Source organism: Ictalurus furcatus, chromosome 15 (assembly GCF_023375685.1).
Source record: "Ictalurus furcatus strain D&B chromosome 15, Billie_1.0, whole genome shotgun sequence".
Classification (NCBI taxonomy): domain Eukaryota; kingdom Metazoa; phylum Chordata; class Actinopteri; order Siluriformes; family Ictaluridae; genus Ictalurus; species Ictalurus furcatus.
Window position 1 is genome coordinate 11,279,751 of NC_071269.1, and position 72,089 is coordinate 11,351,839.

General features: G+C 37.1%; 1 protein-coding gene across 1 annotated transcript; it reads left to right on the forward strand.

The window, feature by feature from the left end:
• The first annotated feature begins 14,895 nt into the window (after nt 1-14,895).
• On the forward strand, nt 14,896-54,479 carry chl1a (cell adhesion molecule L1-like a). Its single transcript, XM_053643188.1, has 26 exons — nt 14,896-15,238; nt 17,811-17,970; nt 20,297-20,405; nt 20,645-20,835; nt 20,942-21,064; nt 24,017-24,187; nt 24,932-24,961; nt 25,083-25,185; nt 25,337-25,518; nt 26,095-26,229; nt 29,990-30,130; nt 31,924-32,035; nt 34,152-34,318; nt 34,436-34,592; nt 34,903-35,027; nt 35,522-35,623; nt 35,753-35,950; nt 36,160-36,230; nt 36,596-36,818; nt 37,077-37,192; nt 37,638-37,842; nt 38,207-38,329; nt 38,688-38,867; nt 40,759-40,890; nt 49,940-50,012; nt 53,117-54,479. The coding sequence occupies exons 2-26, from the start codon at nt 17,889-17,891 to the stop codon at nt 53,268-53,270; spliced, it is 3,405 nt and encodes a 1,134-aa protein (XP_053499163.1). The 5' UTR covers nt 14,896-15,238; nt 17,811-17,888; the 3' UTR covers nt 53,271-54,479.
• Nucleotides 54,480-72,089: the final 17,610 nt, after the last annotated feature.

Below are 72,089 nucleotides of genomic sequence, written 5' to 3' on the forward strand. Positions count from 1 at the left end.
AACAATTTGATATATAGTCTACTCATAATATCATTAACATTAGATGGAATCCATCAAGATCAGGAAAACACAAAGGACATGCTCTTTGCTTTTGGCTACCATAAAAACAAAAAATACATATAATTAAGCATTTTGTGGCTTTGGTGAATAAAAAACTTGACCAGAAAGCATTGTTAAACAATGCACTGTTATTGGAAAACATAGTAAATACAATAGGTTATAGACACATAGTAAATACAATAGTCATGTTACATGCTGATTTAACATGATAGTATAACAAAAATTGGCACAAACAAACACATTTACATTTACAGCATTTAGCAAAATGTGACTTATAATAGGTCATTGTAGTATCTATCAAAAACGTATCTTCTTGCCAGTTCACTAGGTCATTCCACTAAAAATTTACACTAAAATCCCTGTTAAGAATAGGTTAGTACTGCATGAAAAGAAAACACACAAATCAAAGGATTTCTTAAATAGATTAAGTAAGTGCTAATTCAAGTGCTTGCTGTAGAGGTAGGTCTGTAGTTATTGTATGAAGACAGCCTGTGACTCAGCTGTTTTGGAAATTTTTTTCACCACCTGTGTGCCAGGAAGGAGAAATTCTGAATACAGTCAAGCTCTGTGAGATGCATGAAGGAAATGTGGTGCAGAGCAGGGTTTGATAAGTGTTATCAGGAGGGTGAGAGCTAGTCTGTTGTTGGCTTTGTAGACAAGCATCAGTGTTTTAAATCTGATGTAGGCAGCTACAGGGAATGCAAAAATTGGCTGGTGTGGGGAAACTTAGGGAAAATGAAAACAATTGTGCAACGGCATTCAGTTGCAAGGGTCTGATAACATGTAGGGGCAGATCTGCCAGGAGTGAGTTGCAGTAGTCCAGTGTTGAGATGACAAGGGACTGAACAATTACCTGAGTGACCTGCATACATAAAAATGGATGGATCTTTCTGATCCTTCATGAGCGAGTCAGATTAGCAATGTGAGAAGGATACTTGATTGTCTAGAGCTACCACAACCCTGCACTAACAAACAATACTTAATCTAACAAAACGACATTCAAATAACAAATATAGCCTTATTCGGATGTGAATAGTTTTCAGGACATATGACTGTAAAGTAATTGTTACTATGGACGTCTGTGATATTTATCATCAATTCGCACAGGATAAGCGATATATGTAGAAATTGATTAGATGAGTGTGTCGTCATCGTTTACGTGCTGACGTCCCATCACAGCAGCCCTGTGCGTCATACATAACATGATGCTGCACCTCAATGTTTGATAGTACAATATAGCACAGACGAATCAAATGAAAAGCTGCAACTGGACAAGATCTGAAACTTTATGTTCAGTTTCAGTTTGGGGAGAATGGAATTATCCAATGCTGTTTGAATAAATGGTACATAAGCATTCTGTTTTGGAGGGCATTTTTCGGGAAGTTTGTGATAGATGTCCTTCTGTCAAAGTGGTGTATTTGTGACTGGATTAAATGTCGAGAATGAATCGACTATATAAAAAAAAAAAATACAGAGAGTGCATTTGTAGCGGATTAGTTTAACCTGGGGTTATTTTCACAGGCCATTTTATTGAAAGTAAAAGATGCTGTAATCTTCACTGACTCGGGAACACACAGTCCGGAAGAAGTCCGGAAAAAATAACTGACATGACCAGTTCGCATGGGATTAAAATCACAGAGAGGCTCTGGCAATTATTACATTACCCCACCTCCCCATATAAAACTAGTCCCATCCAAATTGCCCTGAGGTCATATTTGTTGCTATATATTCAAATTATAACTTGCTCATGGAAGTGCAGCAATGGTACAATCAGCAAACTGTAATGCAACATCTTTCAAGGTGTTTTTGCTTGGCAGTTTAAGGATTCCCCTGCCTATCATTACCCAGTCATGCAGCTTTATGCTTAGCTAACAGTCCCCAGTACCATCTACTATTGCCAGTTAGTTGGAATGATGAGATGTACTACAGTATACCACACTCAACTAATGTCATCTCTTTCAGTGTGGCTACTTTGTAAACTATTATATAGTGCTTCACTGACATACAAATTGTCATCCATATAAACATAACTGTAGTCTGATTATCCATATTTCTAAATGAATCCCTTTCCTAATGCTTAATTAGGTCATGTTTAAGTTTTTATAAAAGATGCTGGTATGGTCATGGTTGTGTGAACATTCATGACCTGTGCACTTAGCATTTTAGGAGGCTTGTTTTCCCCTGGAATTTAATGCAAAAATACAGCAGTGATAAGGAATTCATGCCATATCCATTGATTGTGGGGGTGAGTGCATTTGCATATCTTGCCAATAACATTGTCAACAGCTTCCAAATAATTGCTTCATTATAATTTTAAAGGATTTTGAAAGGATTGAAAAAGAAATTGTTTTGGAGATTTTTGCAGCAAAAGGCCTGTCTTTACATGTAGATGTCTGTTGGACTGGTCTTGTTATTGGTATTGCATGCATGAAGCTGTGAGTTCTGTCTCCTCAGGGAGAACTTAAGGAATTTGATACTGCAGGCTGATATTCAGCCCAAACACCAAACCTTTATAGGGCATGTATAAGACATGACAAACCTGGATATAACATCAACCATGTATCATTCTCAAGAGTGAAACAAAAGAACATGCAAAGAAAGGCAACAGATTCTATAGAACTGTCTTATCTTCAGATTAATCCAAAGTTAACTTGGATTTGATAGCAGAGAGAGAAAGCCAGGAGAAGAATTCCAAAAAAACTGTACAGATGTGGAAATGGCAAGGTCTGGGACTGTTTTTCCTACAATGGTGTTGGTTAGCTGGTGTTCACTGATGATATCATGAACTCAGAAGTGTACAGAGGAAGTTTGGATGCAAACTTGCATCAGAAAAGAAACTATTCAAGTGACAGAAGTGAATACTTCAGCAGGATAATGATCCAAAGCATAGGAGCCATCCTTTATTTTTGCCAAAAACAAAATTAAAGTCTTAGAATGGCCTCTTCCAGAGCCCTGACCTAAACCCTTAGAGCGTCTATGGGATGAAAATGGAGATGAAATTAGCAGATTGTCATTGCTCTAGTGTGGATGAACTGAACATTTGTTGGTTGAAACTTCTTCCACATCTATTACAGAAACTGGTTGATTCCATGCCCAGACATTATCATGAGGTTCTGTGAAAGAAAGGATGGCAAAATAAAATACTTTAATTGTGATCTTTAATGAAGCCACTACTGAGTGTCCAATTGTCTCATTTTAAACAGTACATCAGTATACATGGGGGGTAACCTGTTTTCTAATGCAGAGAAAGAGAGAGAGAGAGAGAGAGAGAGAGAGAGAGAGAGAGAGAGAGAGAGTATGTGTGGCTTAAGTGTCCAAATACTTTTTGGGGCCACTGTACCACTATAGCATAACATCAGTCATGTTACAATCTCTGGTTTCCTTCTAGTCTACAGCCATGTCAATTTATCATATCTGTCACAGTACAAAGTTGGAGACGGAAGCAAGCGCAGATTCTCAAACATTTAATTAATAAACAAACAAACAACAAAACAAAGACACTAAGACAACTAGGCAAAAAACTGTGGCTAAGGCTAAACATAAATGATAAAACAAAACATGGTACAGGGACAAAGGTCAAGATAGACAATACGTAAGTCAAGGAAGCAGTACAAATAGTGGCTATACATATGAGTGGTCGTTAAGCAGAAATGTGATACAGGTGCAGGTGGTCACGTGACAATGATGTAGTATGGTGCAGTGGCTGCCGGGAAATGAAGTCCAGAGTTACCTCCTTGATATATGACAACATCAATGTGACCAAGACAGTTGCCTTTTTAAATGTAAACTTGAGAGACCATATTTTATACATACTATATATTAAGCATAAATAATTTCTTTTATCAATCCATTTGTAATGCACCAGTGGCATTCTGTTCTTAGGTTGTTTCAGGTTTTGGATGAAATAGCACAATACATCTTAATTTTGAGACTCATGACATATTTATTTCAGTATTACATGCAGCTAAGCTGATGTTAACCGTAATTTAAAAATTATTCTGAATAGATTTCATTCTCATTTTTAGTACACGTTTGCCAGCGGTTATTTTATTTAGCACAGTAGTGGGAGTATATATTAGCTAGGTTTCCTTTGGGAACAAAGAAGGAGGTCATGTCTTCTCCTGGTGGCTGTAGTATGTAATTGCTGTTTCACATGTTTGACAAGGATATTTATATACTCCTGACAAGAAACAATATATATTATTTAAGAATTTCTACTTTTAAACTGCAAGAAACCAGGTTTGAGTAACCTTCACATACATTCATGCAAGATTTTCTAATCATGATAACAAAAATCAACCTAAATATACTGTACAACAGCAGTAACTCGACAGAAAACATACCTTAATTAAATGGACAAATAAAATTAAATAACACTCAAATAAGTGTGACTCATGTTCCTGCTTGCTAGCCTCTTGTACCTACTGTATACTTCCTCCTACTTCATGCACTACTTTACCATTGACAAGAACCAGTTGCGCGCATCTCCCCTACTGAATATGGTCATGCTTTGGACATGAAGTGCATATAACTCTTTTAGCCATGCTTGCCCTGATCAACAGAGATCTCCTTGTGCCTTCCAATTTAAAGTCACTTTGTTTTGCTTTCTCTCTCTTGTCACACATCCAAGACCCAAAATATTTCCAGTGGACAATGTTCTTCAGTTGCTGGAACATGATGTAAACAAGCTTTATATTTGTCACATACTTGGTCCCTGCTTCACTATCTCTTCTTTTGCATGGTCTGTCGGACACCAATTAGGCAATGTCACACACCATTTCAGATAAAAGCCTGAGGACTGACATTGTAGTTAACTGACACATACATAGGAAGGCACAATAAAATACTGTCACAGTTCAAGTAAGCTGAAATTCCAGGAGTTTTTGTAACAGGTCAACACATGATTTCAACAGATTTGACTTTACCAAACAGTGTATTAAGATCATCATATCAGTAACATCTCTTTTAGTAATCTTTTTAGATAAAGTGGTATCAGCATTGAAGGTAGGCGATATATTGTTATAAGAAAATTTGAAATAGTTATCAGATATTGTGGACTTCCATAATAAATTACACAAAGGTTTAAAAATCTACCTAATCAGACAGTATACAGGATACAGTATACAATATCTTCCCTGCATTTACTCATGTTAAACTTTGTAATTACTTCATGTATTGCTAGACAAATTTTGAGCAAGTAGGTATGTTAATGGAGAATATTTGTTACTCACTGCTACATTACAGCCTTGTACTTTTGTATATCCTGTTGTTGTCCATTTCTCTCTTTAGACCTTAACTGGCTAAATAAAACACACTGCCCCTGTACTCCTCTGAGGAGACTTGTAATAACTCATATACACAAACATTTAAGACACTAAGATTTTTGAATAGGTTGAAGTATATTAGGTACTAGTTTATTTGTCTTTATTTTCATCCACTTCTGCTGCTGCAGATAAGAGCATCTGCCAAATGGGTCAATATACTGTAAATATAAAATAAGTTTGATAAACAGCTGAAAACTAAGAGCAATAATCTCAGCAAGAAAAATATATTCAGCATCTCTAATCCCTTAATATCAATACATACAACTTCTTTGCAGTGCTGTGTCACTTATATCATTTAATAGTATCATTTGTGTAAATAGGAAGCAGTAAGTAATGTCAGACTTAATTATTATTTTCATTATGCAGATTGCAAGAACTGTGTTCAGTTTATAGTACTTTTTTTAAAACTTGTTTGAGGCATTATTAGAGGTTAAGCACGTGCAAATCCTGGTTTTCAAATTAGAAAAAAAGTCAACATACTTTTCTGAATATTGTAAGTATGTCATCCACAAGCTGCTGTAGGAATATTAAGCAAGCTTTGTTCAGCTCATCAAAAAATTGAAAATGACTTGTCCTAATATATAATTACATACAACTAGTTTAAGAATGAAAAAGGTGTTCAATATGTTGCTATGATTGTCAGGTAAGCTAAGCTTTCTAACACCATTAAACTGCCATAGCTAGTGTTTATAGCTACTTTCCAAAGATTTTGGTGAAAACATGCTTAAAAAAAGATTAATGTTAATGCATTATTGTAGAGCATGAAATAAAAGCTGAAAGCTCAATGAGGAAAGAACATGCTACATACAGGGAATTTGAAAAGATAGGTAGGTAGGTGTCACATAATGGAGGCTGAGACGGAAGCAAGTGCAGGTTAGGTAGTTTAACATAAGTCCAAATGATCAGGCAGAAATCAATAAAAAAGACAGGCAGAGGTTAGGTGATCAGGCAAACAGTACAAACAAGGCAAGGCAAAAAGATGAGGTCGAAAACAAGAACAAAGTCAAAACCAGAATCAACAAACAAGGTTTCAAGGCTTGGTACTGGCAAAAAAACAAAATGTAACTTAGCGTATACTTCGCAGAAAGTGAACGTATAGAAGGTCCTTTTAAACTGTGGTTGTGATTGTGCTGTGAATTGGATGCAGGTTTGCGTGATTAGAATGAAGGTGAGTGTTGTGGGAATTGCGGTCCATGGAGGCCATGTTTGTAGGCCACAGTGCAGGATGGGAAATGTAGTTGGTTTGCTGTGATATGGCAGTAGGTTGATGAAGATGATTTTTTAATTTTTTGTCACTCATGGGAGAAGCTTTATCCTTCATGAGCTCTGTATAAAGGAGAAAAGCAGTTATAGAGTGTCAAATGGTATGGAAAGATTTTCAGATGGCATGTGTTCTACAATTAGCATCAGGTGAGAAAAATTAATGTGCAAAGTATTTTTGCTGAAAAGCCTTGAGCGACTTTGGAATACACACATGCACGCATATGCACTCACACACACGCACGCACACACACACACACACGCACTCATACACACACACACACAGGCTGGAGTACAGCCTTGATATAAATATTAGGCAGTGCCGCTTTGCCGCTTTGATTTCATGTTATAAGAATGAGTCATAGGTGTTCAGTAGGTGAATGGTTAGATGCTGTTGAATATGTTGCTAAGGATTGGCCTATGTTTGTTTCTTTGTTCTTTTTAAAAAATAATTCTCTCTCTCTCTCTCTCTCTCTCTCTCTCTCTCGCTCTCTCTCTCTCTCTCTCTCTCACACACACACACACAATTATGATTTGATTCTTTTTTTTTTTTTTTAATATATTTCCTATCACCCCCCCCCCCCCCCCACACACACACACACACACACCCTGTCCTTCACTCTTGCCATGACCTAACACTCTGCAATCCTCTAGACCTGTTGTTAATGGTGCCTTTCACTGAGGCACACAGACTAGAACAAACACATTCATTCATGCAACAAAATGCTAATGTGGCTGAGCTACACCACATTTTCACCAGCTATTATGATTACACAGTCTAATTCCCCTTACAGAAAGTCATTATAATTTGTTGCTGAAAGATGGTGAATAGTCATCTGGCAATGGAAATGCTGTAAATACCATGATCTTAAGTTATTGTAACTTTTGAGGAGAATCAAGCTTTTTGTATAGCATTATATAAAATGATAATCATAGAAGAATTGAGCAGTAATAAGAGTAAGACTTAACACTTTTTGCAGAATTATATGTCAAAAATCATACCTTGCCCCTAGGAAACCCTGTAAGCCTTCGACTACTTGGGAAGATGACCATAAACTACAGTAAATTTCCAAATCATAAACAGTGATTTATTTTTCTGTTTATTATACAAATACAAAAATAGGACACAGCATTACATCTTTGTCTTGTGTGGGTATGGAAAATGTATTTCTAGGTCAACATGAGGACTATTGTAGGAGAGACAAAGAGCAGCATAATAGTAAAAAGGGTAGGGTGTGAATGAAGACATCATCAAGAGGTGTGGATAGGCGTGCTTCTGCAGTACCCAATCAGCCTGTCTCTTTCCTTTGAAAGACTGGATGTCTATGCAGTGCAGCGCAGTGACATTTTATTTACAGATTTCATATCAATATATTAGTTGTAGAAATGACAGGACTTGTAAAGTGGGTTTGAAAATCCCACTAAAACAGCAGAATTTAAGTGCCACACCCACTGTTGCTCCTCTCCATCCCTATTAATGCAGGAATGGTCATTTCTGACCTCCAGAACAAAAATTAATCAAGAACAAGGAAAAATTGGTTGATATCAGTTAAATTAGCAATGCACAAATGTTGTTAAGTTTAGTGCTTGTGCCTACATGAACATAGAGCCCACAATCAGAAACTCTTTATTCTTACTTGGCAAACTCGAGTATAATCTTGTCAAAGCAGAACAAGATAATTTAGCATACAATTCATGTACATACATCATGCAATAAATAATAAAACAGTATAGCAACAAATACAAAACTTGTGTCAAAATGGGATTGCTATGATAAGGAGAAAGGAAGTGGAATATTGCTCATTGTAAGGAACCAAGTATACTGCATAAATATCTAAAAACTTCTGAAATTAAAAACAAGTTCTGTAATTTAGCTATGATATCTTTATCTATGTTTTTTTCTGACTTGTTTTTTTACTTGTATCCTATGTGAACATGGGATTTGCAATAATGCCTCTTCCACTTCCACTTGGGGCTTTGTTGTAGCACGCATGAGAGAATAATAGGTGGCTCAGTGGGAATCATCAAGCAAGTACGGGCTAGAATGAAGTCTTACCCAAGACTCAATTTTGCTTATTTTTTAACCTTTCATTTAACCTTATCCTTATGTTTAAGAGATGTTTTCTTATCCAAGATTCTTCTCCATGCATTGCATTTAATTGGAAGCAAGGGCTCCAGGCACACAATTTCAGCTACAGCCACAGCCCCCCGTACACAGCAAAACTTTTAGTTACTACATATTACTGAAGCTTTTTATATATTTCTATCTGGTAGTAGTGGTAAATTTGTCAAATTGGCAAGCAAGCATGCTTAATTTCATCGATGTCTGGCCATCAGTCAACCTCGCTTTGACATTTTACATCGCTTTATGTTGCTTTATGCTGTCATGTGAATTGTAAAATTTGAGGTTTGAGAAGTGGCATAATTTTCTGTCCTTCTGTGATAAAATAGATCTAAATGTTTAAGTAGAGAGTTGCTTATGCTGCTGCTACCTACTGTGATTAAGCAAGAACTTAAGAGTTCTGACATAAAGTGATTTTCTGAATGACACGGTAGAGGAATTTAAGATGTTATCAGGTTCATGTCCCAAATATAGGAGTAATCCACAGAAAAGCTGCATTGGCTAAACTGAACTCTCTCTCTCTCTCTCTCTCTCTCTCTCTCTCTCTCTCTCTCTCTCTCTCTCTCTTTCCCCCATGTGCTATGAACTGATATACAATTTCTATGAATATGTAGTGAGTTTTAAAAGACTTATTTGAATAATCTGGACTGTGCTGTGTCAGAAATATTTAAGGAGGATGGTGTAGTAGCTCACAGTAGCCACGATCAGTGCTTTTTGTGTATTCATGTACTGTATATTGATTTCAATATGTTTAACATATTGAACATCTGTTCAACTGCTGGTCTTCTGTACATTTAATGTGCACTTAGTTTCCCAATGCCTAAGAAACTAAGTAGACATGTTTGCACCACATGAGCACTAAATCATTTAGTCTCAGAATTTTTTTAAGCATAAAAAAGGGTTAGTTATAATGACTTTTGAATTCTTGAGCATAAAAAAATGTCCTCAATTATGACATGCAATGTACATGCAGTGTAGCTGTTGCATTTTAATCTGATGACATTAGACAAACAGGAGATATAGTAATTAAAGTGTTTAGCCAGAGGATGATTTTCCTTATAAACTCTTAGCACTATCTTTAAAACATCAACAATATTTATAATCCATGTTGTCTATTTTGAAGATCATTTGAGCCCACGGTGTACTCTATTTAAATTTATATGCCTCTTTTTTCCACAGCCTATCTACCAGTACTGGTTTTACAGGTTCCAACTGTCAGTAGATTGTCAGCAGCTTGTTATATGGTAAGTGTGTTCAATTCTGGGAAATTTCATGGCTCTGTTCTTGCTTGTCTATGTTCACTACAGGATTAAACATTGGTGAGATATTGCGCAGGTGTCAGGGAGGGAGAAGCTGCTAAAGGTAAGAGTATTTTATGAACTTTCTGCAATGAAACTGTCTCCCTAACTCTAAAACGTATTTATTTTTTTTTTTTTTAATGTTCTTTTTATTTTGAAAATATATGTTACTTTCAGGTGTTATTTTTTGGTAAGGAGTATATGTTATGCTCACAAATTGATCCAGCTGCAAAAAGTGATGTTCTATCAATATACATTATAGATGTCAACAAATAGTGATATGTATAATATTTATTTTGGAGGATATAATATTAAAATTTACTTTTCCTGTTACCTGTTCTTTTGTGTTTGCATGCACATGGATGTTTGCACTTCTAAAGTATACATTCACATATTATTATTCCAGACAAACATCTGGGTTAGAACTCTCAGTGCATACTCCAAGCATAGCACTCATGAATAGTGTCATCCGTAGTGAAATTTTGCAGCTCTTGCGTGTACTGTGTCTTTAGGTTTAACACCATTAGCATTTGTGCGAATTGTAAAAACGTGTGCATGTGTGGGTGTGTGTTTGTTTATGAATGTGTGTCAGTGATTAAATGCTTATAGGGACACACAGAACTGCTGCATCTACAAATATGATCATGCCCTATACGTAGGTCTGGTTATGTATGCAGTATATGTTCGTACGTATAATGACTTTAAAAAATGCAGGTTAAATGCAGGTTTTAAAAAAGGACTGCCTGTTTTGGTGTGTTCTATAAATTCTTATTGGAGTGTACTTAGTGATTAGTTTAACCAGTTTGTTTGGATGTTTTAGCTTTGGCTATTTGTCTGTTGGCCTCTTGAATGTATCTTATTATCATCTTAAAGAACTATTCAACACGAACCATTATAAAGATTAGACATTTGCGTGCCTCACATACCACATGCTATAAATGTACTCTTGATAGTCTGGTTAAAATGTCATGCATCCATGGAAAGTTAATTGTATATTCTACATAAAATGTTCATAATTAGCAAATCTTTACAAGTGAGGTTTTATAGTGGGGTCAAAATTATGATTAACACAATACAAACAATCTTCTGACCTTACAAAGCAGCTGATAGTATTAAAAGTAGTTATATTGTGATATTTAACGCTCATATTATGTAATAAATGCCTAAACCATTAATATTTGACAGTATTACATTAACAAATACTAAAACCTATTCCACAGCAACCAAACTGAGAAACGATACAAGACAGTTGTTTGAGTACAAATGAACAAGATTGCCCACCTTCCACTGAAAGAAATGCAGGTGTTGCAATGACATTTTGAACTGTCCTCAATAACAATAGTTTGCAAGTTAAAGTATATATATATATATATATATATATATATATATATATATATATATATATATATATATATATATATATAATGTATATGCTTAGGGGCATACACTGTACCTGCTAGTTACTAAGAGCCAAGAAACATCACACAAAATGTTTATTCAAAGCCCATAAAATGAAAGCAGGTGTCTGCTTTTAATACTCCTCACTTTCTTTAGGACTCATGTCAAATCCTTTTTAACTGTTGAATCGTTTGTTTTATTATTTAACAAACTTGGCAAACATCATAGAACCTTATCTAACCTCTGCCTTATCTTTACACCAGTCCACAAATTTTCTATAAAGTCTATACTGGTGTCATAATTCAAGAATATGATTAGTATGATTATAGGGCTTAATCCCCCAAAATCCCAGGGTCTCTCAAGACCATAAATTACTGTAACTGCTATGTAATCAGCCTTTTTTTGTCACACAAACTTTGCTGTGTTTGTTTTTATACTTTGGAATGATAGCTCCGCATTCCCATGTTAATCCTCAGTGTTTATTAGGCATGTCAGGGCATCTAATCCACTTATTCTTTTTTAAATGCACCTCCTATCCATGAGAACAATTACATTTTCCACTCTAGGAAGCTGACTCACTTCAAGACTTCTAAAGAACAGACTGCTGTCATGAACAGACCCAAATTCTCTTCCTTTCAATTATTTGTGTAAATCTTAATACTCTATGACTCATGCCTCGTGGCTTTTTATTGTATAATAATGCAGTTATAATATAACTATATAAAAAAAACCTAAATACCTAATACCTGGGAGAACCCTTCAGCTTCCTGAACTGACATATTTTTGTCTCTTGCATGTACATCAATCTGGAATGAAGTACTAGCATTTTAAAGTCTGCTTACCCCCAAAAGTAAAAAGGGAGAAAATTAAATTTAAAGATTCAATTTTGACTTTACTAAAAGACACGAGTGCACTGATTGGCTAAAAGCTTTTACTGATTTAGTTTGTATTTAATTTGTATGTAGACATATAAAAAGGCAAATAAGATTTATAGATTATTATAAGTCATTATATTTGCATAATAAACTATTTTAATGCGAGTCCTTAATAGCTCTGTTGTCATTTCTGTGTTATCTCAGTCAACATTATCTGCTTTAATATTATCCTGAGATAATATCAGGCTATTGCAAAGGAACGCCCAGATTTGTATCTGCTTATGGAAAAACACAACATTGTAATATGATATACATTTTTCAATTAGTTACTTTCAGGTTAAAACAATCCAAGCTCAACCTCTGAAATATTACATCTAATAGAAACTGAAGCAAAGCAAGAACATAGAAGTTGTAAAAAATAACAGGTAGCATCCACAGGGGATATAAAAGTCTATGCACCCCTGTTAAAATTATTTGATTGAGTGAAATAAATCATGAAAAAAAAAAAAATGTTAAATCACCTTTTGCTTGTAATACAGCACTTAGTCATTTTGGGTAAGTGTTTACCAACTTAGCACATCTTGATTTGGCAATTTTATTCCACTCTTCATTGGAGCAGAAAAGCTCCAAATCTATCAAATTGATCTCCTGTGCACAGCCGTCCTCAAGTTATTCCAAAGGTTTTCGATAGGACTGGGCTCTGACTGGGCCATTTTAAAATGTTGATCTTCTTCTTCTTTTTCTTCCTCTACTTTTTTTTTTTCTTCTTCTTCTTCTTCTTCTTCTTCTTCTTCTAAAGTCACTCTTTTGTTGACTTGGATTTGAGCTTTGGGTCATTATCATTCTGGAACTTTTTCTTCATCTTTAGTTGTTTAACAGAGACCTGCAAGTTTTGCGTCAAAATAGATTGGTATTTACAGCTATCCATGATTCCCTCTATCTTGACTAGAGCCCCAGTCCCAGTTCAAAAGAAGCAGCCCCATAGCATGATGCTGCCACCACCATGCACCGTGTATGGTGTCCTTTGGGGGATAAGCAGTCCTATTTTTATGACAAACATATCTTTTAGAATTATACCCAAAAAGTTCTACCTTGGTCTCCTCAGACAATAATGGCCACATGTGATTATATGTATGTTTTGACAAAATGATTTTTATTTTTATTTTTGTGCGAAAGGGCCTCCATTTAGCCACCCTACCATGTAGTCCAAACATGTGAAGAATACAACAGATTTTTTCATGTGAAGGGAGTGAAACGTTGGTTGATGTACTTTGTTAAAGCCAGATATGCCTGCAGCTCTTTTAATGCTGCCATAAGTATCTTTGCAGCCTCCCTGATAAGTTTTCATTTTCTTTAGTCAATTTTAGACGGATATCCTTTCTTGGTAATGTCAGTGTAGTGCCCTGTTTTCTCCACTTGTTGCTGATGACATTCACAGGTGTTCCAGGTGCATATAAAGTTTTGGAAATTATTTAATACTCCTCTCCTGATTGAAACCTTTTGACAGTGAGATCCCATACATGCTTTGTACTGTAAGCTCTTTCTAAACCATGGCTACAGCAGTCGGATGAAACCAAAATGCCAAAAAAATCCTACAGAAACAGTTGATCTTTATTTGGGGTTTATCAGAATCACTTCATTGATGACAGGTGTATGATAATTACTTTTGAACATGATTTGGTATGTGATTGGTTCATTCTGAGCACACTCACATGCCATATTTAAACAGGTTGTGCACACTAATGCAATCAGGTCATTGTGCTTTTTTATTTTTTCTTTCCTAAAACATTTCTATTTGTATTTCACATGATTTTTGTTGATTACTATATTACATTTAAGGAGGGGAAAGATCAAAGATAAATCAGAGAGACAATTTTATCTTAGTTTCATTTTTACATAACATAAAACTGCACTTTTAACAGATATGTGCAGACTTTTTATATCCAGGGTGTATACAGTGTATTGTTTTAAGTAGAGCAGAACAGGATTTAGGCCGTAACACAATTTTAGGATTTTTCTAATCTCAAGAAATACTTCAAATCATCTACTTAGTAGAAATGTATAGTACCACGTGTTCAGCCATATGTGATATTAAAGTGTTCAAGTGCTCCTCACCTTTTTTGGAAATGGTTATCCTTCCACATACACAAAACAGGCATACTGTCTCTGGTACACTATATAAATCAATGAAACAAAATGGTTGAAAGGAAAACAAAACCTTGTAAAAACACATTAGTTGAAAAGCCACATGTGATCTCTATCAAACACAACCCATTTTAGATAAGCAATCATATCATTGGCAAAAAAAAAAAAGATTTGACAGTGTACATTGCTCATGTGTACTATCACAAAGCAGTAAGAGATTGTAGGCTTTATTGAGAATTTTTAACACTCTAATCCTAAAATGACTAATCAATGCACTACAACTCCAGCAATTCCATCTGCTTATTAACATATATGACAAAAAAGTCCTTGTATTACAACCATAATAGCTGGATTTTTTACATTCGACAGTCAGGACTTCCATCACTTCCTGTGCCATACCTTAATGACTTTTGAATAGCTCACGCTTTGCTGGAATGTTTGTCCTCCACATATTGAACTTTCTAGCCTAGGGAGAGGCTTTGCTTACACATGTCTACTGAGTGGCTATCCTTTAGTGCTTTGCTGAAGTAGTGAGGCATATCTGTGTGTGTGTGTGTGTGTGTGTGTAAGAGAGAGCGAGTGAGAGAGAGAGAAAGAGAGGGAGAGAGAGAGGGAGAGAGAGACAGACAGAGACGGTGAGAGAATGTGTGGCTTAGTGCAGCATGCTGAGAGCTTGGACAAGTATTTAATATATTTCCAACTATTTCAATTGTTGGGCTGATTTGTTGAGGATACTACATAGTGGGACTTGTTTAAGTAAGTAAAGACATTTCATTTGTTTGATTTACTGCAATCATGTATGAAGAGTTTAATGTACCTAGGACACACTCCAAGATCTCACCTTGCACATTTCCATTTGACATAATCGTGCAGTATCAGAAATTCAAAAATTCATTAATTGGTAGTAGGAACAGTTTAACAGTAAGTATTTGGTATTTGTTTTTGCATCTTGATGTAACTACTGAGTTTCATTAACACTGCCCTTTCATGCTTGTGAAAGTGTTACAAGTTAGTGTAGTCTCATTAATAGCTGAAGAAAAATGTGTTGCTGCTATCTGTACCATAATCACAACTGTAAATACTGTATGGTGAAATTAAAATTTCTTGGTTCTTCTCCCAAACATGGTGCTGTGAACAGCTTTGCTTAATGCTTAGATCTTACTTATATAAATATGCGTAGTCAAATAAGAAGTTAAAGGTACCAGTGTGAGGGAACTTTTAAGATGAATTATATAATAATGATTTGCTAACTAAGATGCAGAGTGGTCTGAATGAATATTTGCACCACCATTCGCCACTAAATGCTGGCAATGTTAAGAAGGCACAGTATGCAGTACCATTACTGGCTAATTTAGTATAGTATTTAGTTATACTTATCTTATTTTTATAGTGTAGCTTTGTACTTAGAGCTGGTGCAACAACTCAGTGCAGAGATTAATTTCTTTATTTCTTTAAATTAACAGCAGCTTTAGTTAAGTTGTATTTGAAAATGTATCTAAGCATTACGATTATGTTCAGACTATGGCAGGTAAAGGTGTCTTTTGATGGAGAAGGTACTTTGCATTTCACCATGTCAGTAGTTCTCAGTGTGTTATTGTTGTTGTATGTACCATGAGAACTCTCTGACACAGGTTTTGGGTAGGTGTTCTATGGTATATTTACTGAGTGTTCATCGGCTGGGGAAGTTTTTCGCTAAGTAAAATGTGATGGCCAAATCCCGTGGCTACAGTGTGGGGACTTTTATGTTATGGCCTGACAGCTGACATCAGAGTACCTTAAATTTGTGCCTTACGTGAAAGATGACAGAGCTTGAACCTGTAGGCCTGTGGTTATGCTCTAAACTAAACTTTTCTTGTCTCTGTGGTGGTACAGTTATGTTTTTTGTACAATTGTTGTGTAATTCTTCAGACTTCAAAGCACCTTTTGAAACTATATACAGCATGTGCTTGCACCAGATTCCTTAAAACCCCAACCAGCAATAGCACATTTCTTTCTTTCTCTCTTTCTTTCTTTCTTTTTTTTATTTATTGTTGTTGTTATTTGACATGGCTTGTGGTAGATGTCTTTTACTCCTATCTTTCACACGACAGTGAGGTAGTATGTCTGGAATGAGCCTTTGGCATGTTTACTACAGCTGGGAAACTACTGTCAATTGAAATTTATTCAGTTCTACTTATATGTTTCAATTATATTATATAATTATAACAATTATGTTTAAAGTGACCAATAACAGCACTTTGGACATGGATAATAGTTTAGTACACTATTAACATTCTTACTACACAGAGTGCTCTGTGTTTGACAGTTTAAACTTAGCCTTCTTTAAAATTCCAACAAAAAAGGGTGGCTGATATTGTAGTGAAAGCAAGTCCTTCTCTAGTGATCTGGAGATATAGAGAACATGTTCTGGTAACACTACTGGTCTGGTTAAAATACTGTTCCACAACTCATGAGTAACTATGTAAGAATTATGCAGGAACTAAACAGGAACTAATGAGTAGTTCTTCATTAACACATCATATTTCTATTAAGTAATAAGAACTACTAGTTAATCACTCAGTAAGTATGTTTGTAGAAGTTCAATATTACAGTAACTATGCAGTAATTACTGAGTTTTATACAGTAATTTCGAAGCCTTACATTTCTCCTGCAGAACTACTAGCAAACTATGGCTCTTTTTAAATAACTACTGATTAATTATGGATCACACTAGCATTAATTCCCAATAGCAAAGGCTTATCTTCCTCCTGAAGATCTACTACCTTAATATACCTCAACCTATACCAATATCTAAATGTCTAAACTGTAAATGTTTATTTGAGTTATTATTGGTCTCCTCAGAGGAGCTCAGGGTCAGAGTGTTCTTTTTATTTAGCCAGTCAAGGTCTAAAGAAAGAAATGGACAACAATAATCTGGACAACAATAATCTAAAAAAGTACAAGACTGTAATGTATCAATGAGTGACAGATATTCCCCATTAACATACTTTTAAAAAAAAATTGTAAATGACTTTCTTTTAAATAACAAAATGTAGTAATGAATAACCATGTTTAATGTAGTTCCACATGATTAACTCCTTAATACCAGCACAGTAACACTTTTCAGTTTCCATATGTTTCACTTTAAAATACTGTTCTACATCATCATTAACTACTCAAGAACAACACAGTAACACTTCAGTCATTAGCAATGAGTAACCCTGTGTTTCCCTGAGTTGAAGAACTCGTGTTCTTAGTTTATCTGATTTTTATGGAATTAGTCAACACCTACTGTACGTAGAAAAATTGATTTACTCTATGTTCTACTTTCATATTTCTCACCTTATAGATCTCTTTTCTCTAAAAGTCTGTAAAGTGTGTTGACTGAGAAGTTGGTGGAAATCAGTACCCACATCAGGTTGATGGGATGAGGGGACTCAGGGGCTTTGATGCTGGGCTCCTTTTCAACTTCTTTTCTATTGCCTTTAGCCTGCATGTACCTTATGAGGGTAAGTAGTCTGGCCATAAAATTCCTCAGTGGTTGTTTTGCTTATTTTTACTATATTTTATACAATATATTTTACTATAGAGGCATGATCATCTGTTACTGTGCAACCCAGTCCATAGAGGAAAAAAAAAACTGTTCATGTGTAAACCTATCTGCAGCACCTTCTATATGCACCAAACTTTCACTCTACTGTTCTGGGATCACATTCTGCACTTAACCACACCCACATCTCCACTACTCTATTTGAATAAGATCAATATGTAATAAATACATTTCCCTGACTTTTAAACATATTGAGTATAGCTCAGTTCATTGATAATTTAATGCTTTGCACAACATATGGCTTTGTAAGAGAAATCTCTTCCCCCCCCCCCCCCCGCCGGTATATAAAATGTATGCAATGACTGATTAAAAATAGCATTTGTTTCTAAAAATATGAAGACCTGGGCTCCCATGCCCTATTGTTAGGAGATTGCAAGTTTAAATGCCACATGACCATGCTCTTTGGGTGGGAGGGATGACATATTCTCTCTCACCTGTCCATTATAGCAACACTAGCCAATCAAGGGCATTTGTGAGCTCATGTATGTGGAAGAGGGCAGATAGCACTTTCCTCTGAGTGTGTTACACTACCTTGTGATGCAGCATGAGCAGCAATTCGAAAGCTGTAGTTGCATGGCTTCATGTGTTTGCCTTCACCCTCCCCTGTTGGTAGCTGTCATATGATAGGGGAGAGCTGGCTAGCAATTGACCAAAATGTCCTTTTGAAAGGTAAAGGGATACAGTACTCGCTTGTTTCTTCCCATAGAGTGCTTGCACTAGCTGCAAACATGAGCCATGGCAGATATTGTGAAAAAATAATAAGAATTAACTTAAATAATAATAATAATAATAATACATTTTTAAATAATGGCACAGCAGGTAGTTTTGCTGCCTCACAGCTCCAGGATCCCTGGTTTGGTCTTGAGCTTGGGTTACTGTCTGTGGGGTTCTGCATATTCTCCTTGCATTCGTGTGGGTTTCTTCTTGGTTCTTCAGCTTCATCCCAAACACATGCATGAAGAATTTGGTAAATGGTCTGCACTTATATAGCACTTTTTAAACTGTAGCGGCTCTACAAAGTGCTTTAGACTGTTTCTCATTCACCCATTCACACACACATTCACAATCCATGCACTAGCCTGCCATTGGGATCAACTTGGGGTTCAGTGTCTTGCCCAGGCACGGCATGTGGAGTCACGTGGGCCGGGAATCAATCCGCCAACACTACAAACTCTACCACCTGAGCCACAGCTACCCAAATTTGAGACATTTATAACAATTAGCAATATTTATAATTTTACAGTGTCTTGTTTATTCCATTCTGGAATAAATAAAAAATTATACATATCAAAAATTTCTATTTGATATGACTGAGATTCACAAAAGAGAACAGCTAAATAAGCAACTGAAATATTAAGGTGACTTGCAAGCCTGAGTCTCTGACTACCACTGAAAGGAGAAATCTAATTATATATGTCATGAAAAGAACTAAATTACTTATTAAGTGGGCTGTGCTCAATATGGTTAAAAACAAGATATATTTAAAGTAAATTTATTATATATGAATCTTATCCATAGTGGATATGTGGGCATGGTTAAATTACTTTGTGCAGAATGTTGATATTCTTTGTATATACAGTATATAGAATATATAATATATTGATAGTTGTTGTATATAAGGTTCAATAAGTTTGATGTGAATATTTATCTATGAGACTCGGATGTACTGTGAATATACACATTGAACACAGTCCTTCTCAGAGTCTGTCTAGTCATACAAAAACAAGGTACTACCTACTTAACTAAGGAGAGATCCATATACCAGAAACATGTTGGGAAGATGACATCAAGGCTAATACATAGATTTTAAATGGTTGTTAAAAAGCTGAAATAATTGGAGTAAATAAAGTGTAGCCTGTGGCTTGTATAATACAAAAAATTCCAGGTTGCTTCTGCTTCTGTGCACATGCATTTCCCATACCCAGTGGAGCAAAGCTCTCTATATCTGCACATGTATCAGTGTAAGAATCTGCAAAATATCATCTGAATATGTTCTGCCAATGTCATTACCAAGAAAATGAAAGTTTTAAAAGACTTATGTGAATTAGTGCAGTGTATTATTTATGTGCTAATAAACCTGAGATCACGATATGGAAGATTTGGGTTAATCAGTTCAAGATGTGACTGTCCCATTTATATTAATTAGTTCAACAGATACTATAATAGATAATGTCTTAACGTCTGACTACAACTTAGCTTTTTTCAACTTTAATTTTTTTCTGCAGTGGAGCAGCCACCAACAATCACAGCTCAATCTGTAAGATCTATTGTTGCTGTGGCATTTGATGATGATTTCACTTTGACATGTGAAGCTACAGGGAATCCAAAACCAGTGTGAGTTAGACCAGCATGTGACTGACTGATGGTGTAGTCTTTTATCTGTGCTTTTATAAATAGTAAATATGGTCTGGGTTCATGTTAAATGAGAGATATTTATAATTTCCTTCCCTATTTTACATTTAACAGATATTATATTCATACAGTTTATGAGGGGATACATGGGATATTTACATTTATGCAAATGAGGTTGGTTGAGTAAGTCTATTTTTTGTTCTGAATTTTGGATTTAATAGGTTTTACTGGACTAAAAATGGCCTGAACTTTAACCCACATAATGAGTCAAGACTCAAAATCTTTGAAAACAGTGGAAGTTTTGTTATTCCAAACAACAAATACCTTGCAGAATATCAGGGTAAATATAGATGCTATGCATCCAATAAACTGGGAGTTGCAGTGTCAGAGGAAACCAATTTCATTGTACCTAGTAAGTTATTTTCCAGAATTAACAGTGTTGTTGCTCATTAGATGATATGTATTGGTGATAGGACTTGATCAGCATTTCTTTGTGTTTTATTGCACTTGTTGCAAAGCTCCACCAAAGTTTCCAAAAGAAATTGTAGAGCCAGCAGTGGTTAAAGAGGGAGATCCAGTCGTCCTGGAATGTAACCCACCAAAAGGCATTCCACCTTGCTTTCTCTACTGGATGACTATTGGTAAGTATTTTTTTTTAAGCTGATGAGTTCCAGTGCTAATGGATCATTGTCTTTAGCTTTTAGTTTTTAGCTTGTAGGATCAGGTGGTGAAATGATCATACGCAGTTTGCTAGCCAGATTATGTACAGTGCCCTTCTACAGTTCCCCTTATTAGCACCTTTCAAAAAATGGGCAAAAATTAGGAATTTAAAACATTTTTGTAATTAATTAATTAATTAAAATTTTTTACTTTTTTACTTTTAAGACTTGTGTGAATATCTGATGATGTTTTAGGTCATATTTATGCAAATATATAGAAAATTCTAAAGGGTTCACAAAGTTTCAAGCACCACTGTTTGTAAGCCACAATTAAAATTTTCACTCAAACAAAAGCTGATCGAATGTTCTTTGTTTTAACAAAAATCATTAACCCTCCTTTTATGTTGGAAAAAAGAAGTTACATCCATTACGCTATGGGTCAAAATGACTTCCACAGTTTAAATACACATAAATACAGCAAAGAACAGCTATTATTATGGCTTGTCCAAGACAAACCACAAGAAGACATATTTGCATATAAGTTCATGACCCTAAATGAGGAAAGTCAAAAAAATTTCTAAGAGAAAAAGAGAGATTAACCAGTATTTCAGACATCTCAAATGCAGAAATGGGACCCATAACATAATAGGACGGTTAAAATAACAGTGTATTCTCTAAAACATATGTGCCAAAATGAATGACATGGCTAATGACTATTTTAAATAAATGTAAACAAATAGTCTTTCTTGAGAACTATTGTTGTTCAGTTGTTCTCAGTTCCCAGGAACTCTGCTGTTGTTTTTACCTTTGGGGTATAAGTATGACGTGTACACATACTGAATCCCTTTGTATCCAGTACCATGGCAAAATGTTTGTTATGGTTTGTTGGCTGGTGCTTCAGGGCTCTTGTGAAGTTTGATAACATCATGTGTAGGACTAAAATATGAAATGATATTATCTTAGTCCCCTGCTCTCCTATGACCAAGGACGGAAATAGGTGAAGCCAAAGGTTAAATGTGTGTTTTAGCTTTATGATTTAAATATCTGACTCCAATACATTTAATTAATTATCTGACTCCAATTCATAACTGTTAACTTAATGTAACAGATTCCAAAGAATAATCGTTTAGTTATTGAAAGTAATAAATGGGTATATTGTACAAAAGACAACTACGTGAAACACAGAAAGTAAAAACAAAGAGAACTTACAGAGTCAGTGGGTAGAGTTGTGGGTATAGGATGCTTGAAGATAAATGCATCTCTTCCCATTGTAAAATGCATTCCCTTTTATACCCCTGAACCTTTTTTGAAATGTATAATGACCAGAGTATAAAATGGAAGAGGCACAATGTGTTCAATGGCAGAGTGCACCCCCAGTTGGGTAGCTCACCCTTAAGTGTTATATGTAAATAGGTTTGTGATACTGAGTCTTTGGAACAATAGGAAAAGGTCTCCCATGTAGACCAGGTGCCCTCAGTGTGTGTGTGTGTGTGTGTGTGTGTGTGTGTGTGTGTGTGTGTGTGTGTGTGTGTGGAAAGAACAATCACACATTGCAAAATATAAAACTGTATACTGTAAATGTTATTTCCTAAACTTGTGATAGTTATGAGGTCACCACATGAAATATGGATTAGACTGATACCAAACATGCCCTGAGGAATATTTTAGTTAAGCATAGTTTAGATGACCATGTTTAGTTCACATGGTGTCCCTGACCCACATCCCTGATGACTTTTTAACCTTAATAAAATTACTGCCATAGTTTATAATTCTACACCACATGAAGTGTGCTAAGCACCTGGATATTTCACCCCAAAAATTTTCCCACAAATAACACAAAAATGGTCAAAGAAACACAAAATCACTGTTTTGCAATGATGACCTAGGTGTTTGGATTTTAACCCTACTGAAAACCTCTCAGATGTCTTTCATAAGTCTAAAAATGTAAAGGTGCTTACTGTAAAATGTTGCACGGGTACAGTAAGTGAACCAAGACCTCTCTACAAGTGTATCTTGTTAAGATGTTACAAGGTTGGAGATTCAGTGCTATTATTCTCTCCAAGGCAGCATTTTTATTTATTTATTTATTTATTTTGTATAAAATTGCATTGCTTAAAAGAAAACTTTTTTGTTGGGCTCCGACATGGCACAGCAGAAAAACATTGCTTTAACGTTGTGAGATTGAGAGGTTGAATCCTGATGATGCTACTCCTGTCCATAGATGGCAGCCAAGGAAGCAAAATTGGCCGTGCTTACACTGAGGTTGGCTTATGCTCTCTCCCCTGTAAATAACAGCAGTGCTAGCCAATAGCAGGCCTCTGTGAACTCATGTATATGGAAAAGGGTAGATAGTGCTTTCCTCCATGGGTATGACAATGCTTTTGCTGCAGTTAAAAATTGCATTTGTCAGGCTTTATGTGTCTTTAAGGAAGCATGTGCTAGCATTCTAGCTAGCCTTTACCCTTCTCAGTTGATAGGCTATGTATGATAGGGGTGAGCTGACTGGTGTGTACAGGTAACTAAATTGGAGAAAATGGGTGAAGGCTGCTCATGCAGTCTCATGAGGTGTTGAAACATACTCAGAGGAATGTGCTATCTGCCACCTTCTGCATGCATGAGCTCAGAGCCCATGATTGGATAGTGTCACTGTGGTTGATAGGGGCGAGAGAGTATGCCAGTTTTGTTCTCTTGGACTACCAGCCGCAGAAGGCTGCGGCATTGTCGGGATTTTAATTCTCACAATCTCAATAGGGTGAATACTTTTCTGTTGCTCCACTGGGGAGTCCAATGTGTCAATTATTGTATGTGATATTGTTTTTATATAATTTTTGCTCATTTTCATAAAGGTTGCATAAGCTTTCATAAAGGACATTGTATACTGCATCATAAGATCAGCTTTTTTCCGCATAACTATCTTCTTGGTACTGTTTGCAGATCTTCAACACATTGAACAGGATGAGCGAGTGTCCATGGGCTTGAATGGGAACCTGTACTTTTCAAACGTGCTAGACAAAGACAGCCGTAGCGACTACTGCTGTTATGCTTCTTTCCCAAAGATTCGCACCATCGTCCAGAAAACTGCCATGGCTATTGTGGTCATGTCCTGTATGTCACATCCTCTACTTTACCTGTCCACTGAAATGTCCAGTTCCAGGTGTCTGAGCCCACAACCAAAAACTGTTTCATAAAATATTTTTTAAAAAATCTGATTTCATAGAAGTAAATCTCTAATTCAGGAGTAGATTATTTGAATCTGAGGCAAGCCATTTGCTCATGTTTTGTCATGTGATGGAATGGGCAGACAGATGCAAATGCAGGTAGAGGAGTTTATTGAGATTGCAAACAAATTCAAAATGTAGGCAATAATCAGATCCAGAAAACAGGCAATGATCGGCGATCAACAAACAGAATATCAGAGGCAAGACAATATCAAAAAACACTAGGCAAAACTGGGTCAAGAACAGAAACATGAGCAGAGAGATAAACAGGCTTGGTATCATCACAAACACAAGGAATGGAGTGTTTACTTTGCAAGCAGTGAGTGTAATGAAAGTCCTTTTATAGTGTGGCTGTGATTGTGGTGTGTATTGGATGCAGATGTATGTGATTAAAATTAATATGAGAGTGGATGTGTCAATGTGTGAGTGTTCTCGGAATTGCAGTCCGTGGCTGCCATGTTTCTAGGCTGCAATGCAGGCTGGGATGTGAGTTCATGGCGTGAGTAGACCTAACAATGTGAAACCGATTTTGATAGTGGATTCAGACATGTGGCCCCAACTGATGATATTGATGCATTTGTTTGTCTGCAGTTCTGTAAGAAAATACTTGATATTCCCCTTTTCCTTCCAGCAAACTCAACTGGTGAAACAGATGTCACAAGTGAGTCAATCATCTTTCAAATTTGCATTTGTAGTTTTTCAAATGTTTGACAAAGTTATTGATTATCAGATTACCCAATTTTACTTTGAGTTACAGTATCATTTGGAATTTGCATTCTCAGTTTCGGAAAGAAAACCAAATCTTCTGGTGCCCTCTGGCGATCTGTCCCAAACATATCTGGTGCAAGGACAGGATCTCGAGATTGAGTGTATTGCAGAGGGATTGTAAGTTTGTGTTCCTGTTGTATAATATTAGTTATCTCTATCAAATCATTCTAACAGTGTTGTTGTTAATTCGTTTTTCTATAAAATACAGAAATGTGAGAGCTGCATGTTGGATGATCCGCAGTATTTTAATATGTACTCTTTCTGTTAGCCCCACACCAATGACAGAATGGACCAAGATCGGAGGGAAGTTGCCAAAACGCACCAACATGAAGAACCATGGAAAATGTTTGGTTATAACAAACGTCACTGAGGAAGACGGTGGAAAATACATGTGCAAGGCAAAGAATTCTGCTGGTGAAGCAGTTCATTTCTTCAACATTACAGTAGAAGGTTTGAATTTATTTAGTTTATTAATGAAATGAGTTTAGGATCTTAACCCTTGTGTTCTGCTTACTAACAAGAATATTGCATTGATTCTCTTGACCATAAATGTAAAGGTTTATTTTAAAATATCGACTGTCTTTTATATGATTATTCATATGAACAATATCTATAGAAAAAGACTTACAAAACCCCTTTAAATATTACCATATCCTCCTGTATGCACAAGTGTGGAAATAAAATGAGATGGCAGGAGAAAATATGATCCCTTTGACCTGTCATTTCATAATACTTTTATTTATATAAAATAAAAAAATTCAGTTGTGATCTGTCTAATCACATAGGTTAAATGATGATAAAATATTTTTTTATATTTTTCCACGTTGGGGAAAATTTCAAATGGACCCCAATATGGACATGAGGGTTAAATTACAATTTAATAATTCCCTGCTGTTCCTAGTAAAGTTAATTGAATTACCACTATAACTCACAACTACAGTTTTCAAGCAAGCTTATTGAACTACACAAGAAGGAAAATATTGCTCTAATCTGGACATTTTCATAATCACTATCCTGTTTTCCTAGAGCCACCACACTGGGTGCAAGAGCCAATAAAAAGTCAAGTAGTGGCAATTGGATCAGATGTACACATAAAATGCCATGCCTCCGGAAATCCACCACCCACAATCACCTGGATGAGGAATGGTGAACCGCTCCAAAGTAAGGAAACTCAACACATACTCAAAAACACACAGAAAACAGGCAAAATGACTCATACCATACTGAAATGTTATCTGTCTCACAATGCTGATTATAAAATGAATGAGTACTATAAATTACAGTAAAAAAAAATGATCCAATTATATTTGAAATCACATAGATTTACTGAAAACGAGCTGGACGTTTACCACTGTGTATTTCTTTTTTGCATGCAAAACCAAAAAAAAATAAAATACAACAAACTGAACCCCAAGCTCTAACCTTCATTGTTTTCTTTTGTATTGACGTGTAAATTCCTAAATTTTTGTGTTTCTGGGTCCTACTGAATCACTTTTCTCATTGAGGATGCCATTATTTATGGAATTTTATTCACTTCACAAGAGAAGTTGTGGTGGTGTGTTGGTAATTCACAGTTAATCTGGTCCACACACTGGACTGGACAGATTGCAAGCAGAAATGTCTTGTTGATGAAAGTGGTCAGAGAAGAATGGCCAGCTTGCTTTGAGCTGACATGAAGGCTACAATAATAAAAAATAAAAATAAAAAACATGCTTTACTATGCTGAGCAGAATAACATCTCAGAATGCACAACACATTAAACCTAAGGGCAGATGGGCTACAATAGCAACAGCTACAGGTCCTGCAGTCAAAAATAGGAATCTGAGGTTACACTGGGCACAGAATGACTGGACAGTTCAAGATTGGAAAGGTGTCGCCAGGGTTGATGAATCTTGATATTTGCAGCAACATGCAGATGGTGGGGTGAGAATTTGGAATGAGCAGCATGAATCCATGGACAGTTCAAAATGTTGGTGGTGGTCTCTTGTGGGGAATGGTTTCTTGGCACACAGTGGGCCCCTTAATACCACTTGAGCAACATTTCAATGCCATAGCCTATTTAAGTATTGTTGCTTACTACGTGCATCCCTTTATGGCCATAATTTACCTATCTTATAATGGCTACTTCCATGTCACAAAGCAAAAGTCATCTTAAACTGGTTCAATGAACATGACTGTTACATCCATCATGAAGAATTCACTTTCAAGCCAACAGGGTGCACCCTGCCATGTATTTTGGTCATCTTCTTCTGTTATTGTATTAATTCCTATTCATTTTCTCCTTTGATTGGACTCCTTATATAAGTTTGGTGTTTTCCCCCCTACTTACATAGTTTCTTTTATTTTGCTTTACTTGACTTCATGTCATGTTCATGTTTTGCTCCCAGTTCCGGTCCTGCTAATTTTATTATTCTGCCTTGGTTTGTTTGATTTGCATCCATTCTCAATTTTATGAGAATGACAGTAATGTCAGTGTACTTCACTGGCCTCTGTCTTGCTAGCACACCTGAAATAGCAGAATTCTGGAACTTGGGCTCCGACTCCTTTAATCACATTTAATCACAAAGTAGGGATGCACCAAAATGAAAATTCTTGGCCAAAGCCGAAACCGAATATAATGAAAAACTTGGCTGAAAGCCGAAGGCCAAAACCGAACACGTTTTTTTTTTTCCGCATTTTTTCCATTTATTTTGCCATTATAAATTAAATAGTCAAAATGTGGTTTTTACAATTTTGTCTTGCTTTTCAAAGAAAAAAATCAATTACAAAAACTACAATTTCAAAATATTTATTTAACACTGAACATTTTTTTTTCATTCCAGCAGGCATAGGCTACCAACAAGGCACAATATAATTTTAAATAAATAAATGAGTAAAATAAAAATATTTTGATGTGGTCATCTTTGAGCCCCCCTTGAATAGCCTATGTTAGGTTGACTTCTGAAAGAATGTAACACTCTGTAGCCTACAACAAAAAAGAGCATTAAAAAGTGTATTAACAAGAGTGCAAAAAATGGTTCTATTCGGTTATATACGGCTGATTATATTGGGGATATATATACCGCTCGCATCCCTGTACACCTCGCGGAGTATTATAGTAGATATAGTATAGTTAGATACGTTGTTAATGTTATGGTCCTTGATAGATTTAGTTAGTTTAAACTATAGATTAGTTCATTTAGTCCCTTTGCCTGTCTTGACTACGTTTTTTGGATTACGATTTGGATTTGTCTGCCTGCCCTTAAATAAATACGTCTTTACCTGCTTCCGTACTACACTCCCTTACGTCTCGCGACGTGACAGAATATTCCGGAACAGAAACAAAAAAGTAAACATCCGAAGAGCACGTGCGTCGTGCACGTAGCTCGTGCATGCGAGGTCGTGACATTCACGCGTCTCACTCTGGTTGCTAGGCTATTTGGTCGCATCATCAAACACGCCATTGTTCGGTCAAATTTATTCGGCCTAACAGAAAATACTTTTTTTTTTTTTTTTGCTATTTTCGGCCGAATAATTTCGGTTGCCGAACATTCGGTGCATCCCTATCACAAAGCATCACAAAGCATCACAAAGTAACTGTAATTTGGGTGGGGTTCAATTTTTCCTTTTAGTACCATTCCATGAGGGTCATTAGGATCATTCTGTGTCTGAACTCATCCCTTAGATCTATCCGCAAAGGATGGCTTTACTGGGAGCATTAAGCTGCACATGACATAGCCCTGAGATTTAATTCAAGCACTGGAGCACACATTATTAGTGCACAGGCCCCTCCATCACAACAAGGTATTGATCCACAAAGTGGTATCTGTTGACTATGGCTAAAGAATACTGCTCAAACACAGAAGTGTGGAGTAAATAGTGGGAGAAAATGTACATAGGAGATGAGAGACAGAAATAATGGAAAAGCATGGATTAAAAGTAGCAAGATTGAGATTCATATGGCAAATGTGATTGGATAAACAGGATCATCACTTTGAGACTCTTTAGATGACAATTTCATATTGGGCTGTATTCATAGTTGAATTAAATGTGCACGGTGAGGATTTAATATGGAAATTATAAACATTGGTGGCGCACAATGGCTAAGTGGTTAGCACGGTCGCCTCACACGTCGGGGGTTCGATTCCTGCCGCAGCCCTGTGTGTGTGGAGTTTGTATGCTTGGGGGGTTTTTGTTTGGCGTTTGTATGCTGCGGGGGTTTCCTCCAGCTACTCCGGTTTCCTCCCCCAGTCCAAAGACATGTATGGTAGACTGTTTGGCCTGTCCAAAGTGTCTGTAGTGTATGAATGGGTGTGTGAATGTGTATGTGAGTGTGCCCTGCGATGGATGGGTATGTGAGTGTACCCTGCCTTGTGCCCAATGCTCCCTGGGATAGGCTCCAGGTTCCCCGTGACCCAGTAGAATAAGCGGTATAGAAGATGGATGGATTATAAACTCCTGTATTCAGACATACAGTAATTACAGACTTTTCACAGAATTAACCAAGAACCTTTGCATGTAGGGTGAGTGTTTGACTAAAGCAGAGGCTTGTCTCAGTTACATGCAATTCTGACCTTGAACTTAAGCAAATGTTTCTTGCGTGATATCAACTTCTTGTGTGATATTGCAGTATTAACTGCAGTGCCACTGTCTGACAGTATGATCTAATCACAATTCGTCAAGCTGGCATGTATGCTTAGGGCACTGTAAATGTATTTAAAAAATAAAACTCTGGAATGCCATTTGGCACTATTAATTGATTCATTAGTTTATGTGGTGTTTGTCTCTTTATATTACATCAAGTGCTTAATAATAATCAATGCTAGACCCTGATATATGGTGGGATGTACAGGTACATAGACATATTAAAATGTATTAACTTTGTTTATGCAAACCACTTTATTTTTAAGAACTGACCACAACAATCTTTTTTCTTTTTCAGCATTCCCCTCATCCCATATCAGAGTGCTACATGACACATTAATTCTTTACGGAGCACAACAAAATAACAGTGCAGTATATCAGTGTGAGGTCTCCAACAAACATGGTACTTTACTGAGCAATGCCAACATCATGGTTATGAGTAAGTAACCTGTATTACACTAGTTGAGTATAGAACTGAATTATAATTTTGTAAGTCTCTCTGTATAACACTTCCCATTTTCATGACCCAGAAAGTTTACCCAAGTTTACCATCTACCCAACCGATAACTTCTGGCACTCTGCTGAAGCTCTACTGCGTGATTATTTATGTTCAGGATCAGAATTTTTTTATTTGCCAAGAACCTAACATACATGGAATTCCTGTTGGTGCCATGTCGCATAAATTAAATGGAACATTAACAGACCCTATAACAATTACAATACAATATAACACTGACACTAAAGCAATATAGTACAGAAAGAAAGCCAGAAATGCAGTGCATGGAATGCCACATAAATTCTGACAAAGAACTCATGCAATGGATGTAATATTAGATGAGTACCTGATAATTACAAGAATGTCTCAATTAAAACATTTATAATGCAAAAAAAAAAAAAGATTTTTATCAGTGTTGGGGAAGCTACTTTGAAACTGTAGCTTTTCAAGCTACAAGCTACTCGTAGTTTGAAGTAGTTAAACTACAGTCAAGCTACCCTTTTAAAAAAGTAGTTTGCTATACTACGAGTCACTAACATAAAGTAACTACATTGAAGCTACTTAAATGGGCAACATTTTTATGTCCTGATTTTGAATCAGCTTGTGAATAATTGTGTATAATTCTACATGAAGAAATTAAACACAATTAATAAATAATTCAGAACAATTATGAATTTATAATTTGTAAATTAGGCTACTTATCAATTTAGCATGACAATCGCGTTCACCTGTATGTGCATCCTTATATTTGTGCTTGAACTCTGGGATTTTGTATTATAATCCAAAGTATTGGACGAAATATTTTAATCTTTGGTTTGCAAAGATTATATATAAAGGTGTAAGATTTATTATTTGATTCCTTAAGGCAGATGACATTCAATAATAATAAAAAAAACATAGGTAATTGGTTTTCTCATTATCGGAATCAGTTGCTACCTCCCACTCGATGAGTGTGTCAAACCTGAATATTTGATACTTCTGATAGGCTAAGAACAATACATGCAACAATAAAGTGTTATTATTATTATTAGTAGTAGTAGTATTAATAATAATAATAATAATAATAATAACAGTAATAATAACAATAATACTACTGCTATTATTATTATTATTATTATTATTATTATTATTATTATTATTATTATGTTGATGTTGTTAGTTTTTTACCACAGATTAATTAATTAATCATGGAAAAAAAAATAAATAAATAAGCAAAGCTAGGAATTTTTTCTCTTGCTGCTCCCTTAAACAAGATGTTGAGAAATACACCAAAAAGTTTATAAAGGCATTGTAAAAGTAATCCGCTCTCGCGATACAATGGGCCCCGGAAGTGCTGCTTTTTACAGCAGAGCAAGAGGGACGGGACGCTATACACAAACTGAGTCACCTAGAACAATCTTTGTAACAAAGTTATGTGCAGATTTTGACATAGAGGAGGACTTGCATTTTTTTGTCCACTCTCTCATCAAGTAGTAGAGGGACATACAAGCACAAACACAGAGTTGGAGACAAAAAAAGGAAACACAAGGAAATGGGAAAAAACTGGACACTTGGCTAAGACCATGACAAGAACTTACTTACTTAGTGTGTGTGCATGTACCATTAATTTACACTTCTTGTTTGTTGTTTGCTTGAATGACTGCATCTTATGTGGGTCAAGTTAAATGGGCTATATGTTACCTCTAATGTTTTTTTTTTTTTTTATAAATGATTAAGTTGATCTGGTTTCTTCTTAGATCTTCCTCCTTTCATCCTGACACAGAATTCTATAAATTATGGTGCTGTGTGTGGGAAGAGTGTCATCATGGACTGCAAAGTGTTCAGTTCTCCACCTGCTGATATCCACTGGTCAGTTCTATATTATTTTAGAAATGTTCATTTATTCTTTTGTCTGTTCATATGCCTATTCTTTTAAATTATTCATGTTTAGTGGATGATTGACCAACAAAGACAAGTCAGGGCAGAGGTGACTGGTAAATGATTTTTACCAGTCAGTTGGAGTATCTTCATATCAGATTTTTCACTAACAGAAGTATAACTTTCAAAAGTCACCAGTTGCTCTCATGATTGAGAGATAAGTACACATAAAATTGGAGAGAGCGAAGGGAGAAGATATGAGAGAAGCAGGGTGAGCCAGACAGTGTTGTCAGCTCTGACCTTAGTGTGTTGTAACCATAGTGCCTGAACAGTCTATAGTGTGGTGTGATTGTGATTAGGAACAGGTGTGTCAGATTAGTCCTCAGGAGAAAGTGCCGTGTGTTACATTGGGAGTTGTAGTCGTCGGCCATGTTTGTAGTTTGAGGTGCATTCTGGGAAATGGAGTCGCTAGTTTGCCATGACATGACAAGTAGTAAATGGAAACAAATTCAATGTTTGGCGTGACAAAAAAAAAAAAAAAATAGTAGTCTCCGGTACAATTTGTGCAGTTTTGTAAGAAAATGAGCTGGAAAACTAATGTTTGTGAATTGAAAATGTTTTTTTTTTTTTTTTTTTGTACTGATCGCTAATATTGAAATCATAAAATAAAAAATCTATAACAAAGTTTATACTAAAAAAAATAGGGTGCCTAAAACTTCTGCACAGTACTGTGTATATATATTTATGCATGCGTGTGTTTGTGCCCATGATAGTCTCAGATTCCTATTCTTGGCTGACAGGAGTGGAACCCAATGTGGTCTTCTGCTGTTGTAGCCCAACTACCTTAAGGTTTAATGTTTTGTGTATGTTGAGATGCTTTTCTGCTGACCACAGTAAAGAGTAATTACATTAGTTACTATATAGTTCCTCGCATCTCAAACAAGTCTGGCCATTTTCCTGTGACCTTTCTTATAAACAAGAATTGTCACTCACTCAATGTTTTGTAAAAGAAAATGTGATTCATCAGACCACACCACCTTCTTCCACTGCTCCACGGTCCAGTTCTGATGCTAACGGGTCCCTACTGTAGGTGCTTTTGTCAGTGGACAGGGGTCTGCATGGGCACTCTGACCAGTCTGTGGCTACTCAGCCCCATATGCAGTAAGCTGTGATGCACTATGTGTTCTGACACCTTTCTATCATAGCCAGCATAAACTTTTACAACAATTTGTGCTAGAATAGCTATATGGGATTGGACCAGAAGGCTAGCCTTCAACTCCCAAGCACATTAATGAGCCTTGGGTGCCCATGACCCTATAAACTACAGTGTAGCATTGACCTTAATAATTCTTGTATCAATATACTATAGCTACACTGTATAGCCATAAATGTTGGAAGCAAACAAAGTTGGAAGCACACAATTGTATAAGATGTCTTTGTATGCAGTAGCATTACAGTTTCCCATCACTGGAAATGAAGGGCTTAGCCTAACATGTTCTAGCATGACAGTGCCCCTGTGCACAACGCGATCCCCATGAAGTTATGGTTTGCCAAGTGTGGTGTAAAAGATCTTTTGTAGCCTGCACAGAGCCCTGACCTCAACTCCACTGAACACCTTTGTGGTGGGTAAACTGGAATACTGACTGCATGCCAGGCCTTCTCGCCAAACACTGGTGCCCAAACTCACTAATGCTCTTGTGTCTGAATCGGCAAATCCCCACAGCCATGCTCCAAAATATAGTGGAAAGCCTTTCTAGAAGAGTGGAGGTTAAGTGCATATGAGTGTCATGGTCAGGTGTCCACAAACTTTTAGCCATATAGTGTATGTATTTGTATACAGAACCAAAATACAACTGACAAATATAATATTTCATGTGTTTCAAATGCAAACAAATATATTTGTTATAAGAGTGTTAATTCTTCTCAGGTATTCCTTTATAAATACACTCACCAGCCACATTAATAAGAACACCTGTACACCTGCATATTCATGCATTTATCTAGTCAGCCAATGTGGCAGCAGCACAATACATAAAATCATGCAGATACAGGTCAAGAGCTTTAGCTAATGCTTGGTTAATGTGAGCGCTTTTTGTTTATTTTGTAGGAGAAAAGATGGCCTTGAAGGTTCTGTAGTAGGAGACCGATTCTTTCTCCATAAAAATGGCTCCCTGCAGATTCACACAACTGAGGTGGAAGACACAGGAAAATATACTTGTTTTGCTAAAAACAAGTTTGGCGACTCCTTAATGAACGTACAACTTCATATAAAAGGTTACTGATGTTCTTGAACTAAAATGGTTTGACTACTCTTTGTAATCTAATTTACAGCATATATTATGAGATATGCGTTATTGTCACAGAAATATTTGTATTTCTTTCTTTTGATAGACCCAACCAAAATTGTGACCCCTCCTCAAGATATAAAGATCAACAGAGGGAGTATGGCAGAGCTTCTGTGCAAGGCACGGTATGATCAGTCAGAGCTGAAAATATTCTGGCAGAAGGATGGGAAAGAGATAGATTCCAACTACACTGAGTATTCAAGGTGGGCAGCATAGCTTAAACTGTTAGATAACTCTTGCAAGTCAGCTAACATAATTTTAATATGTATATGATTGAAGTCATATAACCCATTGTCTAGAGTAAATGTAAAACGAATTTTAAAAGTCTGTCTAAAGCCAGTCATTGTTTTGATTAAGAGTAAGATATAGGTGCATTCATGTACAGTATGTCTGTAAGCAAGACATCATTACTAAAATTACACATCTTTGATACTTGAATACTGAGTTGGTATGAGGACTTCAGGCTTATTGTTCCTAGTGATAGTCCTGAAGAATGTTTTGTGATATCCACAGATTCTACACTGATGAGGGAATATTGCAGATCAACAATGTGAGCCACAGAGATGAAGGGCTGTACACTTGTATTGCTAGAACATCTCTTGACCAAGATACAGCATCTGCATATGTAACTGTGCTAGGTATGTTATTTATCATTCATGGCCAACATTTTGACACCTTAGACTTTTATAATTAATTATTTTAAGATATAATTAAAGATAGTACATATAAAATGTACAGCATCTTAATGATGATACGTCGACAGAAAGTTAAATATTGTAGATGCAAGCACATAGTAGAGTCCAAAAGTCTAAATTCAACACCAATAACTTAAGAAATTCTTCTTCCTTTTTAATAGAAGTCCACATTTTTCATTAGAATTTATTGAAAGCAGCATAAATTATAAACATTTTAGCAGTTAACCCTAATTCTTGATGATATTCTTGTTTTTGCTGTTGTTATTGTTAATAAAATAATTAAAGAAATGAACTAGCAAACAATTCTTTGTAGAAACTCAGAATTTTGGACACTATGACTTCAAAAGCTTTTGTTGTCATGGTATTCAGTTGTCATAAATTTCAGTTAGTTTGATCACAATGATGTACACTTTTATTATGTTTATGATGCACTTTAGATGTCCCTGACCCTCCAGTAAACGTTACATTATCAGATGTGAGAGATCGTAGTGTGAAGCTTCATTGGATGCCTACCAAGGACCATAACAGCCACATAACAGGTAATGTACATGTTGACTGCTTACATTAAGTGCAAATCTACAAAGATACACCACTTCAAGCTGCTCTCCAGTGTATACAAACTATTCTATGTCATGAATGACTACTGAATGCTTTAAATTATTGAGCAGAGTACCTCATCGAATTTGAGGAGAACCACTGGGAGCCAGGCAAGTGGAGGCCATTGCTGCGAGTATCAGGCCACAAGAACTCTGCTCCACTCTCATTATATGGACACATTAACTACCAGTTCAGAGTCAGTGCTGTCAATGCCATAGGCAGAGGCCATCCCAGCAAACCCTCTGAGAGATATAAAACTCCTCCTGCTGGTAATAAAATACCTTACCATTACCTTACCAGTGTTTATTTCATGTTTCTTTATTCCTTGATTTTCCATAGTGATTGCTCTTCATGAACTATGGAATACCATGCTTTTGATATAGTGCTTCAAACACCCAAAGCAGATTTGACAATAATATATGTACTGTACATATTATTCAGTCAAGACACATATTATTAATACATCCTTTCTCCTTAGCCCCAGATAGGAATCCAGGAAACATAAAGATTGAGGGTCATTCGCCTCATCAGATGGACATTACTTGGGAGGTAACAAACTGACATTGCTGCTGATATACTATTGTTTTACTGCAGTTAGCAAAATGAATATACTGTATAAAAACCTCACTAATGAGGTCTGAGAAAAATTGCTATGAATAAGCATAAATCCATCTACACTCTATGGTCAAAGGTATGTGGATGCCTGACCATGACCCCCATATGTGGTGCTTCCTCAGATTTTTGTGTATATTGTAACTTTTCTGTGCATTCTTTTCCTGTACTGTGCATTTGAACAGTTTTACATATTTAAGTGCATTCTAGTGAAATCAATCAAAAATGTGCAATTATGAGAAGAACATGCACCTTACAATTCCACTTGTAAAACTGTTCCTTTCACTATCTTTTTATTTTAGCCTTTGAAGCCTATCGAACACAATGGACCTGGCCTAGAGTACAAGCTTAGCTACAGACAGATGGGTGTTGAGGAAAGCTGGACAGAGAAGATGATGAAGAGGCATTCTTTTGTCGTGACAGGCACCCCGACGTTTGTTCCTTATGAGGTTAAGATCCAGGCCCACAATAATCATGGTTGGGCAGTGGAACCCATTGTGGTGATTGGATATTCTGGAGAAGATTGTGAGTAAAATACTGTTATCCTCTTAAATGTTTAACATTTCCCACTAGTAGTGGTTCCATAACATTTACACTGAAATGGCCAAGGAGGGACATGGGGCTAGGATGACTGAGTACTCCAAAAATACCATAGCAGAGCTAGCTGTATTTCAGTGACTCTTTTATAAACATGAAACTTCGGTAACAAGTCCTCTGTTGTGGCTTAGCCAATATTGTAGTAATGTATTTACCTGGAGTTTAAAGCTATCTTCTCCTCCCCAGTGCCAATTGCAGCTCCTGAGGATGTGCATGTAGAGGTGTTCAACTCCACGCTGCTGCGTGTCAGCTGGTCTCCTGTCCAACAGGCCCAGCTCAGAGGCCATCTTGAAGGCTACAGTGTGAGTGTCCTTCTTTAGATGGGGTCTGGAGAGGAACATCATTTAGCTACATGCAAGCAGCTTGTAGCTATGACTTGACCCTTGTAGCTATGACTTGACTTGATATTGGTATTCTATGCTATTAAAATTAAGAAAAAGACTTTCTAAATGTGTGAAGTTAACATGAAAAGTTAACATTGAAGTAAAAGATAATAGAAATCTAACTGAAGGTAACACAAGTGTAGTAGGCTACTGGAATTTAGGGTAATATTCCATAAATCATATTACAATCTGAAGTTGTGTCAAATGATTATATTATGATCCAGAACTGTGCTCAAATAGCCACAAGAACACTATCCCCCTACACACACATACAAAGACCAACCTTTTTCTCCTTTCCTTCCTTTATTTCCTTTTTTTGCACCTATTATTTCCTTTTCCCTATTTCTGTGTCTCTCTCTTTCAGGTGCATTGCTGGAGAACACAAAGCCTGTTGACTTCTACAGAAGTTCCTGCTGAGAAGCAGTTTCTGATCCTCCCAGGAAATCAGAGTCACACCATAGTGCCTGGGCTGAAGCCTTTTTCCCAATACCGTCTCACTGTCAATGTCTTTAACAAGAAGGGCAATGGTCCCAGCAGCACGCCGCTCACCTTCACAACACCACAGGGAGGCAAGCACTACTTGCATCACTTACATTTTAAGTAGGGCTTCACATAGGGTTGCAAATGGTTTTAACCTTTATGCTATTTTGTTAAAAATTATATATATATATATATATATATATATATATATATATATATATATATATATATATATGTATGTATGTATATGTATATTACACACACACAAACTGATTAGGGGTTTTTTAACAAAAGTGTTTTTTTTTAAAAAAACCTGATTTTACCTCAATCATTTACATATACTCACATTTTAAATTAGTTATTGTATTGCTATAAAACAATACAACTCATGAGTAATTCAATCCTCATTCTTCTTATAAAGTAAGGTAACTGTAAGGTATTTACTGTGTGCAGTTCCTGAAAGCCCCCCTATACTCAGCGCTACAAACCCTCAGGATAACTCCATCACACTGGTGTGGGCTCCACCACTTGAGGCCAATGGTGTTCTCACAGGATACAAGCTGCAGTACCAGATATGTATGCCAATATGATTCTGTTTCAGTTCCAAGAAAAATTTTAAGGGTTGGCAGCAGTTAGAGGTTTGGGGTTAATCACTAACTACATTTTAACCAAATTGCAAATTTCTTATTTTATGCAAAAATTATTGCCTAGAAAGCAGATTCCCCATGGATCAAATGTGAAATACTTAATTCATGAAGACTAACGTTGCATTGTTTCACCAGTGGAAGAGTTCAAGTTTGGCAGGCCTACTTATTTGAAATGAATAAACAAACCTACAAAACAAACCTTATAGAATAGCTTTGATTAAGATTGTTGTTTAAATGAAAATATGCATGAAGAAACCTTAAAAAAAACATTATCTGACTTATTTCAGTCAATGATACACTGGATGTTGGTGAAGTATACAGAGTAAACATCAGTGGACCAGACACTACACAGTGGGTTCTACATGATCTGGACACAGCAAGCTGCTACAAGTTCTCTCTGAGTGCTTGTACACTTGTGGGCTGTGGACCAGCTATCATTGAAGAGGGTGTCACTACTTCTGCAGCACGTGAGTATCCCCTGCAGTGTTACACACAACAATTAGACTCACAATTTAATGCCCCCATAACAAAATTTTGTCAGTAGAGAGTAGTAAAGAGTTGTCAGTAACAAAGATAATGTGCTGAACGTCTTTATTAGATGTAAGAAAAATTGGCATATGTTTTCCTGACGTTTGAGCTATAACCAAGGTTGGCATGGCAAAAGCAGACCTATTGATGTGCCGTTTAAAAACACATTGGTCCTCATTTATCAATGATCTATTTATAGATCATTCATATGACTGTATACACAGAAAACATGGGGCGGATGGGGGGTTGGGGGGGGGGGTGTTGTAACTTACTTGTGTTTAAAGACCAGTATGATTTTTGTCAGAGGATGAAAGCTGGGTTATCAGTTTAACATTTTGCTCATTGGTCGAGACACTTAAAACAATTTAAAAACAGCAGCTTTCCTGTGTGGTGGGCTTGATTTGCATGATCACCTGGGTACGGTGATCATGCAAATTTAATAAAAATCTAATTCACATTTTATGTATTTTGTACATAAAAATATTTATGTAAAAATGTAGAGCTGTGTAAATTCATAAAGGCAATGTCCAGTGCTGTAGTATGCTCTGGTCCTTGAACTACTGGATGTCCAGGTGGTGCTCCAAAAACAATGAGGTCTTTATAGATATTTTGGTGACTTTTGAGGGCAAGTCTTGCCTTTTAGATAAGGGTTGTATTGATCCTACTTGGGAAAGTGCTGCTCTTGTAACACCTTGAGACAGGTCTAGATAATCAGTGACAATCCAGAGCTGGGGGCAAAAAATAAAAAGTCTAAATCGACAATCTGATAGCTGGGTTAAGGCACAACCCAGGTTCCACATTCTTTAGACTGTGCATCTGATCTTTGATCTCATTTCCTAAATATTAGATCCTTTACATCTAAGGCTTATTGTAAATTAAACTATAACTAATCATGGATTTAAAATACTTACTCTAGCAGAACTTGGACGAGTCCAAATAGTATTACCTATAAATGACACTAGAGACATCCTGGATATGGCTATATAAATTACCCATGTATAGTTTACTGTATAACTATGTAATTTATAATAATATAACTTATAATGGTATAATTTGTAATGACACTTAAGGTGTTACCCAGAAATCTGGATACGGATTCGAGGTTCTTTTCATTAAAATAAACAATGTTGCCAAAAGGTCTACTCACTATGCGTTTTGCTGTGTCCCGTTTCATGTCTTGTATAGAGTGGCTTCAGAAAGTATTCAGACCGCTGCACATTTTATTGGATTCTAGATTTATTTATTTTTTTATAAAATGGATTACTTTTACTTTTTGCCCATTAATTTATACACAATAATGACAAAATAAAAGGATGTTTTGGGAAAGTTTTAATTACAAATTTATACAAATAAAAAACTGGTTTAATTACAAATTACAAATTTATTACAAATAAAAAACTGAACTATTTAATTTAGCTAAGTATTAAGACCCTTCTTTTTAGGAACTCCAAATTTAGCTCACAAGTATCCCATTTACTTTCATTGTCTTGAAATGTCTCTGGACATGATTTAGAAAGGCACAAACCTCTGTGTATAATGAACCCCAGTTCACATTTCAGACCAAAATCCATGTCCAAGGAACTCTCTGTAGACCTCCAAAATCAAACTGTGTTGAGACATAGATCTGGGCAAGGGTATAAAACTATTTCTAATGCTCACCATCCTTACTGTGAAGCACAGTGGTAGAAGCATCATGCTATGGGGGTGCTTCTTAGTGGCTGGAAAGGACTGGTCAGAATTGAAGATAGGATGAATGCAGACAAATACAGATAGCACTATAAATCATCTGTTAACCTGTAAACTAATCCTGATTAATTTATGCATTTGCAGATGCAGCGGGTGTACATGAGAGAATTTCATCTAAAAGCTGGTTCATTGGAATCATGTGTGCTGTGGCATTGCTCACTCTGGTAGCTCTAATTGCCTGCTTCGTGACCAAGAACAAAGCTGGAAAGTATGCAGGTATGATAGCGTTGATTCCAGAAGTACTCCACTCACTGTTCGTGTCAGACTCTCAGTCGAAATAACAGCTTTGTAGTCTTCTTCACCTATACTGCATGCCTAAGGCTCTTTCTCTCTGCTTTCATCTGAAGTGCACATAAGGACACACAATACTGTGCACAAAACACTGAATATTTCATTATCTTTGGATTTTTCTTTGCTACCAAACTGTGACTTTTCCCCATGAAACTTATCAGTCAGTTCTTTACTTTGAATCATATTTAGTTGTACTATTTAAAGAATGTTTTGAAAAAATAAAAATTAAGGAAGACAACAATGAAAAATGGTAATATTTTAAGATGAGGTAAGATGTACCTTTTATTGATCCCCCATAGGGGAAATTCAAATTAACACAGCAGCACAAGTAGGATAAGTAACATCAAAGAAAGAAAGAAAGAAAGAAAATAATTTCCACAAATGCATATACAATAGAAAAAATAGGAACAATAAAACAGATCTCTGTGTATGTACGTATGCTACAGTTCTATTTGTATATGTACATGTGCAATATCCTCAGTATTTATATACATAGATTATATACATACATAGTGCAAGATCTGTGAAATTACAATTTACTGTTGAGTGTGTGTTTCTGTGAGACTCAATCAGTGGAGTAGGAGGTACTGGATATTTTTGAGTCTGATGGCTGATGGCATGGAAGAGCCCCCCAGATGTTTTGAGGCACGCAGCTGGATGAATCGAATCTGCGGCTGAATGTGCTCCTGAGCCTCCTCAGCTCAGTGTAGAGAAGATCAGAAGGATTGTCCAGATAGCTTTCAGTTTCCCTCTCATCCTCTTTTTACTCACTTCCTCCACCATGTACAGTTCCATCCCTAGCACAGAGCTGGCCTTCCTCACCAACTTGATCATTTTGTTGTTTGTTCAGTCCCAATGCCAACTCCCCAGCACACCACAGCAAATATAACACTGGCCACCAGAGACTGATAAAACATCTGTAGCAGCCTATTGCACACATTAAATGACCTGAGCCTCCTCAGAAAGAAAATCCTGCTCTGTCCTTTCTTATAGAGGGCCTCAGTGTTGACCAGTCCAGTTTGTTATAACTTGTAGGTGTCCACTATCTCCACTCCCACCCCCCTTATCGTGATAGGTTTGAGGGAGTGCTTGCTACGCCGGAAGTCCACCACCAACTCCTTGGTTATCCGGATGTTGAGCTGGAGGTGGTTGTTGTCGCACCATCTTATAAAGCTATCTATAAGGTCACTGTACTCCTCCTCCTTATTATCTGTGATACAGCCAACAATGGAGGAGTCATCCGAAAACTTTTGTAGGTGGCACATTCCCGAACTGAAGGACAAGTCAGAGGTGTAGAGGGTGAACAAAAATGGAGACAGTATAGTTCCCTGGGGTGTTCCAGTGTTGCTAGTCACTGCTAGTTTTAAATTGTACAGCATTTAGGTTTTTTAATTATTATTACAGAATGCAGAAATATTACACTTTATAGTAACAGTACCTTAGTTATCTTGATAATACATTCATAACCATTGCATAAGTGCTTGTTTTGAGTTTTTTAAGTACTGCTGGAAACCTTTATAAAGGTCTGTCAAAACTTGTAATGGCTTTTGTGACTTTGTCTTCATATGAAAGATGGAAGGGAATAACCCTCAATTGTTATTATTATTATTATTATTATTATTATTATTATTATTATTATTGTTATTATTATTATTATTATTATTTATAGACTGATCAAGACACACATGACACACATGACATTGAGAAAGTTGTAGGTACACATAGCGCTTTACATCAGTGTTATGAATGCAAATTTGATTTACACTTTAGTTTGCAGGTGTTAAAAAATAAGACAAGCAGTTGCAAGTCATCCTTTTAATAACTAATCCAAATTGTCAGGCAAACTTATAGTAAGAAACAGGCTTGAGCTCTTAGCCAAAACAAAGAAAATAAAGTGGCAAAACTGCTGTGGTGTGTGTAATGGCATGAGCTTTCCTGCTGGAAGAGATAAAGGGGATTTTAGTAGTTGTACATATGCTGCAAAAGTTCACATAGTAACATCATGGGTCAGTAAGGGTCACCAATAGCTTTGTTATATAACCAGGTGTCCACTGGCTAGTACCATGTGAGCCCATACTAAGAGTCTGTTTCATATTTGTTGTGGCACATAACTTCAACTTCCTGGCAATTACTAGGTGTAGGCTTTGTCTCCAGAGCATGTCCAATTTATTTTTCAAGGTCCCAGGAGTACAGGAGCTAGGATAAATTAATCTGCTATGATGGAACTCCCCTCAACCTTGGCAGATGCGTTTTTTAATGAATTCTTTAAAGGCTGTAAGCTGTCACATTCTTGGAGCATGGGCAAAAGGAGATAGTAAAATTGAACCATGAAAAGAACAAAGCTCACCTGCCCTGACGAGGAGTCAATCTCTTCACTGACTAGTCGGATGTACCTGATGATCTCTCAGTGCTAGAAAGGGATGCAAGGTCCCCTCAAACCAATTTCTCCATTTCTCCAGTCATGAACTGAGAGCCAGAAGGTCCTATTTGCCTATGTCATAGTCTGCAGGAGATAATTTGTGTGAATAGAATGTACAGTATATGGGTAGAGTTTGGAAGAATTACCTTATCATTGAGACAAAATGGCTCCTACTCCCATGTCTGAGGCATCCACCTCCACCATGAAATGGAACTTAGTATCAGGATGCATGAGAATTGAAACTGAAATAAATCTTTTCTTGAGCTCTACAAAGGTCTCTGAGGTCTGAGAATTCCATTGGAGTTTGGGTTTTACCTCCTTTGAGCACTTATTTCAGGGGATTCCAACACAGATCGAGTTCCTACTGAAGTGGCAATAGAAATTGCTGAATCCAAGGAAATGTTGCAGTTCCTTGACTGAACATGGTTTAGGCCAGTCATTAACTGCTGCCACCCTGTGGTCATCCATCTTGACTGTCAATGGTGTAACATAGGAAGGAAATTGAAGTCTGATGGAAAAAAAATTCTGACTTCATGTACAAATGATTATCTAGCAACTGTCTCAGAGCCTTGCAGACATGCTGGATGTGTTTGGGATGAGTAGCTGAGTGTGTCAATATGTCATCAATATACACTACTACCTCTTGTCCAGCATGTTACAGAATACATAACTGATGAATGCTTGAAAAACTAAAGGGGCATTAATCAGTCCATATGGCATTACAGGGTATTCATAGTGGAGAAAGTAGTTCCCAACCTTGTGTATGTGGATTTAGGTACAGTGCTGTGAAAAAGTATTTGATATCTTCTGTTTTTGGTATATCTCATACTAAATAGTTTAAGATATTCAAACAAAATACAACGTAAAACAAAGGAAACCTGAGTTAACACACAATACAGTTTTTATTTTCATTGAAGCAAAAGTGATTCAACAACCATCACCCATGGGAAAAATTAATTGCCCCCTTAAATTTAAAATCTGGTTGTGCCACCTTTAGCAGCAATAACCGCAACCAAACGCTTCTGATGACTTCCTGGATGAGTAGTTGCTCTGCTCTTGGAGGAATTTTGAAAGGTCGGCCAATGGGAAGGTTTACTACTGTTACTGCTTTTTCCATTTGGAGATAATGACTCTCACTGTGGTCATTTGGAGTCCCAGAGCCTTTGAAATAGCATTATAACCCTTCCCAGACTGATGAATTTTCAATCACCTTCTTCCTCATCATTTCTGGAATTTCTTTCCATTTTGAAATAGTGTTTTACTAGGTAAGACCTTTTAACCAACTTCATGCTGTTGGAAAAGGTCTATTTAAGTATTGATTTGATTGAATTAATTTAGGTGGTGTAGTACCTTCTAATAATTTGATGATGAGGTCAGTCCCGCAGTGTGGTGGAAGCTGGGTATCCAGCTTCATTAAAGTTCAATGCTTGAATGGACAAAACAGTCATTAAAGGGTCAGTCAGAATCTGGAGTTGGATGACGAGGTCTGCTGCTATCAAGTTAGCTGCTGCACCCAAGAGAGTTGGAATGGACAGGGTTACTGGTTACTGGTTACTGTGATATAATGGTATGGCCACTAGAATCTGCTTTTTTGGATATGGAAGAAGGATGAGAGCTTACCCTTGTCAGAGTGTGCTTTTCATTAGCTTAGACTTGAAGACTTAGATCTTGAAGGCCCCCCACACTTGTATTGAAGATTTGTGTGGAATTGGTTACTCTCTTGGATTAAATTATCTAATTCTATATACATATTAATGAGAAAGTCAAGACTTGCATGTCATCATGACACCTCCACATTACATCTGCATTATAAATGCATATGCAGTGAAACCTCATTCCAACTATTGGGTGCAGAAAAGGTGCAGAAACAGAGTGCAAATTCAGCTGTCATTGAGGAACCCTACGACAGGCACATAAGTCCTTCTCCACTCTCTTTTCCTTCTGATGAATAATCAAACACATTTTGTTCAGAGTCATGAATCATTCATACAGTGGTGCTTGAAAGTTTGTGAACCCTTTAGAATTTTCAACATTTCTGCATAAATATGATCATCAGATTTTCACAAGTCCTAAAAGTAGATAAATGAGATAAAAAATATTCTACTTGGTCATTTATTTATTGAGGAACATGATCCAATGTTGCATATTGGTGAGTGGCAAAAGTATGTGCACCTTTGATTTCACTATCTGGTGTGACCCCCTTGTGGAGCAATAACTCCAATTTAACATTTCCGGTAACTGATGATCAGTCCTGCATATCAGCTTGGGGGGATGTTGGTGTTGGATGCCCATGTTGGTGGGTTTCCTCACATAAACTGCTTGCTTCAGGTTCTTCCACAACATTTCTATTGGATTATGGTGAGGATTTTGACTTGGCCATTCAAAAACATTACGTTTATTTTTCTTTAACCATTCTTTGGTAGAACAACTTGTGTGCTTAGGGTTGTTGTCTTGCTGAATGACACATTTTCTCTTGAGATTCAGATCATGGACAGATATCCTGACCTTTTCCTTTAGAATTCACTGATATAATTCAGAATTCATTGTTCCATTCATGATGGCAAGTCATCCTGGCCTAGGTGCAGCAAAACAGACCTAAACCATAATACTACCACCATCATGTTTCACACATGGGATAAGGTTCTTATGCTGGAATGCAGTGTTTTCCTTTTCCAAGCATAACACTTTTCATTAAACCAAAAAGTTCTGTTTTGGTCTCATCCATCCACAAAACACTTGTCCACATGACCTTTGAACTGCAGACAGGCAGTAATGTACTTTTTGGAGAGCAGTGGCTTCCTCCTTGCAACCCTGCCATGCACACATTGTTGTTCAGTGTTCTCCTGATGGTGGACTCATGAACAATAACATTAGCCAATGTGAGAGAGGCCTTTAGTTGCTTAGAAGTTGCCCTGGGCTCTTTTGTGACCTTGCAGACTAGTACATCTCTTGCTCTTACATTTATTTACATTTATTCATTTAGCAGACGCTTTTATACAAAGCGACTTACAAATGAGGAAATACAAGCTCTTAGAGTGATCTTAGTTGGTTGACCTCCTGGGGAGGGTAACAGTGGTCTTGAATTTCCTCCATTTGTACACAATCTGTCTGACTGTGGATTGGTGGAGTCCAAACTCTTTAGAGATGGTTTTGTAACCTTTTCCAGACCAATGAGCATCAACAACTCTTTTTATGAGGTCCTCAAAAATCTCCTTTGTTCATGCCATGATACACTTCCACAAACATGTCTTATGAAGATCAGACTTTGATCGATCCATGTTCTTTAAATAAAACAGGACGCTCACTCACACCTGATTGTCATCCCATTGATTGAAAACACTTGACTCTAAATTCACCTTCAAATTAACTGTTAATCCTAGAGATTCACATACTTTGCCACTCACAGATATGAAATATTGGATCATTTTCCTCAATAAATAAATGTCCAAGTATAATATTTTGTCTCATTTGTTTAATTGGGTTCTCTTTATCTACTTTTAGGACTTCTGTGAAAATCTGATGATGTTTTAGGTAAAATTTATGCAGATTTATAGAAAATTCAAAAGGGTTCACAAACTTTCAAGCACCATTGTACATGGTTACCTGTTAGCCTTTGTATTCCCAGACTTCAGTAGCCCACTCCAATGCTTTGCCATTAAGCTATGAAATAATTATCGTGGTTTTGGCACAAGGGAACTCCTTTTTGATAGGTGAAATACAGTGAGCATTATATAACCACAACATTGTGAGGACTTGCCTCAAGTAGCAATTATCAAGAGATTAGCAGGATGACATAGAGGGGCGTTTGGTAGAAGATGCCGCTGCAGATGTATAATGAGTCAGCAGAGCTGGTCAGAAGGTAAATGTTAACCTACTGCAAGAATTTGAGCACCTCTTCCAAGGTGGAACCCAGCATAGCTAGTTCCCATCTGTTTCTGATTGGAAATGGCTTTGAAGAGATCAGAGCCATGCCTTCTTTCTGAATCATGTACACTCGCTGTGTTCATTATTATGGCAAGGTTTTCTGTAAGAAACTGGGATGCTTGCAGGGAGGAGCTGCACATATACAGTGAGGGAAAAAAGTATTTGATCCCCTGCTGATTTTGTATGTTTACCCACTGACAAAGAAATGATCAGTCTATAACTTTAATGGTAGATTTATTTGAACAGTGAGAGACAGAATAACAACAAAAAAATCCAGAAAAACGCACATCAAAAATGTTATAAATTGATTTGCATTTTAATGAGGGAAATAAGTATTTGACCCCTCTGCAAAACATGACTTAGTACTTGGTTTAAAAACCCTTGTTGGCAATCACAGAGGTCAGACATTTCTTGTAGTTGGCCACCAGGTTTGCACACATCTCAGGAGGGATTTTGTCCCACTCCTCTTTGCAGATCTTCTCCAAATCATTAAGGTTTCGAGGCTGACGTTTGGCAACTCGAACCTTCAGCTCTCTCCACAGATTTTCTATGGGATTAAGGTCTGGAGACTGCCTAGGTCACTCCAGGACCTTAATGTGCTTCTTCTTGAGCCACTCCTTTGTTGCCTTGGCCATGTGTTTTGGGTCATTGTCATGCTGGAATATCCATCCACGACCCATTTTCAATGCCCTGTCTGAGGGAAGGAGGTTTTCACCCAAGATTTGACGGTACATGGCCCCGTCCATCGTCCCTTTGATGCGGTCAAGTTGTCCTGTCCCCTTAGCAGAAAAAAAACCCCAAAGCATAATGTTTCCACCTCCATGTTTGACGGTGGGGATGGTGTTCCAGGGGTCATAGGCAGCATTCCTCCTCCTCCAAACACGGCGAGTTGAGTTGATGCCAAAGAGCTCCATTTTGGTCTCATCTGACCTCAACGCTTTCACCCAGTTGTCCTCAGAATCATTCAGATGTTCATTGGCAAACTTCAGACGGGGATGTATATGTGTTTTCTTGAGCAGCGGACCTTGCGCGCGCTGCAGGATTTCAGTCCTTCACGGCGTAGTGTGTTACCAATTGTTTTCTTGGTGACTATGGTCCCAGCTGCCTTGAGATCATTGACAAGATCCTCCCGTGTAGTTCTGGGCTGATTCCTCACTGTTCTCATGATCAATGCAACTCCACGAGGTGAGATCTTGCATGGAGCCCCAGGCCGAGGGAGATTGACAGTTCTTTTGTGCTTCTTCCATTTGCGAATAATCGCACCAACTGTTGTCCCCTTCTCACCAAGCTGCTTGGCAATGGTCTTGTAGCCCATTCCAGACTTGTGTAGGTCTACAATCTTGTCCCTGACATCCTTGGAGAGCTCTTTGGTCTTGGCCATGGTGGAGAGTTTGGAATATGACTGATTGATTGCTTCTGTGGACAGGTGTCTTTTATACAGGTAACAAACTGATATTAGGAGCACTCCCTTTAAGAGTGTGCTCCTAATCTCAGCTCGTTACCTGTATAAAAGACACCTGGGAGCCAGAAATCTTTCTGATTGAGAGGGGGTCAAATACTTTTTTCCCTCATTAAAATGCAAATTAATTTATAAAATTTTTGACATGCATTTTTCTGGATTTTTTTGTTGTTATTCTGTCTCTCACTGTTCAAATACAACTACCATTAAAATTATAGACTGATCATTTCTTTGTCAGTGGGCAAACGTACAAAATCAGCAGGGGATCAAATACTTTTTTCCCTCACTGTATACTTTTTATTATTATACAAATCAACAGATTTGTAGTCAGAAACAGGCTGGAGGTCATAAACAAAACAAAGAAGATAAAAATGAAAAACAGATTGGAAATCGAGGACATAGAAAGAACATCGGAACCATAAACACATGAGAAAGAACACTCAGTGGTGCAAACCATAGAGTAACAAAACCTTGCATAGGACAGAGGAAAAAGAAAAATTTAGATGCATACTCTTTGGATAGATTGCGCAGAAATATATAATATATTATGGTACAAAAGAAAATTATCTTGTCTATAGTTTTTACCTCTTTGCAAAGTGATCAGACCTTGAGTTGCTATTTTATTACACAGTTGAGTGTTGCATTTGCAAGCCAACTCACTTTATGGCCTATTCCCTGTTAATACTGATAGGTTTGCAAGGAATTATTAGAATAAATACGTGTAGCACTGACACTACACTCTGTGTGGTAGCATTTGGGAGCTTTCCTTAAAGTACTTTCTACTAAGAACAATACATATCAACTTCAGCATTTATTTATGTTGCTATGCAGTAGCTGTCATTGCTATCCTAATACTACTGATCTGAGGTAAGTGCACACGTTTTCTGAGTCATTCTTTGAGTTTCCTGCAAAAGGTGGATTCTTACATATTCTGAAATTTGTACACATCTTCAAAGTAATCAATGTCATTGAAACCCACTCAGAAAAAAGCAAAGCAGAAAACCCTTCTGTCGCTTTTCAGCCCACAGCTCAAAACAGTAGCTTCATTTTCAACACAGCTGTATATGACTATAAATCAAAGAATAACATTAGTGTTTCAACTGTGAAATATAAAGGCAACTTTTTTTTCTAAAAGTACTTTATTGTTTCTTTTTTAATTATCCACTCTGCAGTGAAAGAGAAGGAAGAAGTGCGACCACATCTGGAGTTTAAAGGCATGAATGATGAGACTTCCTGTGAATACGGGTAAATGATACTTTCTGCTGTGTTTGGTTGCTAATGTGAGGCTTTTGTATAAGTGTGTCATAACACCATGTCTTTCTCTGCTGCAAGCAAACCATACAATCATGGCAGAAAGCATGGCAAGTGAAGAAAGAGGTTGTGCAAACCTGTGTGTGGATGGGGTGTGTGTGATAATGGTGTAGATCTATGTACAGTGAAAGAGTTAGTCTAGTAACTTTTTAGAACAAAATATTCATGGCATGATATTAACAGTGTAATAACCATAAAATCCAATCAATACATCATTCTGCTTCTTAAGCAAGTACATATTAATAAGAGTGGCATGGACTTATTAGTAGGTTTTTTCTTTTCCTTTGCTATGTACAAATCCGTGTGGAGCTGCAGAGCTCAGAGGTTGTCCTAGGGACTGTGGGGGCCATATGACAGGAATGTAATCATTGCATATGAATAAGCACACATTCCTAAAATTGACTTAAATATTATCGCTTGCAACTTAGTTTCATTGTAGTCTTAAGTAATAACTTAAAACTTAAATCTACTTCAATCACAACTCAGTATGTAGAATAATAAGAGCAGTTATATTGATAATCAGTGGTGGCTTGTCCATAGCGGTGGGTGGGACAGAGCTCCACCATATAGAGTTGCAATCAAAATTATTCAATCCCCATTGCAAATCTGGTTTATTGTCAAAATTTCAGCTGTTTACAATGAACAAATCAAGTAAAAGCAATTGAAATAGTTCAACACAACGAAAGCTTTAAGTGGTTTCTGCAAATTCAACTGAAAATGCAACTTATGATTTCTCCTGTCTCACAATTATTCAATCCCCTGAATAGAATCCCTCACAACAGCACAAATATGCAAAACAGGTGTTGTCTCAAGCACACCTGATGCAATTAATTAAGGGCTTCATTAGTTTCGCCAGGTGTGCTTGAGCTGGAACACATTAACTACCTGAATTGGCTAAGGGTAGAAAATACTTGAAATACCTGAACTGGCTAGGGGATTGTTGAATGTACACTACCTGGACGGGACAGAAAAAGGAAGCTATCAATGGCTGCAAGCAGATTTCTGAGAAGGCAGGTTATGAAAAGCTCTCGAGTGACTGCAAAAGAACTGCAGCAAGACTTGGTGGTAACAGGCACTGAGGTTTCAGTGAGCACAGTGAGGCGCATACTAAACGCAGAAGGTTTATATGCCAGAAATCCAAGACGTTGACCACTACTGACCCCAAAGCACAAGAAATGTTGGCTCAAAATCATATAAATAAGCCACAGAAGTTATTTGATTCTGTTCTGTGGAGCGATGAAACAAAACTGGAACTTTTTGGCATGATGGATCAGCGGTATGTCTTGAGGAAGAAGAATGAAGAAAGAACACTCTGTCCACAATCAAACATGCTGGTGGCTCGGTGATGCTCTGGGGCTGCTTTGCATCCTCTGGCACTGGAAACCTGCAGTGTGTAAGGCAAGATGGATTCATTGAAGTATCAGGAAATCCTAGGAGAAAACCTCATCCCATCTGTGAGGAAGCTGAAGCTTGGGTGTCATTGAACTTTCCAACAGATCCCAAGCATACTTCAAATTCCTGTAAATTTTGACAATAAACCAGATTTGCGATGGGGGTTGAATAATTCTGATTGCAACTGTATATCCACTATTCACCCAATATTAATCTCCATAAAATCCTCATTCACAGCTTATTCACAACAGTTTTAAATTCCTAATAATACTCATACTAGTTAGCTTTTTTTTTTTTTTGCTAGCCTTTCTACAGTACATGTTGCACAATCACAGGAAAGTATGCTCACTGCCCTACTTAGCTCTAATAAAAGTTAATATTTCACCTATTTGTCAGAAATGGGATCTGCAATAAAGATTAATAGAAGAACATTGGGGCAGAAATCATGCTGTCTATGCTGCAACATTTGATCTATTAGCAACTTCACAGCATTGTAGTTACTGAGGAAATGTGTGATATTAGTAGGGCTGGACGATATGACCTAAAATCAAAATCTTGATTAATTGAACATGTTACCTCGATTACGATTAATGAACGATTATTTTGCTTTTGGGTGGTTTTTTTTTTGTTGCCCTCATAGTTTATTGACAAGGTTTGTACTGTAAATATGCTCAACTGTTAAAAGTGGGATATTTTTTTCTAATGAAAGCATGCATTTCTTGTCTTTTTTTATTTGAAAATAATTGAAGAAAACACAAACTACTGAACTACTATAAACTATATAACACAAACTATTAAACTATATAAACTATGGTCCTACTTGAGCAGAGATCAGAAGTGGCTGCAGAGTGCAGAGTTCAGTTCAGCAGCTACCTTTTTATGATATGTTTTGTACATGTTGGGCAGCGCAGTTTGGGAAGAATATGGTTGCAATGGTACAGTGTATGTTCTGTCGAGAGTTTTTAACAAGGTGTTTAAACACACTGTAGCTATGGGAGCCATATCTTTCACGATGTAGTAACAAATGGCATCAATTATTTCTTTACATCTTCTTGAATCCTTTTCATATTGTGTAGCATTTTTTAAATGGCAATGTTTAGTTCACTCTAGTGGAGCCATCCACTTATAAATAATGCATCTCCTATTCATATCATGTTAATGAATGTTCTCTTTGTCCTGCAAGCTTGGCACCCAAACTATAACAAATATAAAGTATGAAAGTATGAAAAAAAAATCCCTTTTTTGTTGCCTCCCATTGGATCCCAGGCCTGATGCACACCTCTAGTCTCAAACTTTCTGGCAAGGTTTAAAAAAATAGTGTGCCTCCTATTTGTATCTGTTTTAGTATTCAGTTACATTCCTTGTCCAATCATGGATTGTTCCTGTGTTCCTCAAGGAAGTAAAGTAGCCAAACAGGCTGTTTGTTTACACACACTGTTTCTCTCATTGTTTAGCATTATACCAACATCTGCAATTGCTCTCTATCTCTGAGCACACACTATAAACTATAGCAGCATTTGAAGCATTGCTATTTGCATTTATCAGTTAGAGGAAAAACAGTGATTCCATCCTGACCTCTTCTTTCTCTTTTCTCTTAGTTTGCTCAGGTGAAATTAGTCATTTGGTTTGGTTTGGTTTTTTTACAGTGACAGTGATACAAAGCCTCTTAAGAACAGCCAGCATACACTAGTGGAAGACATCAAAGAAGATAGCAGAAGCATGGACAGCTCAGATGACTATGGGAATGAGGACTGCAAGTTCAGTGAGGACGGATCTTTCATTGGTGAATATGTTGGCTAGAAACAAAGGGTATCCATGGACTTGACAGTTTGAGATGCTGTTTCATCTTTTAGACTATTAAATGAGTTAAAGTCTGTGTGTAATTTAAAGATGCAAATGGGTGTATATTAAGAATCTGAGTGTGTGTGAATGCTCACTTGTTTAGTTAACATTGCAAAACACACCGGCTTAATATCATATGACAAATTAAGTTTCTTTTTCACTTTAAAACTACCTATGTTCAATGTTCAACAACTGGGTGGATTTTTAAAAACTGGCCATGGCCCCAGCCAGTTCCCTGGGATAAGCTCCAGGCTCCACCGTGACGCTGTGTAGGATGAGCAGTATGGAAAATGGATGGCTGGATGGATGTCCATGGCCCCTCACTGACTCGATCATGTCATGACAGCAAATCTTTTGTTAGATGCCATGGACATGGTATGCATGGGCACAAAAATGTCCTCTCAAAAAGTCATAAATGAGGTATGGATCCTAGGAGCAAATGAGTTTCCTTTGATGTTGATGCAATAGATAAGTATTTCTGATTCTTACATAAATCTGAAAACCTGATACATTTCTACTCAAATAAAATCAACATATACGCTGCCAGAGGAATAAAAGGGAATCCTTATGAAAACATTCAAAATAAAGTGATGACCCATGCTTTAGTTTTGCATGGCAGTATTTTCTTTTTAACATACAAAAACAATCTTTAATACATGCTTGGCACTTATCTTGTATTGCAGTTTATGCCTACCTCTATGTTATGTCTTAAACTATCTGTCTGAATTTTACTGTACATAATGTATGTAGTTTTTTTTCTTTCTTGTTTTCAGTGAATAATTTTTTGTTAGCACTATATTTCTTACTTGTCAATACTGTTATTCATACTGAAGTTTCAATGTTTGATCAGAATATTCTACAGAGTAAACTGCATAAATATATGAAACCTAGATGCTGCATTATCCACTGTTGCTAACTAATTTATCTACTTTCATACAGTAACTTTCTGACATGTTAGAAGCGCAAAAATCTCTTGTAAACCAGTGCAAGTATTTGGAGAGATGTGGGTCTAACCTGATAATGTATGTTGCTTTATGTTCAACTTTATGTTCAACAAAATTTGCTTTATTTTTTTTTTTTACAGATACATTTATATAAAGGTGTAAATATACTGTGGGACAGCCTGCCTTAATTCTTTCATAAAGACCCTCATAAAATAAAAACACACACGATCTCTGAGACTTCTCTTATGAAAAGGAATTCCTTGTTCTCTTTTTTGAGGAGACACTTATTCTTCCATCCAAATGGTGCACAGAAGTGTAGACTTTCATCTTTAATTCAAGGGGTTTAACAAAAATATTTTGAATATATATTATTATAGATATAAAAATATTTTTATATCTTCACAGGCTCAAAGGTAATTGGACAATTAACTGTTTCCTCATTATTTCATGACAAATTAAGGAGATAAAAGGAGTCTGGAGTTGATTCCAAATTTTGAATTTGCATTTGGTAGCTGTTCATGGGAACGCAATATACGGTCCAAAGAGGTGTCAATGCAAGTGGAGGAGGCCATCATTATGTTGAGATAAAAACAAACAAACAAACAAAAAAAACTTATCAGGGTGATAGCAGAAACATTGGGAGTGGCCAAATCAACAATTTGGTAAATTCCTAAATAGAAGGAATGCACTGGCGAGCTCAGAAACACCAAAAGGCCTGGAAAACCATGGAAGACAACTAAAATGGATGATCGCAGAATTCTTTCCTTAGTGAAGAAAAACCCCTTCACAAAATCTAGCCAAGTCAAGAACACTCTGGAGGAGGTAGGTATATCTAGGTAGATATTGTCATAGTCTACAATCAAGGGACACCTTCATGAATATAAATACAGAGGGTTTACAAAGCTGCACATAATCACAGCAGTGTCAATATTCAGTATAACTGCATGACTGAGTACAATATTGTGTCAGGAATTTGAGGCTGAGAGTGAGTTTGAAGTGCATTTAATGAACTGTTGGATTATAAATACATACTGATGAAACTGGGTATAAACAGTTATTTTTCTACAGTTATTATGTACAATTACATTCATATTTGTTCTGTAGATTGTTATTTACATGTTTCTTCCTGTCACGTATCGTGACGTAACGGAGATAAGGTAGGATGCGAGCGCAGTGTGAACAGTTTGATTGAGAGACACACAGGCAGGTAAATCTAGAATGTGATCCAAAAACGTAATCCAGTAACATGCAAAGTTCAGACGATCGGCAAACAGGCATAAACGAGGCAAGGCAGGAATCAAAGTAGTGGTCACGGGATACTGGGTCGATATACCAAACATGAAAGATAAACAACAGCAAGGGACTGGTAGCGGAGAAACCAGCGTGAACTTAACAAACGAACCTAAACATGAAACATGACATGAACTATGACTATGAATCTAAACATGAAACAATGGACTGACTATGGTTATCTATCGTAAGGACTCTAAACTAAATCTACTATAACTCATTCAATATTCCACGTCGTGTGCTGGGAGGCGCGCGGTATATATGCGGAGATAATCAGCGTTGTAATGGCTGATGGCTGAGGGCAATTCAGACACATGTGAAACTACAACCAATGACAGAACGGGGAGGAGACATGACAGAAACATAAACAAATGCACGTGTTGAAATGTCACGATTGTCCACAAGGGAAAAGCAGGTGCTCGCGCACCTGCTCGTGCATGCGTGCTCACATGCTCCACAGCGCGCTGCTTAAAGGGGAACTCGTGACACTTCCAGCATTTTTACTGAGCTTAGTGAGAAGGGTCATGATATGAGATCCCTGTGTAATTAAAACTCAGTAAAGGTGTTTTCTGCATAATATGATTATTTATCATATTTTCCTACCAAGTGTGCAGATGGTTTGGCAGCGCATTTGGTTATCAGCCATCAGGTCAAAGTCAGGTGTAGACAGCAGAACAGAAGAAATGGGTACATAAAGGATCCAGGGCAAAGATCTATCAAAACTTATTGCAGGGGGATCAAAGTGTAAATGAGGTGTTAAGGTCAGTGCAACAGAAATATTTGTTCTGTTCCTGACAGATAAAGCCATGAAATTAAATGAATGAAATGAGCATCTGTCAAATGGAGAGAAAACCAAAGGAATTTTTTCTGGTTATTTCTTGCAAATCAGACCTGCTGGGAGAACACATGACTTTGTTTGAAAGCGGTAGAGCATATGAACCATATGCAGAGGATTATGGGAATGAACTGTCCCTGAATTACTGATGCTCAGGACATTGTGGTTCTTTGAATCCTGTTCTGTATGTGTGAATGTATGTGTGGCAGCAATGGTGTGATCCAGTACTGGTTGTGAATTGGAAGAAAACTCAGGGAGAATGAATGGTAATGAATGAGTGCTGCCACTTGTTTATGATTAATTGTGCTTTAAATACAGTATATATAGTCCCGTCCAAAACCACTGGAACAATTCATTTGTTTTTACTGTACACTGAAGACATTTGGGTTTGAGATAAATAATAATAATAATAATAATAATAATAATAATAATAATAATAATATGAGAAGAGAATTTAGAATTTCAGCTTTTATTTCCTTGTATTTATATGTAACTGTGTTAAACGACATAGAACATAGCACATTTTGTATCAGACCAGCTAATTTGTAGGCAAGAAAAAAGTATTAGACCATGACAGGTGTTTCTTTTTACACAGGTGTGTCCTGTTAGATTAGATTAAACAATAAATAGCTCTGAACATCTACACTTGGTTTTAGCCTTCAGTTTCACCTATGAAGACTGCATTTGTTGTTAAAAAGGATAAACAAACATGAAGATCAGAGAGTAACAAAAGTCATTTTAAAGCTGAGAAAAGAGGGAAAATCAATCAGAGGCATTACTCAAACATTGGACATAACCAATACAACAGTTTAAAAAGTCCTGAAAAAGAAAGAAACCACTGGTGTGCTGAGCAACTAACAATTAATGGGTCAGTCAAGGAAAACAACAAAAGTTGATTATTATGAGAACTGTGAAGAAACAAACAAAAAACAACAGTTAGTGACATCACCAACAACCTCCACAGGGCAGGATTGAATGTATCACAATTCATAAAAAGAAGACTTTGAGAGCAGAAATATAGAGGCCATACCACAAGATGCAAACCACTCATCAGCAGTAAGGATCAGAAAGCCAGATTGGAATTCGTAAAGAAATACCAAGATAAGCCACAGAAATTGGTTCCACAGAAGGAACCAAGATTAACTTCTACCAAAGTGATGGAAAGGCCAAAGTGTGGCGAAAGGAAAGATCTGCTCATTATCCAAAACATACAGGCTCATCTGTGAAACACGGTATAGGTAGTGTTATGGCTTGGGCTTGCATGGCTGCTTCTAAAACAAGCTCACTAATTTTTATTGATGATGTACCTCACAATGGTAGCAGCAGAATGAATTCAGAAGTTTACAGGAACATTTTGTATGCCAATTTACAGAGAAAGGCATCCAAATTAATCAGGAATAACTTCATTCAACTAATGCAACTAATCACACAGCAAGCCAATGATCCAAAACACACTGCCAACTCAACAAAGGACTTTATCAGGGGGAAAAGTGGAAGCTTTTAAAGGCCAAGTCAATCACCAGACCTTAACCCAACTGAGCAGCATTTTACTTGCTAAAGAGAAGACTGAAGGGAGAAACCCTCTGAAACAAACAACAACTGAAAGAAGCTTCAATAAAAGCCTGGAAAAGCATCACAAAGAAGAAACCAAAAATTTGGTGATGTCAGTGAGTCGCAGGCTTGATGTACTTATGCAACCAACTATTAAGTGTTTAATAACTTTGAAAAAAAACTTTAATTTACTTCAAGACTTATCTGTTCCTATACTTTTGCTTGCCTAAAAATTGGGTGGTCTGATACAAAAGGTTCTATGTTTTATGTTGTTTAACACATCTAGATGTAAATACAAGGAAATAAAAGCTGAAATCCTAAACTCTCATCTCATATCCATCTTTTGATCTCAAACCCAAATGTCTTTGGCGTATAGCACAAACAAAAGAATTGGCCTTGCCGCTCCAATAGTTTCAGAGGGGACTGTATACTTCTTGCAAATGAGATGCTGAAAACTCAGAATGAGAAAGTTGGTTCTGTTATGGAGAATGTATCTGACAGCATCCTTGATGTGTGTGTGCACATGTGTATTTAAATTGAGCATGTTTTTTCTTGTTGTTTCAATTGGATGAGAGTACTGAGCAGAAAGCATAGAGGAAAGCCCAATCTAAATAGATATGCTCTTTCTCATATCTACATTCTGTCTCCTCAATAAACCTCCCACCCACCAGAGTATCACAGTATGGTATTACAAAGTGTTGGATCATTCTAGATTTAAAAATAAATAAATTAATAAAAAATTAATGCTGCAGCCTAATACTTTGTTAACTATATTTGGCAGAGTTTCTCATCTTACACAGGCTCATAAATGTTTCTACACTTAGTTTAGAATATTTATTTATTAATAAGAGTGACTGAAACTGTAATGCTACTGGAAATGTAAATGTAAATGTGCACTTTGTGCATCGGTAAATGGCTACTGTCATAAATGTATTTTTTTCTAATTTATACAAGGATTTGCACGTTATTTTGCATTGACCAAAGTGCTCAATTTGAGGAGAACCACAGGGTTTAGGGCATCATTTGGGACAGGGCTAAACTCAGTTCTTATTAATTGCTAGCCTATAAGACATTTAACCATTCTGGTAGCTCAGTGGTTAAGCCGTTGAACTACTGATTGGAAGGTTGCAATAATAATAATAATAATAAACTTTATTTTATAAAGCGCCTTTAAAAGCAGCTTCTCAAAGCGCTGTACTCAAAATAAGCAGTACACTGAAACAAATAAATTATAAAAGTTAATAACAACAACAACAACAACAACAACAACAACAACAACAACAACAACAATAATAATAATAATAATAATAATAATAATAATAATAATAATAATAATAATAATAATAATAATAATAATAATAATGTGTCTTATGTTGAGCTTTAAAAATGCCAACGAGCTTCCCTAAGAGGAAGAGAGTTCCAAAGGGATGGAGCATAGACAGAAAAAGCCCTGTCACCCATAGACTTTAAGCGGGTTTGTGGAACAGATAACAGGTTATACTGTGAGGAGCGCAGTCTGTGATTTGGGGTGTAAGGAATTATTAAAGCAGATCTGTAATGAGGAGGGGCGCACAGTGGCTTAGTGGTTAGCACATTTGCCTCACACCTCTAGAGTCCGGGGTTCAAGTCCCCGGGGTTCGAGTTTGCATCTTCTCCCTGTATTGCGGGGGTTTCCTCTGGGTACTCTGGTTTCCTCCCCCAGTCCAAAGACATGCATGGTAGGCTGATTGGCTACTAAAGTGTCCGTAGTGTATGAATGGGTGTGTGAGTGTGTATGTGATTGTGCCCTGCGATGGACTGGCACCCTGTCCAGGGTGTACCCCGCCTTGTGCCTGATGCTCCCTGGGATAGGCTCCAGGTTCCCTGTGATGGATGGATGTAATGAGGAGCCAAGCCATGTAATGCTTTGTATATCAGCATCATAATTTTAAAATCAACACGAAACCTGACCGGGAGTGCAAGGACTCCAAAACAGGAGTAATATGATTTCCTGTATTTCCTGGTCCCAGTCAGGATCCTGACAGCAGAGTCTTGTACATATTGCAGTTTATTGAGTGTGGATTTAGACACTCTGGCTAAAATGGCATTACAGTAATCTAGACAAGTGACAACAAATGAGTTAATCAGTTTTCAGCTACAGAGAAGTTTTGCATAGGGCACAATCTTACTATATTTCTGAGGTGAAACAGATCTTTAACAGTGCTCTGAACAAAAGAATCAAATGTAAGACTGGTATCAAAAATTACTCCAAAGTTCCTCATCTTACTTTGAGTCTCTAGAACAGAGCCATCAACAAACAGAGACAGTGGACCAGCTTTGAGAATTTTCTGACAGGAACCTATAAGCATAACTTCAGTTTTCCCACTATTCAGGCACAGAAAATTACTATTCATCCATGTTTTTATCTCAGAAATACAGTCAGAAAGAAAACAAACATAAAGGTTTTCACCAGATTTTGAGTGAATGTAGATTTGGGTATCGTCAGCATAAAAGTGATAATGGAGGCTGAGTGTTTGCAGCAGATGCCCAAGTGGAGACAAATAAATATTGAAAAGTAAAGGGCCTAAATCTGATCCCTGAGGAACACCAGTGAATACTTGAGTGCCAGACCTGTAACCACCCATAAAAATAAACTGGGAACGATAAGTAAAATAAGATTTAAACCAGTTTAAAACTGTCCCAGACACACCAAAAACACTTTCAAGGCAGGTAAGTAAAAGACCATGATCAACAGTATCAAAGGCGGCTCTAAGATCAAGAAGAATAAGAATGGAAGTAGCTCCAGAAACAGAGGCCATCAACAAGTCATTGGTAACTATGACCAACGCCATTTCAGTACTGTGAAATTTACGAAAACCTGACTGAAGGGGTACAAAGAGGTTATTAATTGTAAGATGATTACACAGTTGAGAAGCAACAACAGGCTCAAGCATTTTGGGACTGGAAGATTTGAAAAGGGACGAAAATTGTTAAAATCATCTACGGCAGCATTTTCCTTCTTTGGTACAGGTGTAACAGCATCAGTCTTTAGTACTGCTGGAACGACCCTAGTCTCCAATGATTCATTTATAATACAGAGGATAGCAGGGCACCAAACATTGAAGCATGATTTAAATATGTTGATCCTGAGCTCTGGTTTCCATCCGTGTAGAGTTTCTGTGCAGGGTCTCCCCATGTTTGTGTGGGTTACCTCCTGGATTCTCCAGTTTCTTCCCACCTCCCTTAAAACATGGTGGAGATGAACTGGGTAAGATAAATTACTTGTAGGTGTAAATGAGAATATGTGTGTGTGTATGGTGCGCTGTGATGGACTGTCACCTCATCCAGTGTGTATTCTTGCGTTGCGCCGGATCCACTGGATCTACTATGACCTTAACCAGGATAAAACAGTTACTGAAAGTGAATGAGTGAAACAAATAGAAAATAGAAAGCTAGAATAAATACTTCCTACCCTGTTTCGGCTCCATTTGGAAGTTATTCTCTGAATACTGATAGGGTAAATTAATTTAAAGATGCCTATTAGCAGCCCTGTCATATATATATATATATATATATATATATATATATATATATATGTGTGTGTGTGTGTGTGTGTGTGTGTGTGTGTGTGTGTGTGTGTGTATGTTAATGGTAAATTCCTGTATGTATTGAGACTCCTGGGACACCCTGTAGTCATAAGGTGATTGATGTACTGCATTAATATGTACCATACGTCAAAATAAAATACGTTGTTAGAAACACATGAAATATGTTCATTACTTTAAAAATCCTTAATATTTAATACATATTTTAACCTACAGAGGCTGCCATTACGTGACATGGACAATGCACTCTGAATCGATGACGTAAAATGGTTGCACTTGAGCACTCAATAGAATTAGCTACTAGCCCTCGCAGCAGGAACAGAATGCCAAACCGTGCTGCTTTTGGCTGTAATTTTCTAGTTCTTGTGTGCTGTGATAAATATATAAATATAATCAAATCCGTAAGCATCTATATATATATATATATATATATATATATATATATATATATATATATATATATATATATATATAATTGGATTGTTTGGACCTTTGCCAGTATAACAAGACTGTTTTTGTCAGGATGTTGTAGATCAGTGGATTACTATGAGGCTTCATATGAGGTGAGTTGCCACCGTTTCGTAAGTGTTTGTTTGTATATTGGTGGTCTGACAGAGACATTGATTATAGCTGCTGTTGTGACTCTATCTGAATGGTTTATATCAATTGAATCACAAGAATCTTAGCTTTCCAAAGATATGAGTACCGTTGTACACAAAGAGCTGTGTTGATAGCATAGATTTGCTCATAACATGGTGACAGAGCGCTGGCAGGCCGTCAGAATTTTAACAGAACAAAGTATATGATGGATAGATGGCTGATAATATCTAAAAATTATTGATATCAAAATATGTTTAATCATAAAACGATAGTTTAATCCATATGCTTACCTTGAACAACAAACGCTCTTGGTTGGTATAGACATACAGTTGCTCAACACACCATCGATTTTGCCCCACTCTCAGCTCCTCACCTCTCTGATCGTCTTCATTTTTATGTATATTTTGAGTAATGTCCTCTATATTAGCCTCCTTGCTTATGTTACGCTCGGGTTCAAATTAAAAAGGCTGAAGACATGTTTATGTCGCTGCAGGGTCACTGGAGAATCAAGACCGTTGCAACCATTTGACGTCACTACCCAGAATGCATTGCAACGTAAACAGCAACGGCGGCCTACGAGTGAAAGGATTTTTATCTTATTTTATTTTAAACTGACATCTAGAGTGTTTTGTATTGTGGATTTATATAGTGGATGTCAACATTAATCTAATAAGCAATACAAGTCTTCATAGTCGGGGTTCCCATTAAGTTTTTGAAACTTAAATACTTAAAATGCCTGAGATTTAACCATACTATATTTCATACAAATATATTAAAGCATATTTAATTTATCGTATTTTACCCCTACCTGTAATGTCAGGTTGACCCTGAAGTATGACCACTGCGGTTACGAAACGGGAGCAGAGGCAGAAGCAAACGATGATCAACGTCTTTATTCGCGAACAGAAATCAAGACACATAAAACGTGTCTATACTGGACAAGATACTTGAGGTTAAACATGAAACTAGAACACAGACAGTTGGGATCAATAATGACACACCCTCGAACATCAACCAATGCTTAAACAGGAAGAGAACAAAAACCAAAACAAAGGCATGTGTCTGTAGGCCACAGTTCAATCTTGTGCACGCGCGCTCTCTGCAGCCTTCTGTGCATGTCGACGCCGCAGCGCCATCTGCCAGCGAGAGCGTGACAACTGCATGAAAGGTAGTGCCAGGTTGACTCTCTTATTGTGAAAAATAGAAGAAAAATGTTTGTTTTTTCAACCTCACATATGGGCAGACATAATTTTCTAAATTGCCTAAATATCTGTTAGCACAATAATAACTACACCTGGCCGCTTCCTCTCCATCCTCTGTGCATCGATGACTCTGTTCCAAACCGTTCGCTCTAGCTGAGGAGAATGGTAGCGTTGCAAGTGACAGATTCATGGTTTATTATCGATTTATTATTAAATTCGGAAAACATCGGACACGCAATAATAAATAAATAAATAAATAAATAAACAAATAAATAAATGTATTTATTTTTAAAAACAGCAGGGCAGCGGGTCAAATCAGTCACTAAGCCACCGGGAATACTCCCGGTGCTCCCGATGGCCAGTCCGGGCCTGGTCATGAATGTGCACATTTTTGTGCCTCATTTGGGAAATAACAAAAACCACAAACACACATGTACACATTTCTGCTTCCTCACAGCTCAGCTCATTCCACATGTTCTCTCATTTCTCTCTCCTCCTGCAACACACACACTGAGCAAAAAAAACCACATTAATTATCCACAAGTGCATGCTCATTCCTGGAATTACTTGCCTTGGAATGGATTTGTAAAAAAGATATTCAACTGTGTTCCATACAGCCCACATAAATGTAAACTCAGCTAATACATAAAAAGGTTTTTGTATATAAAAAAAACCTGGCCCTGTCAGTTGTCCAAACCTCCCCTTTATCTCCAATATCTTAGAAAAGGTTGTAGCACAGCAGTTATAATCATACCTACATAAGAATAATATTCATGAAATCTATCGGTCAGGATTTGGCCTCATCATAGTGCAGAGACAGTGTTGGTAAAAGTGATAAATGACCTACTACTGGCCTCTGATCAGGGTTGTGTCTCCTTGCTTGTGTTGCTTGAACTTAGCGCAGCTTTTGATATCATTGATAATTGATATTCTCCTTGATACATTAGAAAATGTTGTTGTCGTTAAGGGAATGCCCCTCTCCTGGCGCACGTCTTATTTAACTGATCATTATCAGTTTGTAGATGTAAATGGTGACTTCTCTATGCATACTAAGGTAAAGTTTGGTGTTCCGCAAGGTTCTGTTTTAGGCCCACTGCTTTTTTCTAATGTATACTATATCTGGGTAAAATTATTTAAAAAAAACATGGTATTATCTTCCGCTGTTATGCTGATTGCATAGTTGTATGTTTCAGCAAAGCCAGATGAGAGCTACCAGCTTAAGAATGTTGTGGAATGTGTAAAGAACATTAGACACTGGATGCTTATTAACTTACTTCTACTTAATTCTAACCAGACAAAAGTACTTGTATTAGTGCAACATGCAGCTGGAAGTAAGTGTTCTGATTACATAATATCTCCGGATGGCTTTCTGTTTCATCATGTGCAGCAGTAAAAGACCTTGGTGTGATCACTGACTCCAGTCTTTCATTTGAAGCTCATGTATATAATATTACTAGGATAGCCTTCTTTCATCTCAGAAATATTGCTAAGATAAGAAATACTACAACACTACATGATGCAGAAAAACTAATTAATGGTATTGTTACCTCTAGGTTGGATTATTCCAGTAGGTGGATAAACAAGCTCCAGTTAGCCCAAGAATGCAGCAGTGAGAGTCCTTACTAGAACCAGAATATATGACCACTGTGTATTGGCATGCAATCAAAGTTTGCATTGATTATAAAATACTACTACTGACCTATAGAGCACTGAATGGTCTTGCATTGTAGTACCTGAGCAAACTTTCATTTGTTGGTACAAAGCTCCACAGATATGAAACAGCCTTCCAATTAGTGTTTGGGACTCAGACACAGCCTCAGTGTTTAAGTTTAGGCTGAAAAAAAAATTGTTTAGTCAAGCCTTTTGTGGATATTTTTTTCTTAGGTAAAAGAGGAGATCTAGAGGGTTCACGGGCATAGAGTGTTGTGGTGAACTGGGATGCTTGGATGCGGTCAGCCCAACAGTGGCACTGTTGTTAAGTAAAAAACTAACATTATGATTAGGTGCTATGAGCAATGTATACCCCTTTCACTATATTTCACTATATATATATACAGTATGTCACAAAAGTGAGTACACCGCTCACATTTTTGTAAATATTTGATTATATCTTTTCATGTGACAACACTGAAGAAATGACACTTTGCTACAATGTAAAGTAGTGAGTGTACAGCTTGTGTAAGAGTGTAAATTTACTGTCCCCTCAAAATAACTCAACACACAGCCATTAATGTCTAAACCACTGGCAACAAAAGTGAGTACACCCCTAAGTAAAAATGTCCAAATTGGGCCCAAACTGTCACTATTTTGTGTGGCCACCATTATTTTCCAGCACTGCCTTAACCCTCTTGGGCATGGAGTTCACCAGAGCTTCACAGGTTGCCACTGGAGTCCTCTTCCACCTCTCCATGATGACATCACGGAGCTGGTGGATGTTAGAGACCTTGTGCTCCTCCACCATCCATTTGAGGATGCCCCACAGATGCTCAATAGGGTTTAGGCCTGGAGACATGCTTGGCCAGTCCATCACCTTCACCCTCAGCTTCTTTAGCAAGGCAGTGGTCATCTTGGAGGTGTGTTTGGGGTCATTATCATGCTGGAATAATGCATACTGATCATGCTCTGCTTCAGTATGTCACAGTTCATGTTGGGATTCATGGTTCCCTCAATGAATAGCCGTATGAGTGCTGCTAGTATTGCTGCAGAGGTTGAAAGGGTGGGGGGTCAGCCTGTCAGTGCTCAGACCATACGCCGCACACTGCATCAAATTGGTCTGCATGGCTGTCGTCCCAGAAGGAAGCCTCTTCTAAAGATGATGCACAAGAAAGCTGGCATACAGTTTGCTGAAGACAAGTAGACTAAGGACATGGATTATGAGACCAAGATAATCTTATTTGGTTCAGATGGTGACAAGTGTGTTTGGCGGCAACCAGGTGAGGAGTACAAAGAAAAGTGTGTCTTGCCTACAGTCAAGCATGGTGGTGGGAGTGTCATGGTCTGGGGCTGCATGAATGCTGCCGGCACTGAGGAGCTACAGTTCATTGAGGGAACCATGAATGCCAACATGTACTGTGACACACTGAAGCAGAGCATGATCCCCTCCCTTCGGTGACTTGGCCGCAGGCCAGTATTCCAGCATGATAACAACCCCAAACACACCTCCAAGACGACCACTGCCTTGCTAAAGAAGCTGAGGGTGAAGGTGATGGTCTAAACCCTACTGAGCATCTGTGGGGCATTCTCAAATGGAAGGTGGAGGAGCACAAGGTCTCTAACATCCACCGACTCCGTGATGTCGTCATGGAGGAGTGGAAGAGGACTCCAGTGGCAACCTGTGAAGCTCTGGTGAACTCCATGCCCAAGAGGGTTAAGGCAGTGCTGGAAAATAATGGTGGCCACACAAAATATTGACACTTTGGGCCCAATTTGGACATTTTCACTTAGGGGTGTACTCACTTTTGTTGCCAGCGGTTTAGACATTAATGGCTGTGTGTTGAGTTATTTTGAGGGGACAGCAAGTGTACACTGTTACACAAACTGTACACTCACTACTTTACATTGTAGCAAAGTGTCATTTCTTCAGTGGTTTCACATGAAAAGTTATAATCAAATATTTACAAAAATGTGAGGGGTGTACTCACTTTTGTGAGATACTGTGTATATATATATATATATATATATATATATATATATATATATATATATATATATATATATATATATACATATATAACATTCTAGCTGTAAATCAGCTTTCAGAGCCAACTATTGGAACTGATACTCTGCACAGAATTGATATTCACAAAGGCTTCATCTGTATTTTATTTATTATTTGTTATTTGAGCTGTTTGCTAATTCCAACAGAACACACCATCCCAAAAAGCATAGGTCCTATGTAGTTCTACATAAAGAGAAATATGGATCTTCGGTTGGCAGAATTCTCATTAAAGTGGCAGGGTTTACAATGCTAACATTGTCACACAACTTGGTTTTCATGTTGCTACTGAACTTTTGATTTTAGAGCCTATGATGGACCTATGTCTTAATGAGATATGACTTGAGGTTAAAGATAAAGGAAACAATGGTAGGAGGTCCAATAATCCAGCTGTTATATCCTTGCAACATGAACACACTGACGGACATAAATCAAAGGGACTCCTGTTGATATGACCCCTGGATCAAAAATAACAAGAACAAAGGCCTGCTGATGCAGTTTTGCTGTAGTCTCAGTTTTAGCTGGAATCATGAAACTGGGCCATAATTAGACCACATATGGTGGGTGCCATTCAAGTGAATCCTGCTGTTATACAGTATTGGTTGAGTCAGAGAGAATCTTCAGAACCTATGTCTTCTCTGAGTTCAGTTACATTAGACCATGCAATTAATAAAACATCTTTGATGCCACTTGGGTGTATTAAATGTTTTAGTTAAGCTTAAAGCACTGTCCCACTTTACTTGACAGAACAATTAAGGAGAAAAAAAAGTTTCGTTAAATAACACACAATGCCTGTGTGAGTTTCTATATAATATCGGTCATGTAATGAAGGAGGAGACAGAAGCAGGTAAGGCAGATAATCAGAGTCCAGGACAAAACAGAATCAAAACCAGAATAAACAACACTAGAGGAAGGCTTGGTAACAACAGAGATTAAAGCATCTGAGCATTTACTTCGCAAAGATATTGTGAACGAGAAGTCTCTTTTAAACGGTGGTGTAGTGTGATTATGAAAAGGTGTGTCAGATTAGTATTCCGGAGAAGGTGAACGTGTCTGTGTGTTTGTTTGGGAGTTGTAGTCATTGTTGGCCATGTTTGGAGTTTACGGTGCATTCTGCGAAATGGGGTTGCTGGTGTGCTGACATGACAATATCCAAATAAAAGCTACATTAAATACAAATTAACACATTTAGGTTTAGGAGGCTTGTGACAACTCACAAAACACAAAAATATCATTTATAAGGAGACATAAGGATCAGGATTCACAAGCAAGATTCCACAAAGACAATAACAACACTAAACATGCAATTTATTTAAAAAAATGTTTACATCCACATATTCTTGCATGAAAAGTTCCATATATTTTCTGGATGGGAAAATGTATGTCAGGCTTGGATAGCAGTGTTTCCATGATTGGTGGAGATTTAGCTTTTGAATTGGTCACTGATGGAATGTTGACTCCAGCACTGGTCATTAATGTAACATGGAGTAGTCACTGTTCCACCAGTGGCCGTGCAGTGATACTGCACGTACTGCATGGGCCACTGGTAGAGCGCTGATCACTGCACGACCACTGGTGGAACAGTGACTACTGCATGGGTCACTGCTGACTAAAGCTGACTACCTCTCAATTGACTAATACACAGGTCAGTGGTGGAACAGTGGAATCACCTGGATAATGTATGCTCCAGTGTCATGAGGAAGCAAGACACCAATAATTAACCAGAGGTTAGTTAAGGTGTTCAGAAATGACCACCTCTCACACACAACTGGGAGGAGTGAAAGTGCACACTGGAGTCCAGGTACCATCAGCACAGACTTAATCATATCAATCTTTATTTTAATTACAGAAACTGGCAAATTGTTGGGGAACAGAATACAATCACTACAAACAGTTGGATAGCAGTTACATTATATACAGAACATTCCTAAAAAGTCTATAATCTGTTTTTTTTTAATAGAAAAAGAACAAAGATCTTTATGATAGTCTATGCTTACCACCAAAAAAACACCAGGTGTTTTTCCTGCTTTCATTCATCCATCCATTTTCTGTACTGCTTATCCTACACAGGTCAGGGGGAGCCTGAAGCCTATCTCGGGACTCGGGGCACACAGTGAGGGGCACCCTGGATGGGGTCCCAACCCATCACAGAGCAGAATCACGCATGCACACACGCACACACGCACACACACACACACACACACACACACACACACACTATGGACAATTTAGAGATGCCAATCAGCCTACAACGCATGTCTTTGGACTGGGGGTGGAAACCCCCGAAGCACGGGGAGAACATGCAAACTCTGCACACACAGGGAGGAAGTGAGAATCAAGCCCCCAACCCCAGAGGTGTGAGAGAAGCGTGCAAATCACTAAGCTACCATGCCATGTCATTGAAGTCGAGCACTCTCATTAATCTGATTCTAATGTCAATAATGACAGGGATGCGAGGTGCCTCTGTGTCATTTTCATTCAAGTTCACTTTTAGTACTTCCCAATTTGGAACCTGAATGCTCTCCTTTTCAATTTGTCACTGGCAACATCAGAAAGATGAGCAGTGCAACATACAGGTTAGGAAAATTAAAATGAAGACCAAGATCATAGATTATCTTCAGCATGAGAAGGTTAAGTATCAATGCCTAGGTTGTGGTCTAAATCAATTAGATAAGCTGACAACAGCACATACAAATATTCTAGTATCTTACAGTGTGGTATGTTTACCCCCAACAGGTGGTAATAACAGCCCAGCAAATTGGCAAAGATGATTCCATTTTAAATTGGTCTCTGCCTGTTAGAGCAAAATGAGAAAAAGTTGTGTCAAAATTACTCTGAGTATCTAAGTAGTTCTCTGCACAACATGTATTCCAATTAAATTTAACAAATGCACTGAAATGGGATATGATGGCTCAGTGGATTCTTCTGCTATATATAGGCTTGACAGCCACTGTATTTCTCAGATATGATCAACATTTTGTCATATGACTGACCGCTGCAATTTGCAAAATCAATTCCAAGCATATCTGCCTTCAAAACACCTTTTTCAACTAAGCTTTCACCTGTTTGGCATTTGATAGACATGAAGGTGCTAGAATGCAAAAAACACTCAACAAAAAAACCTCGTCTTGTTAATAAATCAAAAGATAAATGTTAATTGATCAACATGCAAGAAGAAATCAAGGGTTGAATCAACTGAAAAAAATATTTTGCATCAAGCAATTCATTCACAATTGCGTTCTTGCTTTTTTCATCCATTAAATCAATTAAGTCCTCACCTGTTGCTGAAAATAAGTAGGGCACATTTCCCCCTGCCTTTTTGTCCATATTTCTCAAGGTGTCCTTACAAGAATGGGTCGAACTGTGTTCGATTATTCCAAATAAACAGCCATTATGTGGGAAATGAGAATTCATTGTCTACCTTAAAAGGCAATCCTCTCTCAGCAAGAAATTTTATCACTGCCACAGCTCTCTTGAATAATTCATGCCAGTAGTTTTTTTCTGCATGCATTTGTTTTTCCAACCCTGAGTTAAATGTTTCTGTACCTCTTGACCTTTTGAGAAAGCTGAACATACATGAACAGTATTCCTCAGGTTTGGAGTGCTTCCAACCTGAGAAAGCATCTACAAATTGGTTTGACTTGGTGGACAGTAACTTGCAAGCAAATAGTATGTTTCCTGTTCCTGGTGAGAACGCTACCATGCTCTTGAAATGTCTGCTTTCCTTGACTGGTCTAGGTGTTATCACCAGAAAAATGAAAACCATTAGGAGATAGTGTATTTTTTATGAATGAATGGTACACCAGTTATGCTTATTGCTTTTAAAATTACAAATGTTTGTATTTGAAAACTATCACCCTTTTATTTTTAAATTTGGAGAGAAAAAAAACTGGTTACAGTTCGAGGCCACTTGAACCTAGAGGCCTGTGGGCAACAGCCCAATTGTTGCTATGGTCAATCCGTCTGTGACTGCAATGTTTGTCAAGCCATGCAGTCAACTACTAGATCATAACTGATAAGCTCTTACAAATGGTTTTCAGTCTTGCTGCCAGTACAGTAAACAAAATTGCTTGTGTGCTAAATGTCAGGCATAGCAAACTGTCTGCTTACTTTTCCCAGTGAATAGGTGGTTATAATGTTTGTGTAAACAGTGTGGTGTGTGTTAATACTCTGAGCTGTAGAACAAAATGAATAGTACTTTCTGGTTTCATCAAAAGTCCTGAGTTAATACAAATACACAGCAAAATCAACAATTGCTTAAGACATATAGCCATACCTCGATCATAGCACAAAATCAAAAATTACGTTTAAGATCAGAGCATTGCTGTGGATTATGTATTGCTGATATTTTTGTGACAAGTGGCACAGGTAATAACCTAGCACAGTTCAGTATAAATCTATACTGAGTTAGACTGAATACATTATAAAGAAGTGTGCCGTGTTGACCTATTTAGTCAACTCCTTGTGCTCTCTTTAACACTGATTGGCTATCAGCAGCTCAGCAGAGGGGCAGGGCAGTGACATTTTCCTAATGATATAGGCAACACTTACTTCCTTCAGAGGTTTTACATCAGTACTTTGTACTAGATTTAACCAGGTGGCTGACTGAACACACTTTTGTAGGTGTTCATGCACATAAAAGGATATGTTTTTATGTTGTCTAACAACTCTATAAAAGCAATAGGTGTGATCTACTAATAATGATTTTGCATGTGCAATGACATATTCAGTAACCACAAATGAGTTCTTCATTTTTTTCCCCAAATTAAAATAATGTAGTAATGTGGGTGGACTGGTGCAGAGCTTTATGTTAGACAGAAGTTGTTATGAAAGTACTACTATGCTGATCATCCATTGTAACACAAGTGCATTAGTTCTGACCATGAACATAATTACAGTCCCCTCCAAAATTTTGGAACAGCTACAGTGACAAGAAAAAATATGTGAACCTTTTGGAATTTCATGGTTTTCTGCATAAATTTGTCATAAAATGTGATCTGATCTTCATCTAAGTCAAGGGTATTGACAAATATTCTAAAATAATAAGACAAAAAAA

Bases quoted from the DNA above. Each gene is read 5' to 3' on its own strand.
- chl1a (XM_053643188.1), top strand. From the start codon at position 17,889: ATGAGGGGACTCAGGGGCTTTGATGCTGGGCTCCTTTTCAACTTCTTT. The intron at 25,519-26,094 runs GTTTGAATTTAT...CTGTTTTCCTAG, and splicing joins CTTCAACATTACAGTAGAAG to AGCCACCACACTGGGTGCAA. The intron at 38,868-40,758 runs GTGAGTATCCCC...ATGCATTTGCAG, and splicing joins TGTCACTACTTCTGCAGCAC to ATGCAGCGGGTGTACATGAG.